The sequence below is a fragment of the Artibeus jamaicensis genome, unplaced genomic scaffold (genome assembly GCF_021234435.1).
Source record: "Artibeus jamaicensis isolate MK-2021 breed Jamaican fruit bat unplaced genomic scaffold, CSHL_Jam_final scaffold_666, whole genome shotgun sequence".
Lineage (NCBI taxonomy): Eukaryota > Metazoa > Chordata > Mammalia > Chiroptera > Phyllostomidae > Artibeus > Artibeus jamaicensis.
Window position 1 is genome coordinate 1,676,742 of NW_026522053.1, and position 72,089 is coordinate 1,748,830.

The window sequence follows — 72,089 nt, forward strand, 5'->3', positions numbered from 1 at the left end:
GATTTTGAATGAGCAGGAATCCTAGACATGTACCAAGCATTGTGCTGAGGTGCCCACTTAAAACCACAATGAGCTAATGAAGAAAACATTAGCATTACTCTCTTTGCACACATGAAACAACACTTGAAAATGTTAAGCAGTTTGGCAAAGGTCATCAAGAGAGGCAAGTGTGGATGCAAGATGTGTGTGATATGTGTATGTGAGTGAATGTGTATATTTAGAAGGAAGGTGAGATCTCACTTTCAGGAGTGTGCTAAATCATGGGCATGTCCTTGTACTGACTCTCTCCTCTCCTCCCGCTCCTCTATACTCTTGATGCCTCCACCCTAATTCCAGCAAATGGCCCAGCCAAGGCATTATCCTCTTCTTTTTATCTTGATGTAATAGAGGTCAAAGCCAGCAGTATTGCCAAAAACTTGCATTTGCACCAAATGGGCTCCTTCCTTCTCTAGATGTCATTAGAGCAGCAAAGATGGCTTGGCAAAGAAAAAAAAATCATCAGCCTTTGTTCTTCTCCTTATTTGTTCTCACCATGCTGAAGGCTCAGACACCCTTTGTACCTGCAGATTTTTCCATTCCATACAAGGCAGATTAGTAGGACTCCAGGGCAAAAGGCTGAGGGAGTACACCACCACCAGGAAACATTTATTGAAGAAGACAATACAAGGAGACTGAAAAGCAAAGAGGTTGAGTAAACAAAACCATATAGGTTCAAACCTTGCCTCTGCCATCATGAGATGGATAACCTTGAGAAAGTTACTTAAATCAACATGGGCCTCAGTTTCCCCATCTGTAAAATGGAGAGAACAATACCACTGGACTCACAAGCTTGCAATAATGTGGAATGCTCTCAGGAATGTGCAGTTCCTGGTCCGCAACAAGCACTTAGTAAACTATGGCTTTTATTCCTGAAGAAGTTTTGTGAGTCATGTTCAGTGCTAAGGATGCAGTACGTAGCCTCTACCCACACAGTCTAGGTAGTTTAGAGGGACAGGGCACATATGTTAAAAACAATAATTAATGATTAAAATAGACAATTGTCACATGAGTAGTATTTATGCAAGTTATGGAAACTCAAAAGAAGAAACTATCTTAAAATTAGAAAAAGAAGTTAGATTACAGTTGACAGTCCTGTCAAGAAAAGTGACTTTGCCAGTGTCACAAAGCTAGTTTTAAATTAGCTGGGAGTAAAGTTCAGGTCTCCAGCTTCATACTATGAGACTATTTCATGAAACTATGCCAAATAATACCAATGAAAACAATCTTAACAACAGAGTTAGTTAACAACTTTTTTAAGTTTATTTATTTATTTATCTTTAGAGGGGAAGGGAAGGAGAGAGGGAGAGAAATATCAATGTGTCCCCTGCTGGGAACCGTCCTGCAACCCAGGCATGTGCTCTGACTGGGAATCGAACCACGATCCTTTGGTTCATAGGCCTGTGCTCAATCCACTGAGCCACACCAGGCAGGGCGCATTAGTTAACACCTTAAAGGCGCTTTTTATACAGTATGCATTTTACATGCATTATCTTAACAAATCCTCATAATAATCCTAAGAGGGAGGTATACTTTCCCCATTTTACAGATGAGAAAATTGAGGTATAGGAGGGATAAATAATTTTTCCAAAGTCTTACAACATGAAAGAAGCTTAGCCAGGACTAAATCAAGGTTTCTAACTAGTTATAATGGAGGCAGGTAGGGTAGCCAAAAGCAAGGAGAATGGCAGACTAAATCTCAGTGGCGGAAATGGACATTTATGAAAGTTGAATGAGCTGCTTTTACTAGAAGAGGAAATTCATGTAGAGGAGTAAGCAAAAACACTTCAAACAGAGTACAAGGCATACAGAAGGGAGCCTTGAATGTTAATCCATGCAGCAAATACTTTGTCTATTGTTTATTTGGACAGAAGGTAGAGTCAGAAGATGGGCTTGACAATTCTATAGTTGTAGAGATTTTTTAACACTAATCTGCTCACAGACAGAATGAAGAGAGAGAGCCCAGAGGCAGGGAGGCTGGTCAGTGGCTAACTGCTGCAGCTTTAAAGAAAGATGGAGTGTTTTTCAGGTGTTCCTTAACTTCTCAGGGGCACACAGCCTCAAGTCCACTTCCCAGTATAACCACAGGCATTGGACGAGACTAACACTCCCCACCTATCTCTCCCCACAGGCTGTGTGGTACTTCCACATCTGTGCCAGACAACAAATCGCTTTGGGAAACATGAAGATGTTTTCTCTCTACCAGGCGTTCAGATTCATCTGGCTCGTCAAGCCAGCTGGACGGTACTTTCACAGATATTACCAGCTTCAGGTGCCGCTGACTCTTGCTGACTTTGAAGCCATCAATCGCTGTGAGAGACCATTGCCTAAGAACTTTAACTTTGCAGGAGATGTGCTGGACCAGTGGTCCCAAAAGGAAAAGGTATAATAAGATGATTGGCTTCCAAGTGCTTGGTGTACGTTCCCTTTCCTTATTCTGGGGTCCACTTGTCATTCTTAATTCAATTCTTGATTTCTTTTCTTTTCCGACTGCCCTATTCTCCCCCAGGGAAGATATATGAGGCTTACCAATGCATGGGTGTCTTTCTCCAAAGCCTCCTCGACCCCCTTCAACTTGGTTACTCAGTCATGCCTCTTTTCCTTCATTTTCCTCCAAGTTCTTTGCTCTCCACTCATTTGTTTGAGCTTGTCACAGGCTTACCCCCCAAAAAATAGTAATCTGAGCTTTGGCTTTATGAATAGTTTTCACTGGAGTAATCAGAAGAGAATTAGAGGTTGAGAAGAACAAAGCAACAATCCTTACAGGGTATCTGCAGTGTAGCCTCAGGTCAAGGTCTGTGCTCCCTGACCCCCACACCATGGAAAACACTTAGCTGAACACTTTACCTAATGGTACCTACCAAATACACTGCAAGAACCTGTGATTCAGAAAATTGTGTTAAGTACTACATATACAAGGCATGAAACAATGCCAAGTCAGTTCTTCCTTTTAGAAGAAAAATTTTTTCTTTCAATCCACTAAATTTTAACAACACTCTAACACTTGCTAAACTCTTTTGAACAAAGAGAATAGGTAAAGTATAATAATCTATAGATAAAATTTAATGGCATACTGTGTTTTCAATATACTTATTTTTCAGTAAACTCTTTTTAGCAAGTGGTACTGATTTCCAATATGGTGGTGATTAAACACATTTTCTTTTTAAGTAAATATACACAAGTAAAAGTGAGTTGATGTAAATAAAAATACAAAGAACAATAGCACAAATGTAAATAGATTTGACAAACATTAGTGATGCTCAAATGACTAAAGATTGAGAAATACTGACCTATATTATTTCATCAAATACCCATCACCACACAGGTGTTGCAGATTGCATGCTGTAAATTAAGCTATTTACAAAGGTACCTGAACCAACCCCTGACCTTATGGAGCTCATGTCTGTAGGGAAAGGATTCACCTGTGATACAGGAAACTAAAGTGGAGTCCCTGAGAATATGAGCACAATGCTGCAGAACACAGAGAAGTCAGTGGGGAAAGAGGAGGCTAAGAAAGGCTTCACAGAGGGTGATGTGGAAGTTGGGCTTTGAAGTCTTTTCCAACCAGGGAAGGTGAAATAAGCATCCCAGATAGGAGAAGGAATGGGGAGTAATTTCTACCCCCCCAGGCAATGTATAGAGTGGGGGCTTTGCACCACAGATCTCTTGCTTTATAAAATCATGGGTGATAAATTTCCTCCAGAAATCAAGCAATCATGCTGATGCCTATTCCCACCCCCATGGCCCTCCATCCTGCTCTCTACTATCTATAAAACTCACACTCTCAGCCCTTTGGGTATAAATACTCAAAAGTTCCTAATCAACCTAATCATGTTCCTAATCAACCTTGGACATCCATTAGGGTTATTTGGATGGTGTAAAATTTAACTTAAACAAGGAAGAATTTTATTGGAAAGATATGGGAGAGCTTAAAAATTGGGCTGGAAGCTGGCACTGTCAGCCCCAGCAAAAACAGAAGCTAGGCCATCTCCCTGAGGATGCATAAGCACCAAGAGCTGATAGGTCCAGGAAATATCTGATTGGCCTGACTTGGATCACATGCCTACCCACTTGTCAGAGAAGGGAGAGCACTCGGGTGTGATGTTTCATCAAGACTGCACTCAGTAGGAGAGGAGTAGTTCCTTTAAAGACAATCTGGGGTGCTGTTACTTGAATCCATAGGCACAGGTACTGAAAGGAAGCAATGGCAGATGTCCCATCTACTGGGTGACCAGTCACATAAGCCTTCTCCTCTCTTTCCATGTGCCTGTGGCCAGACAGGAGAGAGACCAGCCAACCCAGCCCTTTGGTGGGTAAATGACAAAGGGAGCGAGGTGAAATGGACCTTTGGAGAACTGGGCACCTTGTCCCGAAAGGCTGCCAATGTGCTCATTGAGCCCTGTGGCCTAAAGAGAGGAGACAGAGTGGCCATCATTCTGCCCCGAATCCCTGAGTGGTGGCTGGTCAACGTGGCTTGTATGCGAACAGGTCAGTGTCCATATTTAAGTTTTGTAAATCAGGCAGAAACAGAGAGAAGCCAAAAGTTGAGGTTTTCTTAGTTGTTAGTTCTGACTAGAAGCTATGCTTACAAAGGACAGAGAGATCAGAGTTGAAATTAAGAGCAATCATGATGTAATAATAATTTTAAAACTACCTTAAAATGTAGATAGTATTGTGATGCTCATTTTTCAAAAGAGGAAATTGAGATTCAGAGAGGTTAAGAAACTTGCCAAAAGTCATACAGCTCAAAAGCTATGCAACTGGGATTTAAGCACTAAGTTCTGTAAAATCAAGTACGGGTACCAACATCACTTTGCAAAGCTAGATTGCGATGTGTTTATCCAAGTGATACAGCAGTTACTTCTCTGCATGTATTTGGATTCTCCCTTATATGAAAATATAAAAAGAAGAAAAAGCATTTTAGAATGAAAGAACTTATAAAAATATGACTGTGGACCCAGTTGGAAAACTTCCACCTCTTTCTAGACAAAAAGATGAATATACTCACTGACACATTTTTCTCCCAAAGTAGTAATTTATAATGCACCCTCAATTTCCAAAGGATTCTTTTCTTCTCTGGCACAGAGGTCAGCAAAAGCCATGACCTACAGATTGGCCATCTATTTTTGTAAATACAGTTTTAAAGTTTTATTGGAATACAACCATGCTTATGACTCTTTTTGTTCTATAACAGTAGGATTGTTAATCGAGACAAAGATGGTATGACCCACAAAGCCTAAAATATTTACTATCTGGCCCCTTAACAGGAAAAGTTTGCCAAACCCTGCTCTAGAATACAACAAAATGTTCATAAAATAAAAAAATAAGTAAGAATATACTTCTATAGAAAACACAAAGATACCTATTGCAGTAGTATCAAAAATAGGAAAAAATGGAAACTATATAAAGATGATCAAATAAATTACAACTTTCCTAAGAATGAAGTTTAGTGGAGGTGTGTTTATTGCTAATTGAAATTATGATGCTTCAATTTGATAGGTATCATTAAAAGATAATTATAAGAATATTGCAATGGTGTTAAAAATGCTCTTACTGCCCATGTTAAATCAAAACAGCAATACATAAAATTTATTTCACATTCACTATAAAAAGGAATTTGCTAATATAAAACCAATTTGGGGTTGGAAGGAGTTAAAGGTAGTTTATTTGTCATAAAAATGTATTTAATACTACTTAACATGATTTATGCAATTTGTGAAATGTGAAGATTAAAAATAAACACACAAGCTGAATAGTCAAAACCATTCAATTAATTAGATGTTAAGCAAGCAGCTGAGGAATATTTTCTAATTCAAAATTATTAAGGCTTCTGAGTGAATATGGAGATGCTTGTACCATATGGCAAAATATTTTGCTTTTGCTATGAAGTCCATGCAGTCTATAATCCAACAGAAGATATCTCCTCCTTTACCTCCAAGCCAGCTGCCTATCCATTGAACCCATTCATGACACAAATCTACCAACAGTCCTAATAATTTCTGAGCTGATAAGAACAAGTGGTTTGCAAAATAAATAATCTTATATTTTTATATTGCGTGAACAATTTGAGATCCTCTGTGTTTTCTTAGTTAACATCCTCATCATCACATATTTATTTGTTTTCTCAAGAAAGGATAATATCTGAGACCTTTTAAAATATATTTTATAAATAAAGTCTCCTTCCTAGGAATTCAACTCTGCATCTTCCTATTTAGTTGCCTTTAGGGAACATACCAAGAAATAAGGATCTGATATACAGTACAGGCCTTGGGGGTCTCAGATATGTATCTTTGAATACTGGTTCTGCCACTTACTGACTTTGAGAATTGTGGACAAGTTGTTATCTATACACTGGGATTAATTTTAAGTGAGATACCAGGCACATAATATATGCTCAATAAATGGCAGCAGGTCTCTACACACATCCTGCTTTCTTCCCATTGATTTACTTTAGAAAAAACAAGCCATCTTCCATATAACTCTCTCATATCTCTCTTCTCACAAAGAACTGCCACTGTAAAATCAAGCCTGTTTCAGGCCAGTGTTTAGGATGGAGTGAGGAGGTGGGATTAACTCAGAATCACCTAAGTAAGCAGTGTAGGCACACTATGAGGGCACCAGACCACTAGGAAGACCTGGGTTTGAGAGCAGGTTCTGCTACTCACCAGCTGTGAGCTGACCTCATAGTCCATCAAATGGCAGTAACTGCATGGACCAAAAGGACTGCTTAGAACAGTGTTCTTCATGCTTTTTTGGCTTTATGATCCCTCAATAAAAATACCTGGGATACACATCCTCCCATCTAAATAGTTATTTATATTGTTCTGTGCTAATATAACAAGCATATTATAAATTATGTACAAAAATGAAATAAAAAGTGATGCGCACCCTGGCTTGTGGGGTCTGCCACATTGTGGATGGGTTATGAGAAATTCACATGGACTACCGAGTCCTGTGGAGGAAAAGGGTGAGAGCATAGTTTTTTCTCTCAAGGGGAGAAAAAGCTGTGGCCTCCGCCATGACTGGCCTTTATTCCTTTTTCTGGGTGCATTACACAATGGTCCTCATTTACTATGCACAGGTTCACTTTAGGTGGTTACCTTTTACAGAAAACAAACAAGCCAATGCTGCTAATCACATCATAGAAGAAGGATATTTGAAAATGCAAAGGGAAAAGTGGTTGAACTGGTTACACTCATCCTTGGAAGGTTTAGCATGGATTTTAGGAAGTTTCAGTAGGCACTTGTTGCCCCAAGTCAGGGTGAGGGAGTTTTAGCAAAAGCAAGTCTCAAAGTAGCCTAAGTACAATGCAGGCCTGATTTCCTATGGGAGAACCTATCCATGGGCATGGGTCCTGTGCATCTCCAAGTGGGAGCTGGGCCCACGCCACACAGAATGGTCTCCTATAAAAAAGAATATTTAAGCATTTAAAAATTTTTTCTCACCCCCTGTGAATTAATTTGCAAAACTCACTTTGGAGACCACTGGGTCAAAAGTGTTCATAAAAATATGCTATAAGCTATAAAGAGCTATTTAAGTGTTAAATAATGATTAAAATGTTTCACAAACATGTTACATAATAATAGCTCACTATTATAATGCCTCCTATATGATAGACACTATTATTTTCCCCATTGTACAGATAAGGAAAGGAAGACACAGAGAGATCAAGTAACATGCTCAAGGTCAAAAAGCTAGTAAGTTATAAGGACAGCTTTAGGCACAAGGACTGTCAGACTCTGAAGACAGCTCTAAGGATCTCCCAGTGATCAGGGTCCCACGGGCTATCCCTGGGAACCAAGGCAGGGTTGGCAGAAGACTGGACCATACAGCTCTTCCTTGGCCAGGCACAAAGCCTAAGTCATTAGTCTTACCTAGGGAACAACAGTTTTGTTAGCTCAGGGTCCTCTCTTCTCTCTAGGGCTTATCTTCATGCCAGGAACAACACAGCTGACTTCAAAAGATATCCTCTATAGGCTGCAAGCATCCAAGGCCAAGTGTCTCGTGGCCAGTGAGGAGGTGGCCCCAGCAGTAGAGTCCATCATGTCAGAGTGTCCTGATTTGAAGACCAAACTCCTGGTGTCTCCACACAGCCGTAAGGGGTGGCTCAGCTTTCAGGAATTATTTCGGTGAGTATTTCTCCTGCCCCACGTCAGAAGCAGAAATAACACCACAACTACGTCTCAGAGTACTCTTGCCTTCATGGACTCAGCAATACTGGGCTGGTCTGGAATCCTTCCCAGAAAAGTATCACCTAATGAAAGGTTTTAAGAACAGAAGGAAGGACTGCAGCTCTGCTTCCACTGCCCTATGTCCCACCTCGGCCTGTGGTGAGCACCCTGCATGGTAGTTTCTGTCTAACTTGTGAATCACTCTCCTTGTCTTGACTCCCTCTGGTCACCCATTTATTCCTCAAATATGCCCTACTTCAGGGCCTTTGCACCTGCTGTTTCTCTGCCTGGAATGCTCTTCCCTAATCTTTCCCATCAGATTTCAGGTTGAATGTTTTCCCTCAATGAGGCTGTCCATGGCCACCACATCTAGAGCAGAATTCCAGCCACTCTGGACTTTAAGTGCTGTTGTTTTATTCATAGCCCCCAATACTATCTGAACATCATGTCCAATCACTTGTTCCTTACTTATTGGTTTTCTCCTGTACCAGAGGGGCTGGCAAATTAGGGCCCATGGACCAATTCTGGCAAGGCACCTGCTTTATGAGTAAAGTTTTATTGGAACACAGCCACATCCATTTGTTTACATATTGTCTATGGCTGCTTTCATCTTACAAGAGCTGAGTTGAGTGGATGCAACAGAGATCACAAGTCCCACAAAGTCTATGATATTGACTATCTGGTTCATTACAGAAAAAGTTTGCTAGTCCCTGTCCTAGATTGTAAACTCCAAAAAAGCAGAGGCCTTGCTTGTTTAGTGGCTCAATCTCTCCCCAGTCCCTACAATGAAGCTGGTGCTTTAAAAATATTTACCAAAGAATCAACAAAACAGATCACTTGACCTCAGTTTTCTTTGTATGTAAAATGGGGATGATTATTCTGCACATATCAAGGAGTAATGCAATATAAAATCAGCTAATATGTGAGAAAGTGCTTCCTAAATTGTAAAAAAGAAAGTAAAATGTTACTGACTGGTATGACCCTTCAAATAGCTGTTAAGTGGCTTATGTTTTAAAAAAAAATCTCCTGGAGAAGTTTATAGAAAAAAGACATGAAATCCCTGTTGAATAATAGAGCAATTTTCTTTGTGGGAATGAGATTTTATCCTACTAGTTAATATAAACCAAATCCTACTGGCCAATATCAAAATTCTTTCCCAAGGGCCATGCCAGTAAATACTGTTTGTGTCTTTTATAAACTATGTAACTTTGCATAGGTCAAGTAGCATCTCTGAGACTCTGTATCTTCTCCATAAAATGGTGATAAGGACAGCATCTCCCTCATGGGGTAAAGAAGAACCACATGTGATAATGCATGGGAAGGGCTTAGCATGATGCCTGGCACAGAGTGTTAAGAGTAACTATAATTACTATCTTTATTATTTTAAAGTTAATAAAGTCCTTTAGCAGTGCAGTGGTTCCCTAAGGTAGTGATATCCAGATTATTTGAATATGCATCTCGATTAGTAAAATATTTTTAACATGCTCCCCTGACACATGTATATTTACTGATTTATAAATTATATACATGTGCTTTGTACACTGCATTGATGTAAAAAATAAACATTTTAAAGGATTAACAAAAGAATACATATATACCTTGCAGTTCTGTTTTCTTCCCTGTCCCAGTTGTTGTGCATATCCCCCGGGCAGCAAGCATCCCTTGTCAGAGACTGCTCCTCCAGCATTCTGCTGGATACCCAAGAAACCTTAAAGGTTCCACAAAATTGACAAAAGAAAAGGGTCTTTGAATTCATGTGAATTTCAAATTAAAATTTACACATTTGGGGAGAATATTTTCAAGATAAACAGAATCCTCACTTCAAAAGAACTTTGGAGTACCATAACTCCAAAAGTACCATGGATTGTTTCTCTAAAAACTAAGGAAAGGAGAGCTGTCATTTTCAACAGTTGGCCAGTGTTTCAGAAATCCACAAACAGCAAGAATCAAGTCTAATCAGGTTAGAGTTAATCTTCTACTCAAGGAGTTCATTTTAAGACCTCTCACCCTTCTTCTGCTTCTCAAAGATAGAAGTCCATGAACACTTTCCAGAATATTTATAATAGGATGTAGAGAATGACAAAATTATGAGCCAGACTAATGTTTCTCCCTTCCTATCCTAGTAAAAAAAGACCCTTCCCTGTGGATCTAGAACCCTGAATTCTGGTCTTGAGTGGACTGGAACAGCATGAGCAGAGATATGGAAGCAAAAACATCCTAATGTGTGCAGGGAATGGACAGTTATGGAGTCACAGTGGAAGCCAGAGTATAGCCTCTCATATAAAGACCCCACAGGCATGCTAAATCTTTAACTTAAATGACAATAGAAGAAAGCCATGATGAATCTTAAGAAGGGGAGTGTCAAGGTCAGTTCTGAATTTTAAATAGATTTCTCTGATAGCTGTATAGAAAATTAAATTTAGAAAAACCAAATTGGAATAAGGGAGACCATCTTGGAGTCTAATGTATGGCAGAAACAATAAGGGTCTAAATCTGGGCTCTGTTGAATGCGATGGAGGGAAGGAGGCACACTAAAGAAGTGACAAGACTCAGAGATTGATTGGACATTGAGGATAAAGGAAGAAGTTGAGCTGATCTGCTTTTTAACTTGGGTGACTGAGTGAGTGGCTACCATTAGCTGGAGAAAGAGTACAAGTTGGACATATTGAGATTGAGGGGTCTGCGAATACCCAAATATCTAGCAAGTGGTAGATATGAGTCTCAGACTCAAGTAGATAAAGACAATTCTGGAAATCATAAACATTTAATCAGTTCTGAAAAATCCAGAAAGACATAACTCAAATATCACATGAAAAAGAGACAACTCAGATAATAGAGTCACTGCTTGACAATCTCCTTGTCACTCGCAGATTGTAATATCTGTTCTTTTAGTAAAAGAAAAAATGAAAAAGTCTTTCTTATAACTAAAGGTTTCTATACAGGTTTGAGAAGCATTCAAGATAGGAGGAATTTTTTTGTTTTCACAGGTATCAGACACTGTGAAGAAATTCTCTTTTCTACCACCTAACACATACCATCTTCACTCTATTCATATATTCAATCACTGCAATGGAAGAGGCAAATTAGCAAGAAATACTCCATTAATATTTCATAAAACTAATTTTGATAATATAGCATATGATTAATGCTCACTGTTTTACAGTTTCAATGATAATTTTATTTATTTGTCATCAAGATGAACTAAAATGCTGTCCTCTACCCTATTTCCTACAACCCAGAAGTTAAAACTATTATGTAAGAGTCTCAAAAATTTTGGAGCATTTTATCAATTATCCACTGAGTAACAAAACATCCCAAAACTTAGTGGTTTAAAACAACAATCATTTTATTTGCTCATGACTCTGTGGGTTAGAAGTTTGTGCAGGCCTTGGCAGAGGCAACTTGTCTCTGTTCCACATCTGCTTGACTGGGAATGGAGGATCCAAGTGTGTTCACTCACAAGTCTGAGGCTTTGGTGTCAGCTGCAGCACTCACTTCTCCTGCGCATGGCCTCTATCTCTAGCAGAACAGTCTGGACATTTTTATATAACAGCTATGTGTTCCTCCCAGTGAAAGTGGGGAAAAAAGACCTCTCAAAGCCTGGGCTGAAGAGTCACAGAACTTCTGCCACACTCTACTGGTCCAACTAACTCATAATGCCAGCCAAGTTTTAAGGACAGAGGACATGCTTATACAAGGATGGAAGGAATTGTTGGAGGTCTCTATGCAGACAGTGTTACACAGTGATAAGAATTAAAGTGCTCTTGGATTCAGCAATAGGAGACATAAGCAAAAGTGGCTTAAACAATACGAAAATTCTATTATGCCACAAATAAGAAGTACAGAGGTGGAATAAGAGTTGGTTAATTTAGTGAGTTGATGAAGTTAACAAGAATCCAGATTCATTCATCTTTCCATCATGCCACCTTAGGTGTGTCTGCTAATTCCTCTCATGATCCTAGTATGGCTGTATAGTTCCAGACACCATGCTCTTTCATAGCAATATCCAAAAGCCAGAGAACAAAATGGATGGGATAGAGGAAGGCAGCATCCTTTCCTCCTGACTCTCTCTAGAGCAAGGAAACATTTCCCATTCTCACTGACCATAACTGCAGGCATAAACCAGATTGACTTAGATTAATCAAGATTAATTTTTGACCTCCCAATCCCAACCTCCCAGAGCTGTATAGGGAAGTTTCCCCATCTGAAGCACATGGTTACAAGATACCTGAACAAAATCAGAAGTTTAGTGATACAAGGGAGAAGGAAGGGATGCTATTTGGTAAGCAACTAACTGTGTCTGCCAGCAATATTGAAGATATTAAATAAAAAGTATTTAAAAGATTAATTCAAATGCCAAAATGTCTTCCTTTAAATCATAAAAGCTCCTGAAATGTAATAATAATTTACAAAGATTCAAAACTGATTTTTAAAATTCATAGATTAAAAAGTCACTTAGAAAAAAATGTTTAAATAAGTAAAATATATCTCTTTTTTAAATTGAAAGTGATCTTAGCTATCCCTTTGGCCTATGAGGAGATACAGCTTAAAAAGAGAGAGGTTAACCCTGACTAATGTGGCTCTTTTGGTTAGGCACCATCCCACAAGGTGAAAGGTCATCAGTTTGATTCCTGGTCAGGGCATAAGCCTGGGTTGTGGGTGCTGCCTCCAGTCAGGATGTATATGAGAGGCAATGTTGCTTCTCTCTCACATTGATGTTTTTCACCCTCTCTTTCTCCTGCCTTTTCCCTCTCTTTAAAAATAAATAAATAAAAATCTTTTAAGAAAGAGAGAGAGGAGAGGCAAGCTGTCAAAACTTAGCACTAGGCTAAATAAAATGAGCTGTTAAAAGTCGCTCTAGGATTTCATGAGAAAATTCCTATCAGGGAGTCTTTGGATTAGGTTCTGTTCTATTAGCTATCTTTGGTGTCAAAAGAGCATAAGTAGCAGAACAAAAGAAACACCAGTTGAACTGATCTGCCATCTTCAGCCACCATTTGGCGGTCCATATTTTACAGGTCTGCCTCTGCAGAGCACACCTGTGTGGAGACGGAAAGTCAAGAGCCAATGGCTATTTATTTCACCAGTGGGACCACAGGTTCTCCTAAGATGGCCCAGCACTCTCAGAGCAGCCTTGGAATTGGGTATACCCTCTGTGGAAGGTAGGGAACAAAACTCCTGTTTTGGCTAAATTCTTTCCTGAGCTGTTAACATGTGTATCTAGCCACCTAGTTAACACCTCTACTTGCATCACTACCAGACATCTCCCATGCAACATCTAGAAAACAGAACTCTTGACGCCCCCTCCCAGCCTTAGCTCAGCACATGGCACAAGCTCACTACTGATCAAGCAAGAACTTGGGATTCAGCCTTGAATAAATCCCCATGAGAGTGTCTGGCTCCTTCTCTTCACTACCAGGTAGATTCGTATACCCTGAAAGGTCTTCCTGGATATGCCCAAACTATCACATTACCTTGTTTTATTTTCCTCATAGCACTTATCACTATTTAAAATTGCAACATCAATTTATATATTAATTCACTTTATTGTGTGCTTATTCACTATCTAGCACCCTAAAATAAGAGCATGGATCTTCTGGTCTATGTTGCTCACTATCCTAGGTAGAACAGTGCCTAGCATAATATTTGCTCAATAAATATTTGTTGCATCAATGGACAAACTCAGAAAATTATGCTAAACCCAGCTTCCCACTCCATTCTCAGACTACCTAGGATTCTGAAAAAGTTTTCTAACAAAAGTGGGAAGTAGAATCACTCATGTTGCCTTGGGACTTCCTTTGACCCTGTTCTGTCCTTTGAAGTTCCAGCCAATCTTCAAAGGCACCAGTTTGATTGCTTTCCTGGTTGTTTTGTTTTTGTCTATCTGTTGCTTCCTCCATATCGTTTAGGTATTGGCTAGATCTGAAGTCATCAGATATCATATGGAACATGTCGGACACTGGCTGGGTCAAGGCTGCCATTGGCAGTGTGTTTTCTTCCTGGCTTCGGGGAGCCTGTGTCTTTGTGCATCAGATGGCCCAGTTTGACACTAATACCTTCCTAGATGTAAGTCATAACTTCTGGCTACTTCTCTCCCTTGTCTCCCCACAAACCACAGAGAGATGAATCCTTAGAACACAGGACTTCTTGGGCTTATGGAAATCTTTCCTTTTTAAGACCTAGAGTCTTCAGGGCTTTTGAATGCACATGTGCTTCAAATTGTTAAGGATTTGTTAATGTTGCTATATCTGTACCTGCTGAAGAGTCTTGTTCTAAATAACAAATTAGAAGTCTCCAGTCTAAACAAATCTGATTAGTGAAACAAGACAATAACTGATAAATCTGAAACCCTGTGTGGAGGAAACTGAAGGTGGAGTCACCTTTCTGCCAGACCGTCTCATTCTTCCCATGAGAAACTTTGTTAATTCTCAGAACTCAGCATTGTTCTTGAAACCAAGCATGCTCTTCCTTCTCAGCCAAAGATGGCTAGATACCAAGTGGCTCCAATTTAGCCTTTAGAAAAATGGCATTCAGTCCAGTTATTTTCAACCATGCAACATCAATTAAGTTTAACAAAATACATATCATTAAATAAACACTACACTTGTCTGTCCATAAAAGCTATCCTCACCCTATTATTTTGTTAAATTGCCTGACAAGATGGCTTGACATCTTAACAGAAATGTCAGGTAACATAAGAACTGGAATCTCTACATCAGGTTTGCATAGTTCCCTAAAGTAGATGAGTTAACACCGCATTTTCAAAACATACATTTGTAAAACAAATATACTTTTATAAAATGTAATATTTTATACTTAATTTTTTATTTTAAGGTACCTCTTAATATTGCATTTGCTATTACATTAGGTGAGAAATATTAATATATTGTTAATATCAATTAATATATTAATGTAATGATATATTCTTATATTATTAATCTTATTTAATATAACATATAAGATACTAAAATAAGAATACTATTTTACAAAATAATGTGTATTTTAAGTGCTAAAAATGTTTATGGTTTCACACTATTCTTATAGACACTACACTAATTAAGAATAGTTGGGATGTAGGGAGCAAGTACACACAGTAGAAATGCTTGTTTACAGATCAAGAATTACACTTGACCTATGATAATCCAGACAACCTAGACATACAGTTTTAGAATGATCTCTCATATGCTTAAATTTAATACACACTGTTGATTCATTATGTAATACAGTAGAACCTGTCTAGAAAAAAAGAGCTCTAAAACATTATTTCTCCAGATTTAAGATGCCTTTGATTTTAAAGAGTTAAAGGCCAATCTTAATAAAAGGCCCCAAAATGCCTTACTTATGCATTTCATCAATCCACTCAAAAGGACTAAAGTCTTTTATAGAAACAGTGTTTGAAAGGTTTTGGTAGATTAGCTTATAGATCTAGAGTCAGTACTATCCAGTAGTCAGTACTTCAAAATTCCACCATGATAGGTAATTTGCAGCTCCAAAGTAGAATAAATCAGTTGAAACTTAAGGGTGGCTCTCAAATTCAACAATTCACTTTTTGTTAAATTTGACTGTATATGTCTAATACTGTAATATATATACATATTCCTTCTAATATTGAAAATTCCCAATAGACATACAGTCACCAGTGATAACTAATAAGTATCTGCCTTCTTATCCCTATGAGATGGGTACATGTTAAAATGAAAGAGAATCTGGGGTTGTAGACATCAGCTCTAGTCATGGCCTTTAATGAGCCACTTTTGACACCTGTGCCTTTCCATTATACAGACGCTTACCACTTATCCCATCACGATCCTGTGCAGTGCTCCCACTGTGTACCGGATGCTTGTGCAAAAAGACCTAAAGAGGTACATGGGCAGAAATCTTCATTTGAACTATAAACAAAAGCTATACTGGGAGCAAATAATTCTGTGCCCTGGGGGGGCTGTCCTGTGTATTGGATGATGTTGAGCAGCAATATATCTATTAGATGCCAGTAACACCTCCCTCTCCACCAGATGTGATGATCAAAAATGTCTCCAGATATTTCCTAAAGTCTCCAGGGATGGGAAAGGAGGGAAAATTGCCCCCCAGTTTAAGAATAACAGGGATAGACTTCCGCCAAGATGGAGGTATAGGTGGATGTGCCGTGCCTTCTCACACAACCAAGTTTAGGGACAACTAAATATTAGCAACACAAAACACAGCCAGAACACGGAAAATTGAACTTTTCGGAAGTCCGTTAACAACAAATTCTGCAGCCTGACCGGTAAGGGGTGAAACCAGTGGCTGGTGGAGCGGGATTGCACAGGAGGACTCCGTTAGACAGGCTCAGGCGCGAATCCAGACACGGAATCCAGGCGCAGGGTTGGACCTAGTGAGCAACTGAGCGAGTGACCAGGCGAGCGACCGCGGAGGAGACAGCGGGGAAGCGGTGCTGCGTGTTGACTGGGGTCGCCTATTTGTGCGCAAGCGGACAGGCGAGGGAGTGGGCGGTTGGACTGGGGCAGGCGTCCCCACGGCAAGTGGCAGTAGAGGGCGCCACCATTTCCCGCTCTGACCACGCCCCCACATACAGCGTCACAACCCAGCGACCTGGGAGTCCAAGGCAATGCTTCTCACACTTAAAGGGCCAGAACAGACCAAAAATGTCGCAAATTTTCAAAATCCCTGAGCCCATAGACCTAAGCGATGAAGAAATAGCAAAACTCTCAGATGCACAGTTTTAAAACACTGGTCATCAGGATCCTCACAGAACTGGTTGATTATAGCCACAAATTAGAGAAACATATGAAGGCAAAACTAATTGAAATGAACGGAATTGCACAGGAAACCAATAGCGATGAAAAGGAAACTGGGACTCAAATCAATGGAGTGGACCAGAAGAAAGCAAATAATGGCCAAACAGAAAAGAGTCAAGAAGCAAGAATTCAAAGAAATGAGGAGAGTCTTAGGAACCTCCAGGACATCTTTAAATGCTCCAATATCCGAATTATAAGGGTACCAGAAAGGGGAAAGGCACAGCCACCAGTGGAAAACTTATTTGCACAAATAATAAAAGAAAATTTCCCCAATCTGGCAAAGGAAATAGACTTCCAGGTAATCCAGGAAGCTCAGAGAGTACCAAAGAAGTTGGACCCAAGAAGGAACACACCAAGGCACATCATAATTACATTAGCCAAAATTAAAATGAAGGAGAGAATCCTAGAAGCAGCAAGAGCTAAGGGGACAGTCACCTACAAAGGAGTCCCCATCAGACTGTCAGCAGATTTCTCAAAAGAGACCTTACAGGCAAGAAGGGGCTGGAAAGAGGTATTCCAAGTCATGAAATCCAAAGACCTACAACCAAGATTGCTCTATCCAGCAAAACTTTCATTTTGAATGGAAGGACAGATAAGGTGCTTCTCAGATAAGATCAAATTCAAGGAGTTCATCATCACCAAGCCCTTATTATATGAAATGTTAAAGGGACTTATCTAAGAAAAAGAAGTTAAAGAGACATGAACAGTGAAAGGACAACAAACTCCCAGTTATTAACAACCACACCTAAAACGAAAGCAAACTAAAAGGACAGCTAGATCAGGAGTGGAAACATAGAAATGAAGATCTCAAGTGGGGTTAGCAACAGGGGAGTGGGAGGAGGAGATGGGGGAGAAGGTACAGAAAATAAGTAGCATAGACAGTAGAAAGAAAATAGATGGGGGGGCAAGAATAGCATGGGAAATATAGAATCTAAAGGACTGGAGACACATGGTCATAAACTAAAGGGGGGTAATGGTGGGGATGGGGGGGTAGGGTATAGGGGAATGAAGGGGGGAATAGAACAACTGTAACAGCATAATCAATTAAAAAAATACAAAAAAAATAAAAAAATAAAAAGAATAACAGGGATAGCTTCTGAACATTCTCCAGGGAAAACCTAAGTCCTACAGTCCCAGAATTCCCACCACCTCCCGCCCCACAAAAAAACAAGCATAATGCATTTATACTGCATTGAAGAGAAATAATGAAGTCTTATGAGTTGAAGATTCTATTCAATTTGGCCAAGTCACCTGAATATCCAGTGGAGTTGCAATGTATGTTTAAGTAATATATACTGAATACATGAAGAGAGAAAGAAGAAGCAGTTTAAATAGTGAGTGCAGGCTCACCCACCCTCTGTTCCCCCAAAATGTGGACACCCAACAGGGAGAGCACTGTGAGAGACAGAATAAAGCAAATATGAATCTTCTGTCACCCTAGTCAGTGTTAATTCCTTTGTAGCCCTCAAATGTGAGCACCCTGGTCACATTTCAAGAGTAATTCAAGGGCTACTCAAAGGTTATTTTGAATAGGCAGTATTTATGCCCTACCACACCCTTTGATTCAGTTAGGACCTCACTGTACCAGAGTAAGGCTGTTCCAAACTTTCTCACCTGAGGCCTGTGGTTAAAAACTCAAGCTCCAAAGTCAAAAAGGCAAGATTCTGCTACTTACTAACGGTGTGACTTTGGACATTCAAAATGAACTTGATAAACTTCCCTTAACTCTATCCATAAGAGGATTAAGAGCACCTCTTGGGGTTATGGTGAGAATTCAGTGTAAGCAGACTGCTTGGTGAGGCACCTCACAAGTGTTAAATGCAAAGCACAGAGTATCCAGCTCAGCCCTTCACTGTGAGGCCTTGGGAAAGTTCTTTAACTTCTCTCAGTTTCAGTTTCCTCACCTGTAAAGTAGGGTTTATGAGGATTATGAGAATGCTCTTAAAGCCTTTACAACATAGTAAATGTTCAACTAATGTTAGCTATTAATAATATATCACTTATACATGCTTAATATCACTATTAGTATTTTCTCCTACCTTTTCTCCTTTTTAATAACCTGCTAAAATGTAAGGTCTGTCAGGCAACTCTAGTTTAATCACTAGCATGCCTGGAACAACATCTGACAAGATTGGACGTGCTCAACAAATATTTCTTAAGTAACCCTCCTGAGACTTTGCTCTCCTAACTCATTTGCTTGTTGCTACAACATCCCAATTATCTTGTAATGAAAGCCACTCAGATTTCTTCCCTAAAGACCCATGCAACTCTGTCTCTCAAGATATAAATTCAAGAAGCTGCGGCACTGCTTGACAGGAGGAGAGCCACTCAACCCAGAGGTGCGGGAACAGTGGAAGGGGCAGACTGGGCTGGAACTGTACGAGGGCTATGGACAGACGGAAGTGGTATGTTTAATGGACAAAGCCTATTAACCCCAGGACTGTCAACTGATCCCTGCAAGTGTCTCCATCGTGCTCTAAATGTTTAGGGAGCTTCTCAGGATACTTTACCTTGCCAGTAGTTCCAAAACCTCTGAATCACCTAATTAGGTTTTGCTGGAGGGGAACTATGACTATTCCTTACAGTCTCCCCATTTCCTCCCCACGCAGGAGGAGTTTCAAAGAGGTTTGGGATTGAAGAGGTTAAGAATTGTGCAGCTCATCTTTCCATCACACTGGGAAGGACCCCAGAGAGCCCCAGGAAGGAATTTATTCCAAGGTGCACTTAATGGCACCCTTGGCCTACAAGAGTGATCTTCAAAGTGTGGGTCTCAAGCCAGCAGTATTAGCAGCCTGTGGGAATTTGGTAGGGATACAGATTTTCAGAACTTCCCTCCCCAGGCCTACTGAATTAGAAACTCTGGTATAGGGCCCAGCAATCTATTTTAACAATATTCCAGGTTATTCTGATAAACATTCAGATTTGAGAACCACTGGTCTAAAACATTTCAGAATATGAGCATATGAGCTTGCATACCGAGAAAATTGGTCAAAACTGAATCCTAAGTTTCATTGTCATAATATAAATAGCTACTAAATATGAATGTTTATATACTTATGTGAAACATGCCTTCCCAATAGGGAATAATTTGTGCCAATCAGAAAGGACAAGAAATTAAACCAGGCTCGATGGGGAAGGGAGTACTACCCTACGATGTCCAGGTGGGTAACAAATGCCTGGCTCATTAAAGAATGTTTTATATGGTTTTCTGCTATTCATTATATAACTATTCATAACCCATTTTCATTTTGTGAAAAGGAAATTTAAAAAACCTACATTGTTTCTTTCATTTTAGGTTATAGATGAAAATGGCAACATCCTACCACCTGGAAAAGAAGGAGAAATTGCCCTCAGACTACAGTCTACATGGCCCTTCTGCTTCTTCTCAGAATATGTGGTACAAGAATGTAGAATGTGCTATTTATACTTTAATGAAAAAGGTGGTATCGAAGTCACACAGACTTGGGCCCAAATTTCATACCCATCATGTTTTGCTCTATAACCTTGGGCAAGTCACAACATCCAAGTCTATCTCCTCAACTGTAACAAAGGGATACCTTCTATCTCCTGAGAGTTTTATAAAGATTAAATTCTGTTAGAAACCAGTTGCAGTGGTTGTCCTCACACCTGGGCAGGCTCCTGGGGAGAGGGTGTTATATAGAACACTAGAAGTGAAAGATTTACTTTTTATTATACTCTCATGCCTTCTGTTTTCTATACTATGAATTACCTTTTTAAAAAATCAACTTCTTTTAGAAATAGAATGTGCAAAGTACTAGTCACTTCATGGATGCCATACCCCTTTTTCTTTTTTCCCCTTTTTTAAAAAATCCTCACCTGATGATATATTTATTGATTTTTTTAAGAGAGGAAGGGAGAAACATTGATGTGAGAAGCATCAATTGGTTGCCTCCCTCCTGTATGTATGATCAAGGATCAAACTCACCTTGGTATGTGCCCTGACTGGGAATCAAACCCATAAGCTTTTGGTGTATGGATGATACTTCAACCAACTGAGCCACCCAGCAAAGGCTATACCCCTTTTTCTGTTCTGGCCAAATTAATCCCCAATGTCATGTTTTGATTCCTAGGACAACCCAGATAAAACTGCAGCGACAATAAAAGGAAATTTTTATGTGACTGGAGACAGAGGAGTGATGGACAGTGATGGGTATTTCTGGTTTGTTGGCAGAGCTGATGATGTCATCATATCCTCTGGGTTTGTACATGAACCACTGCTGGAAACTAACAACTTGCCCAAAGAGATTTCTGACTTGGTAGTGTAGTGATCTAATACCTCTTTTCTTGTAGCTACCGTATTGGACCATTTGAAGTTGAGAGTGCACTGATTGAGCACCCAGCAGTTGTTGAATCAGCTGTTGTCAGCAGTCCAGACCCAATCAGAGGAGAGGTAGTATGAATGTCACTAATAAAAGTAGCTATTTTATATTTTCAAGTTCTGTCCGTGTGGCCACTCTAAAGAGTAAATCAAGAGTAGTCATATAATTCTCATTATGAGGCATACATGTGGTAAAAATGTACATTGGCAATCAACTTTACACATGAATTGTATCCCAAAGGGGATGTAATAGGATTATTTTGGTGACAAGTGACAAAAATTCAACTTGAACTGACCTAAGTTTACAAAAAAAAGGAATGTATTGTTTCACCCATATGTGAGGTCTACAGATACAGCTACATCCAAGGGTTCACACAAAGTTGGCAAAACTTAGTCTCTCCATTTACTAGCTCTTCTGTTATGTTCCCTCCATTTGGAAGGCTATTCCTACTTCACAGCAACCAACTCCAGATGTGCACAGCTTCACAACGCCAGAGAAGACAACTTTCTTTCCAAGTTTAAAGCAATTCCCAGAATGGGATCACATCTCTAACCAGTGTGGTCTTGGGAACGCTATATGCTGACCAGCCAGAAATGGACCATATGCTGGTCATTGGAAGTAGGAGTCAATGTCAATTCTGCCAGAGAGAAGTTAGGGTTATCCTCCACAGGAAAGTCAGGGTACTCTTACAAAAGGAAAAAAAAAGGCTAACACATACTGCATAAGCAAAAACTGCAGGTATTATTGTATATACTATTATCATGAACTAAGAATGTATTTTCTCACAGAAATAGTACAAATAGGAGACTGTGACCATGTTGCCAAACAAGCTCCACAAGCCTCCTCAGGACTAATGAAATGAAATTTGGGGAATGAGAACAATACCTTAGTTCTAAATATAGCATGGAAGGAAAAGATCCCTTTCCTCATGAAAGTCCCTACAGACCTCAGCAAGTGGCAAAATTACAAAAACAATTTGCCTATCAATTATCTTCCCACATCTCTCTCCCCTCTCCTCTCAGGCACCAGTGACCCTCTGCAGTGACCCCATGGATCCCACACTCAAACATATCGTACCACTTCCCTGCTCAATTGGAGTCCATTCTCCAAAATATTTTTCTCCTGCCACCATCTTCTCATTCTCTCAATATAACTGATTTCAGCTAAACATTAAAAGTAGACACAACTTAGAATCAACATGAATAATTTAAACTATACTCGCTAACCTCAATAATTACTTAACTGATGGGTTTTAAATAGCATGGCAAAGAGAAGCAAAAATATCAGGCAAGATGTTTCTCTTCTCTCTCTCTCTCAAATCAATAAACATATCTTTGAGTAAAAAAGAAAAAGAAAGACCTTTCAAAGGTGGATTGATCCTTCCTGAGATTTCATCTCCCATCATACACAATCCTCCTTTAGGCCTCCTCAAACCCCTTTCAAACCACACATTCCCTAGAACCTCCATTTATCACCCTACTACATGCTCCTAACAGTACAGGTTTGATAGAGTAAGCAGTCATCTGCAAGCCAAGGACAGCCTATGTAATAAAAAGGCTGAGTCAGATTGGAATGTTAAATATATATGCAACATATAAATAAAACAACCCTCAGCTTTATTGATCCACTACACTCCTCACACTCACAAGCCACCATTTGCAATTAGATCTCAAAATCTCAACTTGTACCCACCCACACTTTGTTCACAGATTCAGAGGTGATCACTGGCCATTTGCATTCATCATTTAAGTTATTAACAAATCATGAGTACCTGAGTTCAGCACTGGTTCCCAACTCTTGATGTGTCTGAAAAACAAATGTCTCAAGATAAATTGATACAATTGATACCTCTTCTCCTACAGGTAGTGAAAGCTTTTATTGTCTTATCTGCACCCTTTAAATCATCCAACCCTGAGAAATTAACTCTTGAACTTCAGGATCATGTGAAAAAATCAACTGCACCTTACAAATATCCAAGAAAGGCAAGTATTTTGCCCAAAAATAAGTATATGTGACCAAACCAGGGTCTAAGCTAGTTAAGTACAATATATAGATTTTACTAGCTTTTGAATGTAGGTTGGCTCATTCTGTACAGATTATATATTTCAACTTGTTTAGCCATAAAAATTTTGCTTTAAAATATTTTATATTAGGATATTACAATAAACCAGAAGTTTTTATCAACTCTATAAAACTGAGAAACTATTAAGAGGCCTCACAGGACTAAATCAGACCACCTGAGAAAAACAATGGTGGCAAACTGTTTTTAAAGACAGTAGATGATTTATCTACCATAGTACTCTTAGGCCATAATATGCTTATAACTTCAAAGTGCAGGCCCTTAAGTTTCAAGTGACCAAATTTAAGGCTCAGGATGAAAATATCCAAACTGTGAAATCTTTCCTGAAACATTCTTCAAAGGGGGATTTAAGAATAATTCTATACACAGAGATGGTGCTGCAATGTCCTTGCAGTCCAAGAATCCTACTGGTTGATAATGATGAAAATCCCATGTCAACTGGCATGATTTTGGCAAACAAGTAGTCAATATCAACCTACGAACTAGTTACACTTTCTCCATTAAATTCACTCAGTGAGTGACCAATTGATTTTCAGAGAAGTGTGAGGTTATTTTACAGTATAGTTTAGTCTTATCTTGAGGGAGTGTAAGTCAAAGCATAAGAAAATAGTGTCTACTTAAAATTACCTTTAAATCTCCTGCAGAACCTTCAGAACCCAGTTTTTAAAATAAAGCTCAAAACCCTAGATTAACTATTACTCTGTGCATTTAGATATGGCCTCTATTTGCCTGGAGCAGTAGAGGCCTAGGTCTAGTTTAAACTGGAAGAAAGCAATGGAGTGAAAGATCACATTCTTCTAGCAAAGCTAGAATGTGAATGGGCACTTAAAAAAAACATAATGAAGCACCACTGTCATCTTTACTATATAAACAAAAGTTTCTGGTACCCCCCAAATTCAATGAGCTTAGGCTCAGACAACCCGCATACTCTAAGTAAAATTAATGACAGAACTTCATGAATACTTTCTACTATTGTACTGACTGTAATAAGTCAAAATGGAATCAAGTGTTTCATAATATGTTTTTTTTTAATTAGGTGGAATTTGTTGAAAACCTCCCAAAGACAATCACTGGGAAAATCAAACGCAACATTCTGAGAGACCACGAATGGGGACGAACATAGCCTGATAGGAAACTGAGTCATGAAGAACTTACGGAGTCACTTTCTTTTAGTCTGTTTCCCGATAATTCAGTGACAACTCTTAAAACATTTCAGATTTCTCCTGGTTGAAAATTCAACTGAGTTTGTGTTTCGTACTTAGCCAAAAAATAAATAAAAATAAAAAAATACTTGAGAAGAAAACTGTTATTAAACTGACAAAAGCAATGATTGTCTTGCAGGGTTTAAAACTGCAGGGGTCAAATGACTGATTGTAAAATCACAGTGGACAATTAATTTGTTTTGTGCCTGATTAATTCAAAATAAAGATTAGAAGTATTCTGGAAATGTTCAAGACAGAATTCTGCTTAACATGTTTATATATTACTAATTCATGTTTTAAAACATTTTATTAAATTTTAGACAGGGGGAAGGGAGGGGGAAGGGAGAAAGAGGAGAGAAATATCAATGTATGGTTGCCTCTCATTTACCCACTTATTGGGGACCTGGCCTGCAACCCAGGCATGTACCCTACTGAAAATTGAACTGGCAACTCTTTTGGTTCATAGGCTGGCACTCAATCCACTGAGCCACACCGGTCAGGGCTATTATTACTAATTCTTTAAGATGGATTAAAATATTAATGATAAAATGAGAAGTATATATAATTCAAAAGCCAGTAAGTAAATTTAATTAAGTACAACATTACTATAACTCATTTTGAAGCATATTCACTATAAAATATCTGAAACTTGGATAAATAAATTATTCAAGAGCAATTAATAAATTTTTGTATCTTTACTTTTTAGTACAATATAATTACTTTTATTGATATATAATTAGGCATAGAAACATCTTTTATAATATATCTACTCATTATAATGCAAGAGATTTACTAAAAGAAAGAAAAAGTACAGGACACCAATCTTTACAGAATGTTTTTTATTTTTTCTAAAAATATCAGGAACTATTAAAAATAAGCTCGATATTTTGCCATACCAAAAACAATACAAGTAAAAGTAACATTTAGAAATCATGTTTTACCTTAGAGAAACATGTTTTAAAGTAGCAAGTTTAACACTCTTCCCTCCATAGAGCAAAACAATTAAGTTTACTTAACCAAAACACTGAGGTGGACATTTTAAAACTGACAAGATTTTTTAAAGGAAAAACAAAAGCATTCAATTCTTTTTTTTTTTTTATTTTATTTATTTACCTTTAGAAGGGAAGGAGAGGAGAGAAATATCAATGTATGGTTGCTTCTGGTGCATCCCCTGCTGGGAACTGGCCCCTACTGGGAACTGGCCTACAACCCAGGCATGTGCCCTGCCGGGGAATTGAACCACAATCTTGCGGACTGCAGGCCCGTGCTCAACCCACTGAGCTACACCAGCCAGGGCCAAAAGCATTCAATTCTAACCAGGAAACTCATCATTTATAAAATAACATGCTCAAATGTCAGTGAAAATAAACAGTTGGTAAACTTGAAAACAAATCTTTCACTGAGTAACTTCAGATTCCAACAGAATACAGCACTTGACAGCTGGGGAAGCACAGCTCTTGTCACACTCAGGTTTTATGGAATACAAATGAATGCAAAAAGGGGTTAAAACAAACTACTACACCAAAGTTCGAGCTTTCTTACAGTTAAAGGAACCCAGTTCTGCAGAGCTGTTATGTTCTGTGTGTTAAATCCATTTTACTTCCAGAGACCCAGAGTTTTGTGCTATTGAAATAAAAGTAATCTTTAACTTGGAGCAAGTCTGTAAGGCATCAAAATCCTATTGTGTTCCCCAAAATGATACTTAGAATGCTCTTATCACCCTTTCAAGATGACTTTAACCTATTAAGAGTTAACATTCTAGCCCTGGCTGGTGCAGCTCAGTGGATTGAGTGCGGGCCTGCAAACCACATGATCGAGGTTCGATTCCCAGTCAGGGCACATGCCTGGGTTGCAGGTCAGTTCCCAGCAGGGGACTCATGAGAGGCAACCGTACATTGATATTTCTCTCCTTCTCTCCTTCCCTTCCTCTCTAAATATAAAGAAATAAAATCTTTTTAAAAAAGAGTTAACATTCTAAGTACAATGTACAGAAAAAGTCCAGCCATTATTGTGAGAATGGTTTGCACGACATCACTGTAACCTAACAGCCAAGGACAGTGAAATGGAGTGCACATGCTGAACAATGACTTCACTGTACTAGTCAGGGGGACAGTAGACACCACTGAGTGAGCATATGTTCTATGTGACTATCGCATTCAAAATGACCAAGCAAATAGAGCAACGAATCTGCATCAAATTTTGCATTAAGCTTGAACGTTCCTCTGCACAAACTATTCAGATAAGCTATGGGCAACTGCTGATCGGCAGCTTCATCATGACAATGTGCCCACTCATGCATCAGGCCTCATGTAGCGTATTTTGGCAAAACATCAAATCGCCCAGGTGACTGAGCTCCCCTACAGCCTCACCCAGTCATATACAAGTAGTAAGAAAAGAAGGAAAATGCTATTTAATTTGGTGTTGCAATTACTTCAAAAGTTTTAATGGCTTGAGACTTGTTACTTTCTTGATTCTCAAGCCCAAGTGGCTCTGGAAACATTTCAAGAATTCTTTTGGCAAGGTGATTGTCCCAGACTTCATGTCTTTTTAATCTAAGAATCTTGTCACTTCTAAGAAAAAACATTTTCTCCAGGACCCTGCAGAAACTTGTTCATTTACTCATGTAATGAGAAATGTCTGCCAAATAGACTAGTGTTTATAGCCATTCTTCATCTTCACAGCATTCAGCAAAATCTGGCCCAGTATTTTCTTGTAAGTACTCTGGTAATTCACCTTTCAACTCAAGTATCCCCCTCTAATAAGCCACTGGGGTCTGTATGTAAAAGAGTTATGTGCTGTTTGTTCACGTTTTATTTTTTGGATTAAAAAAAAACTATATTGAATAAATGGGTAACAGAGCTAACCATTTTTGTAGCATTATCCAACACTTTCATTTCATCCAGTTTTTTATATCAGCACCTCTCTGTGAAGAAAGCAGTGTGCTATAACATCAACATTAGGATTATCCTTTAAAATGAGGCGAAAGTTGTCATGAAGCCAACAACTGATGGGCCACTAAGAGTACAGATGACAGACCTTTAGTTTTCAGATATAAAGACCCATTAAATGTATATCAGTCTTTGTTTTAGAAGTTCCTAGTAGCTGAAAAATTTTCTTGAATGTCATCATCATTTATAAATCTTGCAAATACTACACCATTTCAAATATTCATGTTATATAAATGTCTAGCCACTATGCTATATGCCTAAAACTAACATAATATTGAATATCAATTGTAACTGAAATATTAAAAAATAAATAAAACAATAAATATTCATAAAATCTGTTGCTCTCAACCCAGATAGAGAAGCTGCTTCTTTGCAGTTAATGACAAAAAACTTTTTAGCATCATATGACATAAGTCAATTTCTTAGAGTAAAATATTTTCAATTTTTTAACTTCTTGCCCTAGCATTCAATGTTGGAATTGTTAGATTCTTCCCAACTATGAGAAACTTTATTTTGTGGAGTAAGTTCTATTACTAAATATTTTGCTCTCTGAAACTTTTTACTAAATGTAATTTAACAAAAACTTTACTGTTTTGATATTCCAAAAAGCATTTAAAGTAATCAACACCTTTACTTATTAAATGGCTATGAGTTATAGTTACAACTGCTGGACCAAATGCTAGGTTTACAAGTTGCATTCCACAGACAATATACAATGGAATAGGACAGCTTGGATTATAAATCCACATAACCATTGAGAAGTAGCTTTCATTGTAAAGTAAGAATCTCTCTCTGTCCCTTGTTGTAGCAATATCCTACAGTAACTCAGAAATCTGTAATTCTTCATCACTAACCATATCAGAAATGTGTGTATTCTATGCCTAGCATGGTCCTCCTCTATGCCATACCTGCCTTCAAAAACTATAGCACAGGACCATCAGATTTGTTTGCAACTAATGTTAGTAAAATATATCAAAGGGCATAATAGCTAAATAAGAAACCACAAAAAGTATAAAAATGTCACAAAACAATTCACTTCTAGCCTACCTGACCGACCCATGTTTTTACAAACTTTACTACAAAATGGCAGGAGACAACTGAGTTGCGACACACAAAAATTCCTTCATTAGAATGAAAATTTCCTCAAAGTTTGTATTTTACAGAGCTAGTTTACTCCCATCAGTGAGTTGGCAGTGCAGGGGAGGGGAGGGGAGGTAATCATGAGGGAGAGGCCAATGTCATCCTCCTACCACACTCCCCTATGTATAAGAGTGTTCCCCAATTATTCAGCTTCCCGTGACTCACCCAAATGCACATGGGCTAAGTGTACACTGCCAGATAGGGCTGAAACAATCTAAGAAAACTGTCAGTAGGGCTGCTTGGTCACTGTTCAGCACTGTGAGCACAGTGTTATGTAGCACTAGAAGTTCAAAACCAAAATTTTCAGTAACAATTTTATAAGGAACCCCACCAACAGTTCACAGAATCTCAGTTGAAAAACTCATCTTCAACACCACATGATTTTTTTTTCCTATGAGAGGTCATTTTCACTAGACTCAGATGCTTCTGTGACTCGACTTGCAAGTTCAGGTTTAGCTCCTTCCTCATTTGCCATTGATACCTCAGATACTGGCTTTGTCTGCCCCAGTTCCTCACTCTTCAGTACCACCTTCTGGTTATTTTTTTCTTCTGCTGGGTCATTTTGATTTGATCTGCCATCAGCTTCCAATTTAGCTTCTTTTCCATTTCCTGTTTGCACAGTCTGCTTGGAGATAAATTGCGGCTGGTCCTTAGTACTCTTCACCACCTCCTGAAGATTGTACTTTCTAAACAACAGGTAATCTTTCACAACACTCAGGCAACAGACAGCTTTAATGATTTCTACTACCACTGTGTACTGTGGATTGGTAAGATCCACTTTGTTTTCCGAATTGAGACTTCCAACTATTCCTGTAACAAAAAGAACAGGAAAACACCTAGGTTGAGAAGGGTATCTTGAAGCTTGGTGGATACAAAACAATCTTTCATCTCTTTTGGTCTGGGACTTGTTAAACCAAAACAAATACAAGTCTACTCTTCTAAACAGACCTCAGTCAAATACCCTTAACTCTCTCAAAAAATAAATACAAATGAAATCCTATGACATTTAATAGCAGTACTTTCTTTCAAACAAAAATTGAATCTTGATTTGGAAAACAATATCTAACTACCAGAAAACTCTCATATCCAACATACTAAAACCAGTTAGGTTTGATGATATTTTAAAAACTCAAATATATTTGCTCTAACTCAAAAATGTAAGGCTTATACCTTTAAAAAACAATTTTTTTAAAAATTTATTTTAGTACAGTGCAGAGAGAAAGGGGGTGGGTAGAGACAGAAGAAGGTAAAGGGAGGGATAAATGGTAATGGAGGGAGACCTGACTTGGGGTGGTGTACATACAATACAATATTCAGATGATGTATGACAGAATTCTACACCTGCAATCAATATAATTTTATTAACCAATGTCACCCCAATAAATTAAATTTAAAAATAAATCACACTATCTCAGTGAAAAAAAGCACAATTATACTTAAAAATAAAGTAAAAAGAAAAATTCCATTTTATTTTTCAATTACAGTTTACATGCAACATTATTCCATATTAGTTTCAGGTGTACGGCATCATAGTTAGACAATCACTTACTTTACAGAGTGGTCCCCTCCAATATTTCAAGTATTAACCTGATTCCACTCACAGTTATTACAATATTACTGACTACATTCCCTGTGTGGTACTTTATAGTTACCTTTTCACCCAGTTCTCCAAATCCCCTCCCCTCTATCAAAACCATCAATCTGTTCTCTGTACCTATGAGTCTGTTTCGATTTTGTTTTGTTCTTTAGATTCCACATATAAATTAAATTACAAAAAAAAAAAAAATTAAATTGCCTTTCTCTTGTCTGACTTATTTCACCTAGCATAATACACTCTAGGTCCATCCATGCTGTCTGTCACAAAAGAATTTGATGTGGTGTATATATACCACTGGGCCATTTCATTTCTTTTTATGGCCCAGTAGTACTCCACTGGTATATATACACCACAGCTTTTTTATATACTTGTCTACTGATGAGCATTTGGGTTACTTCCATATCTGGGCTACAGTAAAAATGCTACTATGAACATGGTGATACATATATTCTTTTGAATTAATATTTTAGATTTCTCTGGATATATTCCCAGAAGTGGAATTCCTGGGTCATGGGGCAATTCTTTATATCAATAAATGCAGAAAAAGCACATGACAAAATCCAGCACCAATTTATGATAAAAACTCTCAGCAAAGTGGGAATAAAGGGAACATACCACAACATAATAAAGGCCATATATGAAAAACCCACAGCCAACATCATACTCAGTGGAGAAAAACTAAGTGTTTCCCTTAAGACCAGGTACAAGATAGGGATGTTGGCTTTTTCCACTCTTATTCAACATAGTATTAGAAGTCCTAGCTTCAGCAATCAATAAAAGGCATCCAAATTGGGAAGCAAGAAGTAAAACTGTTCTTATATGCAGATACTATATATAGAGAACCTTCAACAGTCCACCAAAAAAGCTATTAGAACTGATAAATAAATTCAGTAAAGTAGCTGGATACTAAACAAACATCCAGAAATCAGCTGCATTTTTACATACCAATAAAGAACTATCCAGAAAAGGACACTAAGAAAACACTACCTTTTACAATTGCATTAAAAACAACACACAGGAATAAATTAAACCAAGGAGGTAAAAGATTTGTACTCAAAAAAATTATAAGAACTGAAGAAGAAATCAAAGAAGAGACTAATAAATGAAGCACACACCATGCTTGTAGATAGGAAGAATTAGTATCATTAAAATGTCCATACTACCCAAAGTAATCTGTAAAGTCAACACAATTCCTATCAAAATACCAATGGCCTATTTCACATAACTAGAAAAAATGATCCAAAAATCTGAATGGAAATACAAAACTCACCAAATAGCAACAGAAATATTGAAAAATAAGGACAAAGTGGGAAGTATCACACTACCTGATATTAGGCTACACTATTAGTACATGGCCACAGTAATCAAAACAGCATGGTGCTAGCATAAAAACAGACATATAGATCAATGGAACCAAACAGTCCACAAATGAACCCACACCTATAGGATCAAATTAGCCTATGATAAAGAAAGCAAGAACATACAATCGAACAAAGACAGTCGATTCAATAGATGGTGCTGCAAAAATTGGACAAGACATATACAAGAAAGTTAAACCAGACCACCTTCTTACACCATATACAAGAATAAAGTCAAAATGGATTAAAGACTTAAATTTAAGACTTGAACCCACAAAACTACTAGAAGGAAACAAAGGCAGTAAAATCTTGGACATTTCTCTTAGCAACATTTTTTCTGGTAAATCTTCTCAGGCAAGGGAAACAAAAGAAAAAATACACAAATAGGATTGCAGTAAACTAAAAAAGCTTTTGTACAGTAAGAAAAGCCATCAACAAAATTAAGAGGCAACCTACTGAATGGGAAAATGTTTGCCAATGACACATCTGATAAGGAGTTAACATCCAAAATTTATGAAGAACTCAAGACAACTCAACACCAAAAAAATGAACAATCCAATTAAAAAGTGAACAGAGGACCTGAATAGACATTTCTTCAAAGAGGACATACAGATGGCCAACAGCCACATGAAAAGTTGCTCAATGTCACTAACCATCAGAGAAATGCAAAGTCACAGTCACAATGAGATGCCTACCAGAATGCCTGTCAGAATGCCTATCATCAATAAATCAACAAACACCTGGCTGGTGTGGCTTAGTGGAACGAGTGGCCAGCCTGTGAACAAAATGGTCACCAGTTCAATTCCCAATCAGAGCACATGCCTGGGTTGTGGGCCATGTCCCCAGTAGGGGGCATGTAAGAGGCAACCATACACTGATGTTTCTCTCTTTTCCCCCCTCCCTCCCCTCTGTCTAAAAATAAATAAAATCTTTAATTAATTAATTAATTAATTAACAAACAACAAGTGCTGGTGAGGACATGGACAAAAGGTAACCCTAGTGCACTCTTGGTGGGAATGCAGACTGGTGTCATCTCTTTGGAACAGTGCAGAAGTTTCTTTAAAAAATTCTTAAAAAGAAGAACAACTATTTATTACTGCTACCAATGCAAAATCACTAAGAGAAACATACCTGCCAATTCTTTGATAACTTCTTCTCTATTCACATGACTGTTATTTCGAGCTTTGTATACAATCTGAAATGTCCCTTTATTTGGAGCTTTAAACCAGGGTTCCAAAAAAGTTTCTGCATATTTTTTCATATCTTCTAAGAAAGCCTTGCATGTGCCTGAGATGGGTAACATTCGCAGAATAGCCCGAGTCTTCTTCTTCTTGGTTGTGTACATATCCTGGAGAATATGATGCACCAATTTCTCAGGTTCTAAAAAAAAAAAAAAAGCGAAACGGGACAAACAAGTTGAGACTACAAATTCTCAGACATTTTAAAGCCTCTCCAAACTCTCTAAAATGAATTTTCATTGGCAGTGACCTAAGTTGATAACAGAGTAGAAGAAATTATCATAATAAATTTTAAATAAGTCTAACCAACCATGTTTTCCAATTAATATTTCTTCAGTGCCTAATATATATTAATACTCTATCTAATATTTTACCTCTCAGCTTATTACTGCTTTCACTAAACAACAACTGTTCATGAAGACTGGAGTTACATTTTTGCAATGTCTGATTTAGCCAATGACAAAACCATACTGCTGTTTTCCTTTAAAAATGGCGACTAACAAAAGTATGTATTTTTTAATAAAAACAAAACAGAATCTGCAAGTTACTTATTTAAGTCTGTACAGAAATCTAGATTTCAGTCTTTGGAGGAGCCGCAAATCATGGAGTGTACAAGGTCATTGTGTAGTCCTTATGCCACGACCTGATAACATGCAAGTCTGTTTGAGGCTGCTCAGTGCTTTCAATACTTTTAAATTATTTAACTGCATTTAAATCTAGAAACTTCTCCAGATTTCCAACTTCTTTTGAAAAATCAGAAGATTCAGCCCTAGCAGGACATTCCCTAAAGTCTGAAGCCATTCCAAATTGACTGGAGCTAACTAGCAGCTTCTCCTTTTAGACAGAAATTGTTTTACCTAAAGTTGCATATAAACAAAGTAGCAAATCCAAGTTTTCACTCATAAATCATTGCTATGTCTACCACCCCATTCTATCTCTCTGTATGCCTACTGACAAGACAGTGTAGAGAGGATGCAATCAAATAATTAACTGAACCACAACCATGAAGCCATTTTGTAGGTAGTGTTCTCTGTGATAGGGAGATGTCCAGATATTACAGTATCAGTAATGTTAAAGTGTATTAGTCAGACACACCTATCCCAAGTGTCCTGATGAAGACTACATTATTGGCTCCACTCTCCACTGACTGGAATCTTCTTAGCCTCATCTCCGTAGATGCCTTAATCTCACCAACTTCTTTCTTCAAGGCAGCCTCCACATCATCATCATCTCCGAGTTCACTTCCACAGGGCTGCTGATCCTTGTCTACAAACTGTTTGCATAAAACTAATGAACAAAAACACCATAACAGCTCATATGAAAAGCTACAATTAACTACTTATGTGAAACCCCCAGTGGAAAATATCTCAATATTGTCAACAAACTTTTTTTTAAGAGACTGAGACTTCACTCCCTCCAAAATGAGGATGAAGGAGGGTGTTCTCTCAGACTGTGGAGTACATAATTTCAAAATGTTTTCAAAGGCACTTTGACAGTCTGGGACAGAGGGAAATGTGTTCACCAGATAAATCATTCCAGAGTGGACCTCAGTCCCATCACTACATACTTTTGTGCTTAATAACATTCCCATTTTGAACAGATTCAACCAATAATTATTGAATTAAAAACCCTTATTCCAGTTCCACTGAGGAACAGGGAACAGAACTAGTTCAAGAACTTCCTCAAAAACACCACTGTAGAAAGGACAAGCACTTGCTGCCCAGTTCTCCACCCCATTTCAATCAAGCACTAGAAACTGTACACATTTTTGGAGGCTTTATTATACATGAGGATGTACTTCATGTATATAAGCAACTTTCTAGTTAACTTTAAAAGGTACTGTCCTACCCTGGCTGATGTAGCTCTGTGGACTGAGGGCTGGCCTGGGAGCCAAGAGTCACCAGTTAGATTCGCAGGCAGGGCACATGCTTGGGTTGTGGGCTAGGCCCCCAGTAGGGGGGACATGACAGGCAACCACACGTTGATGTTTCCATCCCTCTCTTTCTCCCTCCTTAAACTTCTCTATAAAAAATAAAATCTTAAAGAAAAAAGTACTATCATTATTTTCTTTTTTTATCTAGCTTAGCAAAAGCAAATAATGTGCCCGAACCACAGAGCCAGTAAATGATAGTAACTAAATTTCAATCTCTTCTGCACTAACCCTCCTTCTTCGGGTGTCATACACATGCTGGTCCAGATCCCAAACTAAGAACACAAAGATCTGCTGACTGCGATGGAGCCATGTAATTTGACGTGGTACAAAAGTTTTTACTTAAAAAAAAAAAAAAGTTTTTACTTTAAAAATGTATTTTTAGAGACTTCCCCCAAGATGGAGGCGTAGGTGGAAGCACTTCACCTTCTCACACAACCAAGTGTAAAAACAACAAAGTTTTAGCAACAAAAACGCAGCCAAACCACAGAAAATTGAAGTACACGGAAGTCTGACAACAACGAACCCTTCAGCCAAACCAGTAAGAGGGGCAGAGCCAGCAGCAGAGTGGCAGGAAAGATCCTACGGACTGACCCAGCGCACTACCCAGGTGCACCAGCAGCCATGGGTGGATCCCAGGTGCAGAGAAGCAGGCGGACCCACTGAGGGTGCAAGGCATTGGACCCACTGAGGATGCAAGGCAACGGACCCACTGAGGGCGGACCGTAGTCAAACATTTGCACAGGGATAAACTGGTGAAGGAGCTAGCGGCGGTGAGACGGACCGCGCAGGCCCCAGCTGCGGAAAGCGACAGAGAGAACCGCCATTGTCCCTCTCTGGCCCCACCCCCACATCAGCGTCACAAACCAGCGACCTGGGTGGCCCTGCCCTGGTGAACAACTAAGGCTCTGCTCCTCATAATTAACAGGCGCGAACAGACCAAAAATGGCTCAAGAAGATCTCAAAGCCCCAGAGCCCATAACTCTAAGTGATAAAGAAATAGCAAAACTTTCAGATGCACAGTTCAAAACACTGGTGATCAGGATGCTCACAGAACTGGTTGATTTTAGTCACAAATTAGAGGAACATATGGAAGCTAAACTAATTGAAATGAATGGAAATGCACAGGAAACCAACAGTAATGGAAAGGTAACTGGGACTCAAATCAAAGGAGTGGACCAGAAGGAGGAAAAAAAATGACCAAATAGAAAAGGATGAAGAAACAAGAATTCAAAAAAATGAGGAGAGGCTTAGGAACCTTCAGGACATCTTTAAACGTTCCAACATCCGAATTACAGGGGTACCAGAAAGGGATGAGGAACAGCCACAAGTAGAAAACTTACTTGAACAAATAATAAAGGAGAACTTCCCCAATCTGGCAAAGGAAATAGACTTCCAGCAAATCCAGGAAGCTCAGAGAGTACCAAAGAAGTTGGACCCAAGAAGGAACACAACAAGGCACATCATAATTACATTAGCCAAGATTAAAATGAAGGATAGAATCCTAGAAGCAGCAAGAGCTAAGGGGACAGTCCCCTACAAAGGAGTTCCCATCAGACTGTAAGCAGATTTCTCAAAAGAAACCTTACAGGCAAAAAGAGGCTGGAAAGAGGTATTCCAAGTCATGAAATCCGAAGACCTACATCCAAGATTGCTCTATCCAGCAAAGCTTTCATTTAGAATGGAAGGGCAGATAAAGTGCTTCTCAGATAAGATCAAATTCAAGGAGTTCATCATCTCCAAGCCCTTATTATATAAAACATTAAAGGGACTTACCTAAGAAGATTAAAAAAGATGAACAGTGAAAGGACAGCAAACTCACAGTTATTAAGAACCACACCTAAAACAAAAGCAAACTAAGAGGACAGCTAGATCAGGAGCAGAACCATAGAAATGAAGATCACATGGAGGGTTAGCAACAGGGGAGTGGGAGAAGGAGAAGGGGGGAGAAGGTACAGAAAATAAGTAGCATAGATGGTAGGTAGAAAATAGATAGGGGGGAGAGCAAGAATAGTAGGGGAAATATAGAATCTAAAGAACTTGAGACATGTGGTCATAAACTAAAGGGGGAAATGGTGGGGGAGGGGATGTGCAGGGGGGAGGGGAATGAAGGGGGGAAATAGAACTGTAATGGCATAATTAATAAAATATATTAAAAATTTAAAAATAAAAATGTATTTTTACTATTTCAGAAAGATACTTCTTAGGACAAACATTATTACCACCACCGCGTTCAGATACTGGTACAATATGGCAAAAATCCGTGAGGACCAATGATGTTTACTTCTTGTGAAACTAGACCATCTACTTAATCTATTCTACCCTCCTGTCCTCCTGAATGTTACTTCATAAGACTGCCGTAATAAGTAAATGTTTCTGAAAAAGCTTCAGAAACACAATGCCTAGACAGCATGAAGTAACCTATAAATAGAAAACACCAGGATTAACAATGGGGTAAATGAAGTATCCTATAAATAGAAAACACCAGGATCAACAGTTGGGGTAAAAAAGAGTGCATCCTGGCTAGTGTAGCTGGCTGATTGAGCATGGGCCTGTGAAGCAAAGGGTTGCTGGTTCCATTTTCAGTCAAGGTACATTCCTGGATTGTGGGCTACGCCCCCAGTAGGGGGACATGACAGGCAACCACACACTGATGTTTCTCTCCCACTTTTTCCTTCCCTTCCCCTCTCTCTAAAAATGAACAAATAAAGTTTCTTTTTTTAAGCATAAGGTATAAGCATTCTCAGCCCAAGCCTAGGCGTGGGTGTGCCACCAGACAATGGGAGGGCGGGGCCAGGGCGGGGCCTGGAGGGAAGGGGTGGGCAAGTGAGACCACGCCCTCCTCCCCCGCGACTACTGGGCCTGCGCCCAAAGGCCGGACCGTCGCGCCTCACCCCCCCCACACACACACACACAAACACGCACACACACACCCGCCTTCCCTCCTCCCTCAAAAGCTTGCCGGCTGACCTCCCTGCCCCAGGGCCGGTACCTTTTCTGGCCCATACAAATCGTCTCCGTATTCGTTGAGCAGAATGTAGGCCTCCTCTACGCACTTGCGCTCCTTCATGTTGCAGGTGATGAGAATGCCCTTTAGCCCGGGTTCCAACTGCCGGGGCCCGCCGCCCTCGCAGCGACGAAAACGTTTGGCCTCCAAGTACTGAGCCTTGCCCTTGCGCTTCCCGCCGCCAGACTGGGGATGCTGCTGGACGGGGCTCGCCATGGTGCGTGGCAGCGGAGCAGAGAAAGAAACGTGCTCCACGGATCTCGGCGCCCCCACTCCAGCGGTCGCGGGCTAGTAACGTCACGGGTGCGCGAAGGTCTGCCCTAGACCTGTCTCCAAGCTTTATTCCGTGCTTCGCCGGGTCCTAAAGCCCTCTTACTCAATCTTGGCAGTTGGCGCAAGGCCTGCCCCTACCCTGTCCTCGCGCGGATTGACAGACACCTCACCACTGGAAGGAGTGGTTTCCCTGAAGAAGTGGTCTGCGGAAGGAACCAGTCAGTAAACTTAGATGCTGATGGATTTAAACCGGGCTTGCGAAGAACCGTTTCACTTATTCATCATTATTGATTTACTAAATTAATATTAATTTATTAGGCACCTATGTTCTAGTAATTGCCCTGTACTGAGGTTGAGGCTGTTAGCAAAGCAAGACAGGCTTCATATTCCCATACCTCTTAGAACTCAGTTTCCTAGAAGTCAGTGGAGCCTTCCAAACCATCCTACATGTTTTTTTGTTTTTATTGAAATGTGCGTATTCAGTACACTTCCTTCAATACTCCTGTTGCGGGATCCCAGAGGTACAAAGAAAAACAGGACACAAAGTACATGGAACTCTGAGATCAGAAAGCTGATTATTACAATGAGAAAAATACAAGGAAACATAGTCAAACTTCATAACATTACATTGTCTCCAAGGGAACATTTTAACTTGTAAAATGTATTTATATTAATACCAAAAATACCGTATTGAATTCTTCATTCACTTTTGTTTGACACTGATGTTATAACAAGTGATTAACATTTTGGCGAATTATTCCAAGTTCACTTCATTTGGACAGGAAGTCACATTCTTTGGTTTGGATTCCAACCCCAGATCTACCAGTCTTAACAAAAAGTATGTCGGCGCTAATTTCTTCCTTCTACCTGTATATTGAGCACAGCCTTTACTTTTCAGAACATCACTGGAGATGGATAGCACAGAATTCTGGAGGTCCTAGGTGGTGAATAACAGTCTCCTTACGCCAGCATTGCTATGCTGTCAGGAAGCATTGAAAAAGCTAGCTGAAATTCGTTTTACTTTTCCTTTCATCCTGAGTGCCCAGTATAGTGCCTAGTCCACATTGAGTGATTAAAAATGTTTTTGAATTAAACTAACACAAAAAATGATGAAAAAGGGAAAGATTAAGAAGAGTCCTAATCCCACTAAACCACATCATGTAAGCCAGAAAATGGCATTAATCTCTGAAAGAATCTGTCTTCTATTGTTTAAATTTCAGTTGTTCATGCACTGCCCTCTGGAACCAAAATTCTAGAGGTTAGCATACACATAAAAGTAAAAATATATAGTTTGAGCCCCAAGTATAATTTTTTTTTTAATTTTTTAATTTTATTTAGTTATTTTTCAAGTACAGTTTTTTGTCTATTTTTCCCATCCCAGCCTCCCCTGCCCCTTGCTCCCCACCTCCCTCCCATTTCCTCCCTCCCCCTTAGTTCTCGTCCCTGTGTCCTTCCTATTTGTTCCTCCAAATCCCTCCCCCCTTTTTCCCCTTAACTTCCCTTCCTTCTCCCCTCTGGTCACTATCCCCTTGTTCTCTATTTCAGTGTCTTTGTTTTTTGGGTTTTTTTTTTTTCTGCTTACTTGTTTGTTTTGTTGTTTAGCTTCCTGTTAAAGGTGAGATCATATGGTATTTCTCTTTCAGCACCTGGCCTATTTCACTCAGCATAATGCTTTCCAGTTCCATCCATGTTGTTGCAAAGGGTAGTAGCTCCTTCTTTCTCTCTGCAGCATAGAATTCCATTGTGTATATGTACCACAATTTTTGGATCCATTCATTTACTGATGGGCACCTAGGTTGCTTCCAACTCTTGGCTATTGTAAATTGTGCTGCTATGAACATTGTGGTGCATAGGTTCTTTGATATTGATGTTTTAGGATTCTTAGGATATAATCCTAGCAGTGGAATTGCTGGGTCAAAAGGCAGGTTGATTTTTATTTTTCTGAGAAAAATCCATACTGTTTTCCATAATGGTTGTACCAGTCTGCACTCCCACCAACAGTGAACTAAGGACCCCGTTTCCCCACAACCCCTCCAACATTTGTTGTTTGTTGCTTTGTTTATGATAGCCATCCTGACTGGTGTAAAGTAGTATCTCATTGTGGTTTTAATTTGCATCTCTCTGATAGCTAATGATATTGAGCATCTCTTCATGTGTCTCTGAATGTTCTGTATGTCCTCCTTGGAGAAGTGTTTGTTCAAGTCCTTTTCCCACTTTCTAATTGGGTTGGGTGTCTTCTTAGAGTGGAGTCGTGTAAGTTCTTTGTATATTTTAGAGATTAAACCTTTGTCTGAGGTATCATTGGCAAATATGTTTTCCCATACAGTTGGTTGTCTTGCTAATTTAATACTGTTTTCTTTAGCCATGCAGAAGCTTTTTATTTTGATGAGATCCCATTTGTTTATTCTTTCCTTTACATTCCTTGCTCTAGGGGACATATCAGTAGAGAAGTTGCTGCGTGAAATATCTGAGATTTTCTTGCCAATGTTCTCCTCTAGGACTTTAATGGTGTTATGACTTACATTTAAGTCTTTTATCCACCTTGAATTTATTTTGGTGTATGGTGTAAGTCTGTGCTCAAGTTTCATTTTTTTGCATGTAGCTGTCCAGTTCTCCCAACACCATTTGTTGAAGAGGCTATCTTTACTCCATTTTATGTTACTGCCCCCTTTGTCGAATATTAATTGACTGTAGAGAGTTGGGTTGATTTCTGGGCTCTCTGTTCTGTTCCATTGGTCTATGTGCCTGTTTTTATGCCAGTACCAGGCTGTTTTGATTACAGTGGCCTTGTAATACAGTTTGATATCAGGTATTGTGATCCCCCCTACTTTGTTCTTCTTTCTCAAAAGAGCAGCTGCTATTCGAGCTCGTTTATGGTTCCATATAAATTTTCGAAGTGTTTGTTCTATGTCTGTGAAATATGCCATTGGTACTTTAATAGGTATTGCATTGAATCTGTATATTGCTTTGGGTAGTATGGACATTTTGATAATGTTAATTCTTCCAATCCATGAACAAGGTATATGTTTCCATTTGTTTGTGTCTTCCTTGATTTCGTTCTTCAGGGCTGTGTAGTTTTCTGCATACAGGTTTTTTACCTCCTTGGTTAGGTTTATTCCCAGATATTTTATTTTTCTTTTTGCTATATCAAATGGGATTTTTCTCTTTATTTCTGCTTCTGCTGATTCACTGTTGGTATACAAAAATGCCTTTGATTTCTGGATATTGACTTTATAACCAGCTGTTTTGCCAAACTCATCAATTAGTTTGAGGAGTTTTTGGGTAGAGTCTATAGGATTTTCCATGTACACTATCATGTCATCTGCAAACAGTGACAGTTTTGTTTCCTCCTTTCCTATTTGGATGCCTTTTATTTCCTTTTCTTGCCTGATCGCTATGGCTAAAACTTCCAATACTATATTGAATAGAAGTGGTGAAAGTGGACAACCTTGTCTTGTTCCTGATCTTAGTGGAAAAGCTTTTAGTTTTTTCCCGTTGAGTATGATATTGGCTGTAGGTCTCTCATATATGGCCTTTATTATTTTGAGAAATGCTCCTTGTATTCCCACTTTGCTGAGTGTTTTTATCATAAATGGGTGTTGTACCTTATCGAAAGCTTTTTCTGCATCTATTGGTATGATCATGTGATTTTTGTCTTTGCTTTTGTTTATATGATGTATTACATTTACTGATTTGCGAATATTGAACCATCCTTGCATTCCTGGGATGAATCCTACTTGATCATGGTGTATGATCTTTTTGATATATTGTTGGATGCGATTTGCCAATATTTTGTTGAGGATTTTAGTATCTATGTTCATCAGCGATATTGGCCTGAAGTTTTCTTTCTTTGTTGTGTCTCTATCTGGTTTTGGAATTAAGATGATACTGGCTTCATAAAAAGAATTTGGGAGTTTTCCATTCTTCTGAATTTTTTGAAATAGTCTGTGGAGAATAGGGGTTAGCTCTTCCTTAAATGCTTTGTAGAATTCTCCTGTGAAACCATCTGGTCCGGGGCTTTTGTGTGCTGGGAGTTTTTTGATTACTGCTTCAATTTCTTTTGCTGTTATTGGTGAATTTAGATTTTCTGCTTCTTTTTCATTGAGTTTTGGAAGATTGTATTTTTCTAGAAATGTGTCCATTTCCCCTAGGTTTTCAAATTTCTTGGCATACAGTTCTTCATAGTAATTTCTTACAATCTCTTCTATTTCTGTGGTATCAGTTGTAATCTCTCCTTTTTCATTTCTGATTGTGTTTATTTGTGTCCTCTCTCTTCTTTTCTTGATGAGCCTACTTAAAGGCTTGTCTATTTTGTTTATCTTCTCAAAGAACCAACTCCTGGATTCATTGATCCTTAAAATTGTGCTTTTAGTTTCTATGTCATTTAATTCTGCTCTAATCTTGGTTATTTCCTTCCTTCTGCTTGCTCTGGGCTGTCTTTGTTGTTGTTCCTCAAGTTCTTGCAGGCGTAGGGTTAGGTTGTTTGTTTGAAATGTTTCTATATTCTTTAGGTAGGCCTGTATTGCTATAAACTTCCCTCTCAGGACTGCCTTCGCTGTGTCCCATAAGTTTTGGGTTGTTGTGCGATCATTTTCATTTGTTTCCAGAAATGTTTTGATTTCTTCCCCTAATTTCATTCTTGACCCATTCATTGTTTAATAGCATACCATTCAGTCTCCATGTTTTTGGGTGCTTTGGGTTTTTTTCTTTGGGGTTGGTTTCTAATTTCAGTGCCTTGTGGTCAGAGAAGATGCTTGGTATGATTTCAATTTTCTTGAATTTGTTGAGGCTCCTTTTGTGTCCTATCATGTGGTCTATCTTTGAGAATGTTCCATGTACATTTGAAAAGAATGTGTATTTAGCTTCTTTGGGATGAAGGGCTCTATATATATATCAGTTAAGTCCATTTCATCTAGGGTGTTGTTTAATGCCACAATATCTTTTTTGATAATTTGTTTGGAAGATCTGTCCATTTTTGATAGTGGGGTGTTCAAATCCCCTACTATGATTGTGTTGCTGTCAATATCTTTCTTGAAGTCCTCTAAGATTTTCTTGATATATTTGGGTGCCCCTATGTTTGGTGCATATATGTTTACAATGTTAATGTCTTCTTGGTGGATTCTTCCCTTGAGTATAATGAAATGACCTTCTGGGTCTCTCTTTACAGCCTTTTTTTTTTGAAGTCTATTTTGTCTGATATGAGAATTGCTACCCCAGCTTTTTTTCTTGTCCGTTTGCTTGGAAAACTTGTTTCCAGCCTTTCACTTTTAGTCTGTGATGGTCTTTTGTCCTGAGGTGAGTCTCTTGTAGGCAGCATATGTGTGGGTCATGCTTTCTTATCCATTGAGCTATTCTGTGTCTTTTGATTGGAGAATTTAATCCATTTACGTTTAAGGTTATTATTGATAGGTACTTATTCATTGCAATTTTTGTACCTGTGTTCCTCTCTGTCTCCCTCTTACCCTTCCTTCCCTTAAAGCAGTCCTTTTAGTATTTCTTGTAGAGCTGGTTTGGTGGAGGCATATTCTTTTAGACTTCTTTTGTCTTGGAAGCTCTTTATTTGGCCTTCTATCTTGATTGAGAGCCTCGCTGGGTAAAGTAGCCTTGGTTGTAGGCCTCTGGTTCTCATTACTTGAAATATTTCTTGCCATTCTCTTCTTGCTTGAAGTGTTTCCATTGAGAAGTCGGTAGCTAACCTTATTGGGGCTCCCTTGTATGTTATTTCTTTTTTCTCCCTTGCTGCCTTTAAGATTCTCTCTTTGTCTTGGAATTTTGCCATTTTGATGATGATGTGTCTTGAGGTGGGCCTCCTTGGGTTCCTCTTGATTGGGACTCTCTGTGATTCCTGGATTTGTGAGACTTTTTCTCTTATCAAATTAGGAAAATTTTCTCTCATTACTCGTTCAAATACGTTTTCTATCCCTTGTTCTTCTTCTTCTCCTTCTGGCATTCCTATTATTCGTATATTATTACGTTGCATATTGTCTTGCATTTCTCTTAATCCCTCTTCATTCTTTCTTTTCATTTTCTTGCTCTTTCTGTGAGATGCTTTCTACCCTGTCCTCCAACTCACTAATCCTATCCTCCGCTTCATCTATCCTACTTTGGAAACTTTCTACTGTGTACTTCAATTCGGAAATTGTATTCTTCATTTCCTCTTGTCTCTTGCTGATGGTTTCCATTTCCTTTTTGATGTTACTGTAGTTTGCAGAGAGATCATTATAATTTCCCTGTAGTTTCTGGTAGCTCACTGTGAGCTCTTTGAGCTCTTTGAACTTCGTAATAACCAGTGCTTTGAATTCACTGTCTGATAGTTGATCAGCGTCTATTTCATCTAACATTCTTTCTGAAGTTTCTGCTTTTTCTTTCATTTGGGGATTGTTTCTTTGTCTTCCCATTGTTTGAGACTCTTCTTGTTAGTCTCTGCTTCCAAAATTGATCTGTTCTGAAACACTGGTTTTATGGTGTAAACTTCTGTGGTATGTTCCTTGTGAGGTTCAGTGGTACAGACTCCTTGAAGTTTCTTGATGTTCTTCGTCTCCACCTACACTCACGCTGGTCCTCGCACTGGTCTCTGCGTTGGTCGCCTACCACTGCTGAATGTCCCGGCTCTAGTAGCCGCCTCCTCAAGCACCCAGGCCCGTTACTAGGGCAGTGGCACAGAGGCTGGGAATGTCCTGGCTCCCGTATCTGGCTCTCTCTGCCGCCCAGGGCCGTCACAGGGGCTTGGAGTGTCCTGGTTTCCGTACCTGACTCCCCGGCGTCTAGTCCTGTCTCTATGGCAGTGGCACAGAGGCTTAGAAAGTCCCAACTCCCGTACCTGATTCCCCAGTGTCCAATCCCCTTGCTATGGCAGCAGCACAGGGGTTGTGACCCTCCCAGTTCCCGTAGAGGGCTCCTCTGCCACCCAGGGCTGTCTCAGGGGTTTGGAGTGTCCAGGCTTCCGTACCTGACTCCCCAACGTCCAGTCCCGTCGCTATGGCAGCGGCACAGGATTTGAGAGCTTCCCGGCTCCCGTAGCTGGCTCCTCAGCTGCGTCACAGGGGCTTGGAGAGTCCCAGCTTCTGTACCTGACTCCCCGACGTCCAGTCCCGTCGCTACGGCAGCGGCACAGGATTTGAGAGCTTCCCGGCTCCCGTAGCTGGCTCCTCAGCTGCGTCGCAGGGGTTTGGAGTGTCCGGGCTTCCGTACCTGGCTCCCCGGCGTCCAGTCCCGTCGCTATGGCAGCGGCACAGGATTTGAGAGCTTCCCGGCTCCCGTAGCTGGCTCCTCAGCTGCGTCGCAGGGGTTTGGAGTGTCCGGGCTTCCGTACCTGGCTCCCCGGCGTCCAGTCCCGTCGCTATGGCAGCGGCACAGGATTTGAGAGCTTCCCGGCTCCCGTAGCTGGCTCCTCAGCTGCGTCGCAGGGGTTTGGAGTGTCCGGGCTTCCGTACCTGGCTCCCCGGCATCCAGTCTCGTTGCTATGGCAGCGACACAGGATTTGAGAGCTTCCCGGCTCCCGTAGCTGGCTCCTCAGGGTCCAGGCCTGTCTCTATGGCGGCGTGACAGGGGCCTTTGGTGTCCCAGCTCCTGCAACTGACCCTTCCGTTGCCCAGGCTAGTAGCTATGGCATCGGCACAAGGGTGTCCCCGCTCTGGTTCCTGACTCCTCTGTCTCCCAGGACCTTCACAGGGGCTTGGAGTGTCCGGCTTCCGTACCTGAGGCCCCGGCTCCCAGGCCTGTTGCTCTGGCGGCAGTACAGGGGCCGTGTGAGACCCAGCTCCGGTAGCTGACTCTGCCGCCGTCTGGTGTTTCAGCGTCGGTCACAATCTCTGGTCTTTTAATTTCATAAATGCTGGGTAACCGATGGTTTATTGTGCTGTTTCTCCATAGATCTGCCAGAATTTTCACCCATGAGTACAGGAGCTAGTATCCGCTCCATCTTACTCCGTCGCCATCTTCCCAGCATCCGCCCCAAGTATAATTTTTATTTTATTTTACAATTATGATTTACATTCGATATTATTTGGCATTAGTTTCAGGTGTACATTGTAACTGTTAGACAATTATATACTTTAAGAAGTGATCCCCACAATATTTGCAGCACTCACCTGGCACCAAACAGTTATTACATTATTGTAATAACTATACCTTACTTTACATACCTTACATCCCCTATACCTTACTTTACATCCCTGTGACTATTTTGTAACTATCAATTTGTACTCCTTAACCCATCCCTTCAACTTCCCTGCCCTCTGGCAACCATCAGTCTGTTCTCTGTGTGTATGAGTCAGGTGTTTCTGTTTTGTTTGTTTTTTAAAAATATTCTACATATAAGTGAAATAATAAGGTATTTATCTTTCTCTTATTTATTTCACTTAAAATAATACATGCGAGGTCCATCCATGCTGTTGCAAAAAGTAAGATTTCATAATTTTATGGCTGAGTAATATGCCATTATATAAATGTACCACAGCTTTTTTATCACTCATTTACTGATGTGCACTTGGGTTGCTTCCATATTTTGGCTATTGTAAATAACGCTGTAATGAAAATATCTTTTTTGAATTAGTGTTTAGGGATTTTTAGGACATGTTCCCAAAAATGGAATGACTGGGTCAAAGGGAAGTTCCATTTATAATTTTTTGAGGAACCTTCACAGTTTTTCGTAGTATTTGCACCAGTCTACATTCCCACCAACACTGCATGAGGTCGCTTTTCTCCATATCCTTGCCAGCATTTGCTGTTTCTTGATTTATTTACGATAACCATTCTGACAGGTGTGAGGTGATATATTATTGTGGTTTAAATTTGCATCTCTGTGATAATTAGTGGTTTTATGACATCTTTTCATCTATCTATTGGCCATCTGTATGTCCTCTTTGGAAAAGTATATATTCAGGTGCTCTGCCCATTGTTTTTAAATCCTCACCAAGAATATGTTTTTATTGATATTTAGAGAGGGAGGAAGGGAGAGAGAGAATGAAACATTGATCAGTTGCCTTCCGCATGTGCCACAAGAGGGGATCATATCTGCAACATTTTTGATGTATGGATTGAAGCTTCAGACAACTGAGCCTCCTGGCCAGGGCCTCTGCTCATTTCTTTATGGGTTTTTTTTTTCTTTTATTGGGGGGAGGGATGTAGAGTTGTATAAGTTCTTTATAAATTTTGGATATTAACCCCTTATCAAAGGTATCATTAATGAATATGCTGTCCCATTCAGTAGGTTGCCACTTTATTTTGTTGATAGTTTCCTTTGCTGTGCAAAACCTTTTTAGTTTACTGTAGTCTTATTTATCTTTTGTTTCCCTTGCCTGAGAAAATGTCAGAAAAAAACATTGCTGAGAGAAATGTCTGAGATTTACTGCCCATGTTTTCTCCTAGGAGTTTTATGGTTTCAAGTCTTAAATTTGTCTTTTATCCATTTGAGTTTATTCTTTTTTTGAGATGAATTATTTTTGTTTTTTTTCTTTTTTTACTGTTGTTCAAGTACAGTTGTCTCTATTTTCCCTCCACCACTCCCTACCTCTGACCCTTAATCCTACCCTCATTGATTTGTCCATGTGTCTTTTATACATGTCCCTTGACAACCCTTCTCCTATTTCCCCCCATTATCCCTCTCCCCATTCCTCTCTGATTACTGTCAGTTTGTTCTTTATTTCAATGTCTCTGGTTATATTTTGCTTGCTTGTTTGTTTGATTTATTAGGTTCCACTTATAGTTGAGATCATAATGGTATTTATCTTTCACTGAGTGGATTATTTCACCTAGCATAATGCTGTCCAGATCCATCCATGCTGTTGTGAGGGTAGGAACTCCTTTTTTCTTTCTACTGTGTAGTATTTCATTGTGTAAATGTACCATAGTTTTTTTATCCACTTGTTTACTGATGGGCACCTAGGTTGCTTTCAACACCTGGCTATTATAAATTGTGGTGCTATGAACATTGGGGTGCATAGGATCTTTTGAATTGGTTTTTCATGATTATTAGAGTATAATACCAGCAGTGGAATTGCTAGGTCAAAAGCCAGCTCCACTTTTAGTTTTCTGAGGAAATTCCATACTATTTTCCACAGTGGCTACACCAGTCTGCATTTCCACAGACAGTGTAGTAGGGTTCCCTTTTCTCCTCATTCTCTCCAACATTGGTCGTTTGTTGATTTGTATATAATGGCCATTCTGACTGGCGTGAAGTGGTATCTCATTGCAGTTTTAATTTGCATCTCTCTGATAGCTAGTGTTGCTGAGCATTTTTTCATATGTTTCTGGGCCCTCTGTACATCCTCCTTGCAGAAGTGTCTGTTCAGGTACTTTATCCATTTTTTAATGGGATTGTTGTCTTCCTGGAGTGGAGTTGTGTGAGTTCTTTATATATTTCGGGGATCAAAGTCTTTTGTCCAAGGTATCATTTGTAAATATATTTTCCCATATGGTTGGTTTCCTTTTTATTTTGCTGATGCAAATGTAGTTTATTTTTGTATATGGTGTAAGAAGGTGGTCTAGTTCAATTTTTTTTACATGTACCTGTCAAATTTCCCCAATCCCACTTAATGAATACACTGCCTTTTCCCCACTGTATGCTCTTGTCTCTTTTGTCTATGTAGGCATGAGTTTATTTCTATGCTCTCTATTTGGCTCCATCAATCTATATGTCTGTTTTCATGCCAGTACTGTGCTGTTTTGATTACTTGTAGTATAGTTTGATATCAGGTAGCATGATACTTCGGCTTTGTTCTTTTTCCTTAAGATTACTGGGCTATCCATTGTGTGGTTCCATACAAATTTTTGGATTACTTACTGTAGTACTGCAAAAGCACAATTGGTATTTTCTTAGGAATTGCACTTAATCTATAAATTGCTTCGGTAGTATGGACATTTTAATGTGTTAATTCTTCCTGTCCACAAGCATGATTTATGCTTCCATTTATTTCTGGTGTGTCATTTAATGTCACTATATCCTTACTGATTTTTTTGTCTGGACAATCTATCCATTGATGCCAGTGGTGTGTTAAAGTCCCCTATTAAGACAGTATTGTTGTTGATATCTTCCTTTAAGTACACCAAGATTTTAAAAAGATATTTAGGTGCTCCTGTATTGGGTACATATATGTTGACAAGGGTATGTCCTCTTGTCAGATTGATCCCTTTAGTATTATGTTGTGACCTTTGTCTCTTTTACACCTTTTGTTTTGAAGTCTGTTTTGTTCAATATAAGTATTGCTACCCCAGCTTTTTGTTTGTTTTCTTCCACATTCATGGTAGATTTTTCCCCATCCCTTCACTCTCAGCTTATGGAAATATTTTTGTTCTGATGTAGATCTCTTGTAGACAGCATATATACAGGTCATGCTTTCTTAACCATTCAGCTACTCCATGTCTCTTGATGGAGCATTTAATCTATTTACATTTAAGGTTATTAGAGATAGGTATTTATTTATTGTCATTTTTTGTTCTATCTATGTTTTTCTGTTTCTTCTTATTTTTAAAGAAGGTCCTTAAACATTTCTTATGGTTTGGTGGTAATGAAATCCTTTAGCCTTTTGTTGCCTGGGAAGTTCTTTGTCTGGCCTTCAATTTTAAATCATAACCTTGCTACATAGATCAATCTAGCTTACATGATCTCAGCTTTCTTCACTTTGAATACTTTGCACCAGTGCCTTCTGGCCTGCAGGGTTCCTGTTGAGAAATCAGCTGAACTTCTAATGGGAAGTCCCTTGTAAGTAACTATGTCTCTCTTGCTACCTTTAAAATTCTCTGTCTTTAAACTTTGCCATTTTAATTATGATGTGTCTTGGTGTGGGTCTCTTTGGGCTCATCTTGATTGGGGCTCTCTGTGCTCCCTGAACATGGGATGAGCCCAGATCTGTTGAGATAGGGCTAGCAGGTTTCCCACTTTGTTGGTCATACAGTCTATAGGGCACTCAGTGAAGGGAGGGTAGCCCCTGCTCAAAGCCAACCCCTTCAGTCTCTACCAGAAACTCCAGCACTTGCTTTTTCAGGATGGCTTGCTGCTGATTCAGGGTGGGTACATTCAACTTTCCCTTATGTAGAAGTGAACTCATAAGTTCTGGAATTCAGGGAATAAATTAAAAGAGTCTCCCGTTGGGGCTGGAGTTGGACCAGCCCACAGGTGGAGGCTAAGATTTCTGTCTCATTCTAAGATAGCAGGAGTCGTAGCTCTCTGTCTGATTACCAGACAATATTCTCCAAGGATCTCATATTTTGAAAGTCTCTATTATCATCTTCTCTTTTTCCCCCTATGGAAATGCACCCAACTGGGGAATCTGCAGTCTAGCAGGGCTAATCTGCAGTTTCCCACATTAGATGTTATGCCTGCAAACCTGTATAAAAGTGGCAAGCCCTCTTACCCTTCCCAAGATAGTGTGAGCTGAGGCTGGGTTTACCTCCCTGTGAAGTATCAAGGCAACTCAACCCTCACCCACCTAACTCCCTGACAGAAGCCTCCTCAGGAGACACAGTTTGAAACTCTATGCTTGATGCAGCACTCAGTTCTCCTGCAAACTGAGCTGGGTAGGGCCCCAAAACACCTTGTTGTGCAAATTTCTTATCTCTTCACACAGCTGGTTTTAGTAGGAAAGGACCCAAAGACCCAGAATGGCTTGATGTGGCTGCAAAAAGTTCAGAACAGGACAAAAAAATTTTCCAGCTCTGCCCACAATACTCAGGAGTGGCCAACAGTGAGGGTCAAGGCACAGCCCACACACACAAGAAGGAAGAAACCAGTCCTCTTTCCAAACCACTTAGTAAAGTTCTCCATTTGGGTCTCTACCCTGTGCTTCAGAGGCCCTATTGTGGCAGCATGGTTTTTCCCATGGTCTGAGCTCATAGAAGGTCTGTCCTTCTAGTATGCAGGCATGCAATATGAAAAATAATTTAAGAAAATATAAGAAACATTGTACATAGGACAATGACAATTCAAACCCCTTCAAAGTAGGACCTCATACAGTTCTCCCAATCACCATCAGCTGCCATGTCATATTTTCCTGAATCTCATTAACCATCTGAAATCTCTTTTCCTTCAAAAGTCATTTTAGTTTTGGGAAAAGCCAGAAGTCACAGGGTGCCAAATCTGGGCTGTAAGGTGATACGACATTTCACCAAAAAACTTGGAACAAGACATGATGCACAAGTGAGCATGTTGTTGTGATGAAACTGCCAATTACCAGTTGCCCATAGCTATGCTCTTCTAAATCATCTGAATAGTTTCTGTGGAGAAATGTTCAATCTTAACACAAGAAGTGATGCAGATTCATTGCTCTACTCACTCAGTAATTTTGAATGAAATAGCCACATATAACATATGCCCACTCAATGGTATCTATTACCTCCACTGAAAAGTACAGTGAAGTCATCATTGTTCATTCATGCACATTCCAGTCCACTCTCCTTGGCTACCTTGTTACCTCAATGTTGCACAAACTGTTCTCATGATATTATGAATGGCTGAACTTTTTCCAGACAGACCTTATACAATGAATTCTCTGATTATGAAACATCAGAGGAACTTCAGGCTGAATGTTTGCTCTCTGATTCTCACAGATGTGGTGGAACCACAGTGTTTCCCACCACCAGAGACCCCACAGTCTTCTCTTCACATCTTCATTGCTGTGGGTTGGTGACTGCTGGCCTTACAATCTTAAGAGGAGGAAGCTCTGTAGCTGCAATTTCTATCCAGTCTCAGCTGGTACAGTTGTTGTGCACAGGATCCTTCCCCATCCATGTTTCAGTTCCTTTTATCAGCCTCTGTGCAGTACCCACACCACACAACTGAGTCACTGTCTGGGTCTCCACTAATACCTCCTCCCAAAAATAGAATGCCCCTCAAAGTCACTGCTGGCTACAGTTTGTAGGTTTCTCTGCAAAACCCAGGTAGAGACCCAAAAGCCTGGTCTCTTCAGCAGTCTGAGCTCCTATCCTGAGCTCTCCTGGTTGGTACTGCAAAAATGGAAGTGTTGCATGCTGAAAGTGTGCAACCTGAGTCTCACAGGCTCAGTGGATTCCTACAAATTTCCCCCAGACAAAATACAGTCCCCCCTCCCCATCTCTGTTGTGTGTTAGGGACCCTATGTTGATGTGCATGGAATTAAGGTCCCTGGTTCTTGGGGGGAGGAAGCTCCAGAGTTGCAATTTCCATCTAGTCTTTCAGCTGCAACAGCAGCCATGAACAGCGTCTTTCCCCTTCTGCTCATAAACCCCTTTTTACCAGTCTCTACAAAGCATCTTCTGTACTCCTCAGCTTTAAACCTTCATATCAGCTAAGTTTCAGTTGACTGTTCAGGTTGTTTTTTGGAAGTTCAGCTGCAAATCCAGATTGGGGCAGGAGCAAGTAGACTCAGCTTCCACCTATTGCACCACCATCTTTCAGTTTTACAAGATGTATTAATTTTTGAAAGTCAAAATTGATCTATAGGCTGCAGAATTGATATTGTGCTGGCAGGTATGAAAACAATGTTTATCGTATTGTGTGTCTCCTTTGAGCTCTTAGGTAACCAGGTGCCTTGAAGTGTGCAGTAAGTAATATATGAGAAGGATCTTTTTTTTTAAACAGAGTTCTCAGAATTGAGCTTAAAATAATTCAGTAAACCATGTTGTAAACAGATTTGCTTTATTGTTCTATTTATAGAGCACAGGCAGAGTAGATCTATCATAACTCACTTTTTTCATTTTTCTAATTTTATTTGTCAATTAAAATTTACATTCAGAATTATTTTGTATTAGTTTCAGTTGTATAGCATAGTGGTTAGACAAATACTTTACAAGGTGTTTGCTCTGATATTTCAAGTACCTACCTGGCACTAGACATAGTTATTATAATATTTTTGTTATTATTATTTGTATTTTCTTCTTTTCAATTATAGTTTGCTTATAATTTTATATTAGTTTCAAGTGGGTTGAAACCACTATGCTATCCTGTGGTTAGACAATCATATACTTTACAAAGTGTTCCCCTAGATATTTCCACTACCCACTTGGCACTATATACAGCTATCACAATATTATTGACTATGATATTCCCTATGCAGTACTTTACATCTCTGGGACTGTTTTGTAACTGCCAATTTTTGATGTCCTTCACCCATCCCCTAACTCCTTTCCCCTATGGCAACCATCAGTGCACACTCTGTGTCTATGAATCTATTTCGTTTGTTCATATATTTTGATCTTTAGATCCCACATATAAGTGAAATGATATGTTACTTATCATTTTTTGCTTGTTTCACTTTCTGCATGTCCACCCACGCAGTCGCTAATGGTGAGATATCATTCATTTTTATGGCCAAGTAATATTCCATTGTATCCACAACTTTTTCTTTTTTCCATGTATCATATGCTTAATTTTTATTTTTTTCAATTTTTTCTAGAGTTGTTCAACTACAGTTGTTCCCATATTTCTCCCACTACTCTCCCCAGCTACAACCCATCCCCAACTGCCACACTCAATCCTACTGCCCTGTTATCTTTGTCCATGAGTCCTTTATTCATGTAACTTATTGACCTTTCCCCTTCTTTCCCCCTCTGTCATCTCCCCTAGTTACTGTCAGTTTGTACTTTATTTCAATGTCTCTGGTTATATTTTTCTAGCTTGTTTGATGTGTGATTAGGTTCTACTTATGGGAGAGATCATATGGTATTTATCTTTCACCACAGAGCTAATTTCACTTAGAATAATAATCTCCAGTTCCATACATGCTGTTGCAAAGGGTAGTAGGTCCTTCTTTCTATCTTCTGTGTAGAAATCCATCCTGCCAATGTACCACATTTTTTTATTCAATCATTTACCGATGGGCACTTAGGCTGATTCCAACAGTTAGCTATTGTAAATTGTGGTGCCATGAACATTGGAGTGCATAGGATTTTTTGAACTAGTGTTTCAGAATTCCTTGGGTATAATGCCAGCAGTGGTATTGCCAGGCCAAAGGGCAGTTCCATTTTTAGTTTTTTGAAGAAAGTCCATAATGTTTTCCAGAGTGGCTACACTAGTCTGATTCCCACCAGCAGTGTATTAGAGTTCCCTTATCTCCACAACCTTGTTAGCACTTATTGTTTATTGATTTGTTTATGATGGTCATTCTGACTGATGTGAAGTGGTATCTCATTGTAGTTTTAATTTTCATCTCTCTAATGGCTAGTGGCACTAAGCATTCTTTCATATCTCTGGGTCCTCTCTCTATGCTCCTTGCAGAAGTGTCTCCTCAGGTACTTTGACCATTTTTTAATTGGATCATTTGTCTTCCTGGAGTGGAGTCCTGTGTGTTCTTTATACATTCTGGAGATCAAACTCTTGTCTGAGGTATTATTTGCATGTATATTTTCCCATATGGTTGGTTTCCTTTTCATTTTGGTGATGTTTTCTTTTTCCATGCAGAAGCATTTTAATTTGAAGAAATCTCTCTTTTTTTCCTTCATGTCCCATGTTCTAGGAGACATATTGATGAAAATATTGCTGCATGGAATATCTGAAATTTTCCTGCCTATGTTTTACTCTAGGGCTTGTATGGTGTCATAACTTATATTTAATTCTTTTATCCATCTTGAGTTTACTTTTGTGTATGATGTAAGGTGGTGGTCAAGTTTCATTGTTTTGCATGTAACTGTCCAGGTGTCCCAAAACCATTTTTGAAGAGGCTATTGTTACTCCATTTTATGTCTCTGCCCCCTTGTCAAATATTAACTGACCATACAGACATGGATTTATTTCTGAGCTCTCTGTTCTGTTCCATTGATCTATGTCTCTGTTTTACCTATTTTGATTACTGTGGCCTTGTAATGTAGTTGTCAGGTATTGTGAACCCTACTACTTTATTCTTCTTTCTCAAACTTGCTGCTACTATTGGGGTCATTTATGGTTTCACATAAGTTTTTGAAATATTCTGTATCTGAGAAATACATCATTGGTAGTTTAATTGGGATTGCACTGAATCTATCAGTTTTGGGGGGTAGTATGGACATTTTGATGATGCTAATTCTTCCAATCTATGAATACAGTATATGCTTCTATTTATTTGTATCTTTCTTTTTGTTTCTGATATTTCTCTTTCTGATATGTGCTTGTTGGTGTACGAAAATACCTTCAATTTCTGAATATTGACTTTGTATCCTGCTGTTTTGCCAATTTTATGTATTAGAATAGTTTTTTTATGAACTCTATAGGGTTTTCTATGTACACTATCATGTCATTTCAAACAATGACAGCTTTATTTCCTCTTTTTAATTTGGATGCCTTTTATTTCTTTTTCTTGTCTGATTCGTGTGGCTTGCACTTCCAATACTATGTTGAATAGATGTGGTAAAAGTGGACCACCTTGTCTGCCTGATCTTAGTGGGAAAGATTTAGTTTTTGCCCAATGAATATGATGTTGCCTGCAGGCCTCTCATGTATAGCCTTTATTATGTTGAGGTATGCTCCCTGTATTCCAACTTGCTAAGTGTTGTTGTCATAAATGGGTGCTGTACTTTACCAAATGCATTTTCCACATCTGTTGATATAATTCTGTGATTTTTGTCTTTCATTTTGTTTATGTGATGTATTACATATATTGATTTGGATATATTGAGCCATCCTTACACTCCTGGGTTGAATCCCACTTGATCCTTGTTTATGATCTTTTTGATGTATTGCTGGATGTGACTTGCCAATATTTTGTTGAGGATTTTAGCATCTATTTTCATCAGCAGTACTGGACTGTAGTTTTCTTTCTTTGTTTGTCTTTATCTGGTTTTGGGATTAGGATGATGCTGGCTTCATAAAAAGAGATTGGGATTCTTGCCTATTTCTAATTTTTTTGGAAGAATCTGAGAAGGATATGGGTTAGCTCTTCCTCGAATGTTTTGTGAAATTCTCCTGTAAAATCAATTGGTCCAGGGCTGTTGTATGCTGGAGTTTTTTGTTACTGCTTCAAAATCACCAGCTGTTATTGGACTGTTTTCTTTCTTCTTCTTCTTCACTCAGTTTTGGAAGATTATGTTTTTCAAGAATTTTGTCCATTTCACCCTTGTTTTTAAATTTCTCAGCATATAGTTTATAGGAATTTTCTTACAGTCCTTTGTATTTCTATGTTATCAGTTGTAATCTCTTTCATTTCTGATTTTATGTATTTGGGTCCTCTCTCTTTTTTCTTGATGAATCTGGTTATAGGCTTTTTGATTTTGTGTATCTTTTCAAAGAACCAGCTCCTGGATTTATTGATCCTTTGAATTGATTTTTTAGTCTCTAAGTCACTTAATTCTGCTCTGACCTTAGTAATATCCTTCCTTCTACTATCTCTGGACTTTGTTTGTTGTTGTTCCTCCAATTCTTATAGGTGTAGGGTTAGGTTGTTTATTTGAAATATTTCTATTTTTTTAGGTAGGCTTATATTGATATTAACTGCCCTCTCAGGACTGCCTTTGCTGTGCACCATAAGTTTTGGATTGTTGTGTGTTCATTTTAATTTGTTTCCAGGCATTTTTTATTTCTTCCTTATTCTCATTATTAACTCAATCATTTAATAGCTTCCTATTCAATCTCCATGAATCTGAATTTTTTTTACTTTTTTCCTTGAGGCTGGTTTCAAGTTTCAGGCCCTTGTGGTCCAAGAAAGTGCTTGATATATTTTCAGTTTTCTTGAATTTGTTGAGACTTGTTATGCTCCATTGTTGATCTATCTTTGAAAATGTGCCATGTGCATTTGAAAAGAATGTGTATTTTGCTTTTTGGGGATGAAAGGTTTTATATATGTGTGTGTGTGTGTGTGTGTGTGTGTGTGTGTGTGTGTGTGTATAACTTAGTTCCATTTGATCTAGGGTATTGTTCAATGCTGCAATTTTCTTGCTGATAATTTGTTTGGAAGATGTATTCATTGTTGACTATGTGGTGTTTAATTCCACTAGTATAAGAGTGTTGCTGTCTATATCATTCTGAAGCCCTCCAAGATTTTCCTTGTATATTTGGGTGCTCTTCTATTGGGTGCATATATGTTTATAATGTGTATGCCTTCTTGATGGATTCTTCCCTTGAGTATTATGAAGTATCCTGGGTTTCTTCTTATGGCCCTTGTTTTGAAGTCCATTTGGTCTGATATAAGTATTTATACCCTGGTCTTTCCTTTTTTGTCCATTTGCTTGGAATATTATTGTAACCTCTGCTTTCAGTCTATATATGTCTATTTTCTGAGGTGGGTTACTTGTTGGCAGCATTATGTGATGGTCGTACTTTTTTATTCATTAAGCTACCCTATGCCTTTTGATTGGAGCATGTAATCCATTTTTTAAAATATTTTATTTATTTGTTTATCTTTAGAGGAGAAGGAGAGAGGGAGAGAAACATCAATGTATGGTTGCCTTTCCTGCATCCCCTGCTGGGAACTGGCCTGCAGGGAACTTGTCTGCAACCCAGGAATATGCCCTGACTGGGAATCGAACCACGATCCTCTGGTTTGCAGGCCTGTGCTCAATCCACTGAGCTACACCAGTCAGGGAGTAATCCATTTTTATGTAACATTATTATTGCTAGGTACTTATTCACTTTGTACCTTTGTTCTTCTTTCTCTCACTTTTTTTCTTCATCTTCTTAAAGCAGTTCCTTTGAAATCTGTTGCAGTGTTGGTTTGGTGGAGGTGTATTCTTTTGTCTGGGAAACTTCATATTTCATCTTCCATTTTAATTGAGAGCCTTGATGGGTAGAGTGGTCTTGATTGAAGGCTTTTGATTTTCATGACATGGACTATTTCTTGCATTGTCCTCTGTCTTGGAGTGTTTCTATAGAGAAATCAGCTGCTAGTTTTACTGGAACTCCCTTGTATGTTTATTTCTGTCTCTTCATTTCTACCTTTAAAATTCTCTGTTTGTCTTTAAAATTTGTTTTTTTAATTACGATGTGCCTTGGTGTAGGCATCTTTGGGTTCATCTTGATCGGGAGCTTCAGTGCTTCCTGAACTTGCATGGCTTTTTCAATCTCTAGGTTCGAGACATTTTCTGTCATTGTTTTTCCAAACATTTTTTCTTTTCCTTTCTCCTTTTCTTCTCCTTATGGAATCCTTATGATTCAAATGTTATTAGTTTCATGTTGTCCTGCAGTTCTCTTAAGCGATCTTCATATGTTTTTAGTTGTTTTTTACGCAGTTCCTCTACCTGGGTATTTTTCTCTGCCTTGTCTTCCAGCTCACTAATTTAGTTCTCTGCTTCATGCAGCCTGCTTGTAATTCCTTCTAGTATATTTTTATTACAGATATTGTATTCTTAATTTCTTCCTGGTTCTTGTTTATAGTTTCTATTTCTTTTTCATAATGTTGTTGTTCCCACTCAGTTCCTTGTATTTGTCACTGAGTTCCTTGAGCATCCTGTTTTTATTCTTTTGAATTCTTTTTTTGATGGTTTGTTTGCCTCAATTTAATATAGCTCTTTCACTGGAGAATCTTCCATTCCTTTTCATTGCAGGTTTTTTCTTTGTCTCCCCATTTTAGGTGACTATTTTTTTTTTTTGTTTCTGTGATTTCAGATGCTGTGATATGCCATCTGATATAATAAACTTCTGCAATAAGGGTCTGTCAACCCAGTGGTGCAGTCTTTTTTATCTCCTTTTCTGGATGCTCTAGAGTTGCCCTTTCTTCCATTTTTGTGGTCTTTCTTCTTCTATTTGGACTTTACCTGTTGTTGAATACTTTGTTATTGGGTTCTCCCCTCCAGAGTGTTAACTGGCATTCACAACTCCCACCTTGTCTTCTATTTTGTTGTACAGGTGTTGGTTAACAAAGCACTATTACCAAACAACAAAACCTATGCCAGTGAAAAGAACCCCACCAACACCACATCAGCAATTTATTTTTTCTTTAGTTTTTTTATTTGATTGTTGTTCAAGTACAGTTTTCTGTCTTTTACTCCCATCCCAGCCCAACCCCCCAGTGCTCCCCAACTCCCTCCCATTTCCACCCCCCTTAGTTGTTGTGATGTGTCCTTTTTACTAGTTCCTGTAAATCCTTCCCCTTTCCCCCTGAAATTCCCTCCCCTCCCCCCTCTGGTCATTGCCCACCTCTTCTCAATTTCAGTGTCTTTGGTTATATTTTGCTTGCTTGTGTGTTTTGTTGTTTAGGTTCCTGTTAAAGGTGAGATCATATGGTATTTGTCTTTTACCACCTGGCTTATTTCACTCAGCATAATGCTTTCCAGTTCCATCCATGCTATTGCAAAAGGTAGGACCTCCTTCTTTCTTTCTGCTGCATAGAATTCCACTGTGTAAATGTACCATAGTTTTTGAATCCATTCATTGACAGATGGGCACCTAGGTTGCTTCCAACTATTGGCCATTATAAATTGTGCTGCTATGAACATTGGGGTGCGTAGGTTCTTTTGGATTGTTGTTTCAGGGTTCTTAGTATAATCCTAGCACTGGAATTGCTGGGTCAAAAGGCAGGTCCCTTTTTATTTTTCTGAGAAAATTTCATACTGTTTTCTATAATGGTTGTGCCAGTCTGCAATCCCACCAATAATGAATTAGGGTCCCCTTTTCCCCACAACCTCTCTAACAATTGTTCTTTGTTACTTTGTTTATGATGGCAATTCTGACAGGTGTAAAGTGGTATCTCATTGTGGTTTTAATTTGCATCTCTCTGATAGCTAGCAATACTGAGCATCTTTTCATGTGTCTCTGGATCTTCTGTATGTTCTCCTCAGAGAAATGTCTACTCACGTCTATTCCAAAAAATTCAAAATGATGGAAGACTCTCAAACTCTTTTTATGAAGCCAGCATCATCCTAATTCCAAAACCATATAAAGATAAAACAAAGAAAGAAAACTTCAGGCCAATATTGCTGGTGAATATAGACGCTAAAATCCTCAACCAAATATTGGCAAACTGCATCCAACAATACATTAAAAAGATCATACACCATGATCAAGTAAGATTCATCCCAGGGATTCAAGGATGGTTCAATATTCACAAATCAGTAAATGTAATACATCACATAAACAAAAGCAAAGACAAAAATCACATGATCATATCAATAGATGTGGAAAAAGCTTTTGATAAGGTACAACACCCATTCATGATAAAAACACTCAGCAAAGTGGGAATAGAGGGAGCATTCCTCTATAATAAAGGCCATATATGAGAGAGCTACAGCCAACATCATACTCAATGGGCAAAAACTAAAAGCTTTTCCACTAAGATCAGGAACAAGACAAGGATGTCCACTTTCACCCCTTCTATTCAATATAGTATTGGAAGTTTTAGCCACGGTGATCAGAGAAGAAAAGGAAATAAAATGCATTCAAATAGGAAAAGAGGAAGCAAAACTGTCACTGTTTGCAGATGATATGATAGTGTACATGGAAAATTCTATAGACTCTACCCAAAAGCTGCTTGCCCTAATAAATGAATTTGGCAAAACATCAGGATACAAAGTCAATATCCAGAAATCAAAGGCAATTTTGTATACCAACAATGAAACAGCAGAAGCAGAAATCATGAAAAAAATCACATTTGATATAGCAAAAAGAAAAATAAAATATCTGGGAATAAACCTAACGAAGGAGGTAAAAGACCTGTATGCAGAAAACTACACGGCACTGAAAAAAGAAAGCTCCTACCCTTTGCAACAATGTGGATGGAACTGGAAAGCATTATGCTGAGTGAAATAGGCCAGGTGTTGAAAGACAAATACCATATGATCTCACCTTTAACAGGAAGCTAAACAACAAAACAAACAAGCAAGCAGAATAAAAACCAAGACACTGAAATAGAGAACAAGGGGACAGTGACCAGAGGGGAGAGGGAAGGGAATTTAAGGGGGAAAAAGGGGAGGGATTTGGAGGAACAAATATGAAGGACACAGGGATGAGAACTAAGGGGGGGTGGAAATGGGAGGGAGGTGGGGAGCAAGGGGCTGAGGGGGGGCTGGGATGGGAGAAATAGACAAAAACCTGTACTTGAAAAATAACTAAATAAAATTTTTAAAAAAGAAAACTACACAACACTGAAGAAAGATATCAAGGAAGACACAAACAAATGGAAACATACCTTGTTCATGGATTGGAAGAATTAACATCATCAAAATGTCCATACTACCCAAAGCAATATACAGATTCAATGCAATACCTATTAAAGTACCAATGACATACTTCACAGACATAGAACAAACACTTCAAAAATTTATATGGAACCATAAAGGACCCCCAATAGCAGCTTCAATTTTGAGAAAGAAGACCAAAGTAGAAGGGATCACAATACCTGATATCAAACTGTATGACAAGGCCACTGTAATCAAAACAGCCTGGTACTGGCATGAAAACAGGCATATAGACCAATGGAACAGAACAGAGATCCCAGAAATAAACCCAAGTCTCTACAGGCAATTAATATTCCACAAAGGGAGCAGCAACATAAAATGGAGTAAAAATAGCCTCTTCAACAAATGCTGTTGGGAGAAATGGACAGCTATGTGCAAAAAAATGAAACTCGAGCACCAACTTACACCATACACCAAAATAAATTCAAGATGGATAAAAGACTTAAATATAAGCTGTGACACCATTAAAGTCCTAGAGGAGAACATTGGCAGAAAAATCTCAGATATTTCACACAGCAACATTTTTACTGATATGTCCCCTAGAACAAGGGACATAAAGAAAAGAATAAACAAGTGGGATCTCATCAGAATTAAAATCTTTGGCATGGCTAGAGAAAACAGTATTAAAATAAAAAAGAGAACCAACTTTATGGAGAAACATATTTGCCAATGATACCTCAGACAAGGGTTTAATCTCTAAAATATACAAAGAACTTACATGACTCCACTTTAAGAACACATCAGCAATTTCTACTGCAATTGAACTAAGATTAATAAAGATAAAGGGAGATTATTGTTATTAAAAGATATGAGAAAAGGAATAGAAGATGACTAAAAGGGGACAAAGTGTTGTTAAGTAAAAGGAGGGAGGAGAACTGATAAAAGTAGGGATAGTACTGAGGCAAAGAAAGGGAGAGAACAAAATTTACAACATAAGTAAAACAAAAAATGGTGATAGAACAATGGGGTTAGAAGAGGAAAGAGTATACTATGAAGTTTGAAGTGAAATTGAAAAAGTCCTGGACCAATGGGAGCAAAATTGCAGAAAAACCATAGCAGGGTTGATGGCAAGGACAGCTGAATGAAGTTTAATAAAGATGGAATGGGAATAACAATATTGTAGAGAAGCAAAAAGTGAATATGAGATGTCTTATAGTAAAGAAAAATGATTTTGAGAGGAGAGGGAAGCAAACTAATAAGAGTAAAGAGTAAAGCCCAGGTTGAGATGGGGGAAGAAAAAAAGAGAGAGATAACAATTAAATAAAATTACTCAACCAACCAGGGGCAGGGAGGGGAAGGCAAAATAGATTAAGGCATCAGGAGAGTATTCTATGAGAGGAAAAGTAAAAATAAGTAGTGAACAAATACGAGTTCTTTTGTAGATGTACAAGAATAACCTCAGTATTTCACCTAAGTGGCCACTGTGTATATAAAGTAGAAAAGAAATAAGAATCGTCTAAGAGGAGAAAAAAAGAAAGTGAGCTCACTTATAAAAGACGAGTGCTTGTGTGAGATTATATGGAGGAGAAATAATGAGAGTACGGGAAAGAAACTTGTGATAGTATGTGAGAAAGTAAAGTTTACAACAATAGTAATAAAGCTCAGACGATGGGGAAATGCTTTAAGACCAGGGAGGGATGCTGAGTGGGATTTGGAATAACAATACTTGATAAGAAATATATAATCTGGATGAGAAGATGACAGCAAAGTAGGTGAGAGAGGAGCCCAGTTCTCCCTGTGCCCAACTGGGACACCTAGAAGATACTCTGAGGAACAGAGTGAACAGCCAATGGAAGCCCAGCTTATATGAAATTTGGAGGCCAAAAATTGTAGAGAACATTGAAAAACAGACAGTGAGGAGATTGTGCTGGGATGGTAAGGTCCCTAGGATCTGCACAGGGACCTAGGCCACTGTGGCCCCAAGCCCACGTCTGCCATAGGATAAGGGGAGGAGAGTTAGATTACCAGCTCCCTCCCCTACCAGAGTAGGGAGGGCAGCCTGGCACCAGAGTAGGAAGGGACCTGGGTGCTGCCAGTCCTTGGGGCAATAGAGACAGAGTGGGAGACACACAGAGGCAGTATACATCCCCTGGGATGGTGGATGCTGGCAAGGTCATTACCAGAGAAATTGGGGTGCTAGGCAACATCTAGAGAAGGGAGAAGAGTTGGGCCATGTCAGACCCTGACCCGGATATTCTCTAGACTGGTCAGAAAGTTTGGCTGTGTGAAAAGCTTTGTGCTTGTTAAGAACTACAGGCAGCTGCTTTGTAAGGAACTCTAAAGCACTGGTTGGATCATCCCAAGAGTGATTTAGGGGACGGACTCATGTTGCACACCCAGAGACTGAGTGGCTGATGGAGACACACATCCGAACTTTACATGTGCTGTGCGCCCTGAGACAGAGTGGCTGATTTGAGCCTGGCAGCTCACAGAGGACCTTGGATGGAGGCTGGGAAACTATGAATATTATGGCCCAGATCTGGTCCCCATCCTCTCAAGACCATAGGAAGAGAAAAAAGTGAAGCCCAGCCCCACTCTTCCTGTGGCATCCTGGAAGACCAGCAGTACTCAATCAATGGGTTTAAAGTCAGCAGGAATCTTATTTTTTTTTCTTTGCTTTTTATTTTCCTTTTGTATCCCCCCCAAGTGAAACAATAATACATGGAGTTACAAAGGGTTCAGAGACAGATAGAAGGAGGGAGCACAAGGCTAACCTCAAAACTTGAGAAACTGAGACAAATGTCACTTTGCTATCCCATAGAGCTGGCATTTTATTGTTTATGTACATTTTTTCATTATTTCACTACTTTATTAGTATTTTTCTACTTTCTTAGTTTTAGTTTTCTCCATTTTAAATCTCTGTTTAATTGCATTGTTTGACTGGTTTTCCTTATTATCTCTTTATTGTATTTTAATTTCCCTTCTTTCTCTTCACTTATGTTCCAATAACACTACTCTTGACCATATGCTTTCTATTCTGGTTATCCAAATCATATATTTTGTGTCATATTATTGTTTTTCCAATACTATTGTAAATAATTGTTGTTCCATAACGTTATACATACTACACAATAACCCTCCCTGATCTTAGCCCACTTCACTTTATTCTCAAGCCTTTACTCTCAGTATATCTCATCATCTAACCTTGCACAAGCACTGTTTTCTGCATTCAGCTCATAATCCTCCTCCCCTCTAATAAGAGTCCTATCTCTCTTTTACTTTTTATAGAAAGTGACTAGTTGGGTAAAGTATCACAGTTAATGCTATACTTATCCAAGAATCTCCTTTCTCTTCTCTACTTGTTTGTATTTTAAACCCCATTAAATACTCTCCCATTGTCTTAATCCATTTTGCCTAGCCCCTGCCACTGATTGCATACAAGAATAGGTGGGAGCTCTGAACATCAGTATACCTGCTAGACGAGAAAAACCACCAAAAAAGGAACCACTGAAAGGTAAAAACCCAAGGACAACAAGAGAGCCCACACAAACAGAAGAAAGGGCAAACCTAGAGCATCCAGACAAGGATATCAAGAAGACCACACACTGAATCCCATAGAATTCCTACCACAGAAGTTCGCCCTACAAAGACAGCTAGCAAAGCAAAACATTAGGAAGTATAGAAACAAACCAAAAGAGTTACCTACAATGGGTAGACAAAAAAACAACATGCAATCAAAAGACATGGAAGACTCCACACTAAAAAAGCTGAACAAAATGGAGGTAACCAAACTATCAGATACAAAATTCAAAATAATGGTTATAAAGATAGTCAAGGAACTCACAGAAAATTACCAGGAGCTGAGTGAAAACTACAACAGTAAGAAAAGGAAATAGAAACTATAAGCAAACACCAGGAAGAACTAAACAATAAAATCTTGGAAATAAAAAACACACTAGAAGGAATTATAAGCAGGCCACATAAAGCAGATGATCAAATCAGTGAGCTGCAGGACAGTGTAGGAAAAAACACTCAGAAAGAACAAGAAAAAGGAAAGACTTGGAAAGAACAAATAGATAGAGAACTGCAAGATAACATGAAATGTAATAATATCCATATACTAGAAAGAAGAGCAAGGGATAGAAAACCTGTTTGAAAAGTAATGATGAAAAACTTCTCTAATTTAATAAGAGAAAAAGTTACACCAATCCAGGAAACAAAGAGAGTCCCAATCAAGAGGAACCCAAAGAAGCCCACTTCAATACATATCATAATTAAAATGGCAAAATTCCAAGAAAAACAATCTTAAAGGCAGCAAGGGAGAAACAGAAAGTAACATACCCAGAAGTCAGACTAGCAGCTGACTTCTCAATAGAAATTCTCCACGGCAGAAGAGAATGGCAAGAAATATTCCAAGTAATGAAAACCAAAACCCTACAACCAAGACCACTCCATTCAGCAAGGCTGTCAATTAACATGAAAGGCCAAATAAGGAGTTTTTCAGATAAAACAAATCTAAAAGAATACACCTCTTCCAAACCAGGTCTACAAAACAGGCTAAAGGGATTGCTTTAAGAAAAGGAAGAAAAAGAGTGAGAGAGAGAGAGGAGCACAGGTACAAAAAGAGGCAGTGAATAAGTACTTATAAATAATGTTAACCATAAATAGGTTAAATTCTCCAATCAAAGGACATAGAATAGCTTATTGGAAGAGAAATCAGGACCGAACATACGCTGCTTACAGGAGACACACCTCAGAACAAAAGATGTGCACAGACTAAAAGTGAAGGACTGGAAAGAAATTTTACAAGCAAATGGACAGGAAAAAAAAGCCAGGGTAGCAATACTAATATCAGACAAAATAGACTTCAGTACAAGGGTCATGAAAGAGACCCACCTCAGGACAAAAGACCATCACAGACTAAAAGTGAAAGGATGGAAACAAATTTTCCAAGCAAATGGACAAGAAAAAAAAGCTGGGGTAGCAATTCTCAAATCAGACTAAATACACTTCAAAAAAAGAGCCATAAAGAGTGACCCAGAAGGTCACTTCATAATACTCAAGGGAAGAATCCACCAAGAAGACATTAACATCATAAATATATATGCACCCAACAAAGGAGCACCAAAATATATAAGGAAAATCTTAGAGGAATTCAAGAAAGATATAGACAGCAACCCAATTATAGTGGGGGATTTTAACACCCCACTATCAAAAATGGACAGATCTTCCAAACAAAATATCAACAAAGACATTGCGGCATTAAACAACACCCTTGATGAAATGGACCTAACTGATATATACAGAGCTCTTCACCCCAAAGAAGCTAAATACACATTCTTTTCAAATGCACATGGAACATTCTCAAAGATAGACCACATGATAGGACACAAAACAAGCCTCAACAAATTCAAGAATATTGAAATCATACCAAGCATTTTCTCTGACCATAAGGGACTGACTGGAAACCAACCCCAAAGGAAAAAACCCAAAACACCCAAAATCATGGAGACTGAACGGTATGCTATTAAACAATGAATGGGTCAAGAATGAAATTAGGGAAGAAATCAAAAAGTTTCTGGAAACAAATGAAAATGATCTCACAACAACCCAAAACTTATGGGATACAGCCAAGGCAGTCCTGAGAGGGAAGTTTATAGCAATACAGACCTACCTAAAAAAACCAGAAACATTCCAAACAAATGACCTTACTCTACGCCTGCAAGAACTCGGGCAACAACAACAAAAACAGCCCAAAGCAAGTAGAAGGAAGGAAATAACTAAGATCAGAGCAGAACTAAATGACATAGAGACTAAAAGTAGAATTCTAAAGATCAATGAATCCAGGAGTTGGTTCTTTGAAAAAATAAAATAGACAAGCCTTTAAGTAGGCTCATCAAGAAAAGAAGGGAACGGACACAAATAAACACAATCAGAAATGAAAGAGGAGAAATTACAATTGATACCACAGAAATAGAAAGGATTGTAAGAAATTACTATGAAGAACTGTATGCCAAGAAATTTGAGAACCTAGGGGAAATGAACACATTTCTAGAAAAATGTAATCTCCCAAAATTCAATGAAAAAGAAGTAGAACACCTGAATAGACCAATAACAGCAAAAGAAATTGAAGCAGTAATCAAAAAACTCCCACCACACAAAAGCCCCGGACCAGATGGGTTCACAGGAGAATTCTACAAAGCATTTAAGGAAGAGCTAACCCCCATTCTTGACAGACTATTCCAAAAAATCCAAAAGGATGGAAAACTCCCAAACTCCTTTTATGAAGCCAGCATCATCCTAATTCCAATACCAGATAGAGATACAACAAAGAAAGAAAACTTCAGGCCAATATCGCTGATGAACATAGACACTAAAATCCTCAACAAAATATTGGCAAATCGCATCCAACAATATATCCAAAAGATTATACATCATGACCAAGTGGGATTCATCCCAGGGATGCAAGGATGGTTCAACATTCGCAAAACAGTAAATGTAATACATCACATAAGCAAAAGCAAAGACAAAAACCACATGATCATATCAATAGACGCAGAAAAAGCTTTCGATAAGGTACAACACCCATTTATGATAAAAACACTCAGCAAAATGGGAATAGAGGGAACATTCCTCAATATAATAAAGGCCATTTATGAGAGACCTACAGCCAATATCATACTCAATGGGCAAAAACTAAAAGCTTTTCCACTAAGATCAGGAACAAGACAAGGATGTCCACTTTCACCACTTCTATTCAATATAGTATTAGAAGTTTTGGCCACAGCAATCAGGCAGGAAAAGGAAATAAAAGGCATCCAAATAGGAAAGGAGGAAACAAAACTGTCACTGTTTGCAGGCAACATGATAGTGTACATGGAAAATCCTATAGACTCTACCCAAAAACTGCTCAAACTAATTAATGAATTTGGCAAAACAGCAGGATACAAAGTCAATATCCAGAAATCAAAGGCATTTTTGTATACAAACAATGAATCAGCAGAAGCAGAAATCAAGGAAAAAATCCCATTCGATATAGCAAAAAGAAAAATAAAATATCTGGGAATAAACCTAACCAAAGAGGTAAAAGACCTGTATGCAGAAAACTACGCAGCACTGAAGAAAGAAATCAGGGAAGACACAAACAAATGGAAACATATACCTTGTTCATGGATTGGAAGAATTAACATCATCACAATGTCCATACTACCCAAAGCAATATACAGATTCAATGCAATACCTATTAAAGTACCAATGGCATATTTCACAGACATAGAAAAAACACTTTGAAAATTTATATGGAACCATAAAGGACCCCCAATAGCAGCTGCACTTTTGAGAAAGAAGAACAAAGTAGGAGGGATCACAATACCTGATATCAAAGTGTATTACAAAGCCACTATAATCAAAACAGGCTGGTACTGGCATAAAAACAGGCACATAGACCAATGGAACAGAACAGAGAGCCCAGAAATAAACCCAACCCTCTACAGTCAATTAATATTCGACAAAGGGGGCAGTAACATAAAATGGAGTAAATATAGCCTCTTCAGCAAATGGTGTTGGGAGAACTGGACAGCTACGTGCAAAAAAATGAAACTTGAGCACTAACTTACACCATACACCAAAATAAATTCAAGGTGGATAAAAGACTTAAATATAAGCCATGACACCATTAATGTCCTAGAGGAGAACATTGGCAAGAAAATCTCAGATATTCCACGCAGCAACATTTTTACAGATATGTCCCCTAGAGCAAGGAATATAAAGGAAAGAATAAACAAATGGGATCTCATCAAAATATAAAGCTTCTGCATAGCTAAAGAAAACAGTATTAAATTAAAAAGACAACCAACTGTATGGGAAAACATATTTGCCAATGATACCTCAGACAAAGGTTTAATCTCCAAAATATACAAAGAACTTACACGACTCCACTCTAAGAAGACAACCAACCCAATTAAAAAATGGGAAAAGGACTTGAACAGACACTTCTCCAAGGAGGACATACAGAGGATCCAGAGACACATGAAAAGATGCTCAATATCATTAGCTATCAGAGAGATGCAAATTAACACCACAATGAGATACCACTTTACTCGGGGCAGAATGGCGATCATGAACAAAGCAACAAACAACAAATGTTGGAGAGGTTGGGGACCCTGTTCACTGTTGGTGAGATTGCAGACTGGTACAACCATTATGGAAAACAGTATGGAATTTTCTCAGAAAAATAAAAATCGACCTGCCTTTTGATCCAGTATTTCCACTGCTAGGATTATATTCCAGGAATCCTAAGACATCAGTTTCAAAGAACCTATGCACCACAATGTTCATAGCAGCACAATTTACAATAGCCAAGAGCTGGAAGCAACCTAGGTGCCCATCAGTAAATGAATGGATCAAAAAATCATGGTACATATACACAATGGAATTCTATGCAGCAGAGAGAAAGAAGGAGCTACTACCCTTTGCAACAACATGGATGGAACTGGAGGGCATTATGCTGAGTGAAATAGGCCAGGTGTTGAAGGACAAATACCATATGATCTCACCTTTGACAGGAAGCTAAAGAATAAAACAAACAAGCAAACAGAATAAAAACAAAGACACTGAAATAGAGAACAAGTGGGCAGCGACCAGAGGGGAGAGGGAAGGGAACTTAAGGGGAAAAAGGGGGAGGGAGTTTGAGGAACAAGTATGAAAGACACAGAGATGAGGACTGGGGGGGGGGGAATGGGAGGGAGGCGGGAGACCGGGCGGGGGGGGTGGGTGGGATGGGAGAAATAGATAAAAAAAAAATGTACTTGAAAAGTAACTAAATAAAATTTAATATTAATTTTAAAAAAAGAAAAAAAATGTACTTGAAAGTAACTAAATAAAATTTATTATAAAAAAAGAAAAAAAATACAAGGGTCATGAAAAGAGACCAAGAAGGTCACTTCATAATACTCAAGGGAAGAATCCTTCAAGAAGACATAAACATTGTAAATATATAAAAACCCAACATAGGAGCATCCAAATACATAAAGAAAATCTTGGAGGGCTTCAAGAAAGATATTGACAGAAAAACAATTATATTAGGGGATTTCAACACTCCACTCTCAAAAATGGATAGATCTTCCAAACAAAGTATCAACAAAGATATTGTGGCGTTCAACAATGTCCTAGATCAAATGGACATAACTGATATGTATCGAGCCTTTCATCCCCAAAAAGCAAATACACATTCTTGTCAAATATTTTCAGAGATAGACCAGATGATAGAACAAAAAACAACCCTCACAAATTTCAAGAAAACTGAAATCATACCAAGCATTTTCTCTGACCACAAAGGACTGAAATGAGAAACTAACCTCAAGGAAAATAACTCAAAAACACTCAAACTGATGGAGATTGAATAGCATGCTATTAAATAAGAAGTAGGTCAAGAATGAGATCAAGGAAGAAATCAAAATATTTATGGAAACAAATGAAAATGAACTCACAAGAATCCAAAACTTATGGGACCCAGCAAAGGCAGTCCCAAGGGGGAAGTTCATAGTGATATAGGCCTACCTAAAAAAAAAAACAGAAAAACTGCAAGTAAATAACCTAACCGTACAGCTACAACAACTTGAAGAACAAAACAAAGACATCCCAGAGCAAGTAGAAGGAAGGAAATAACCAAAATCAGAGCAGAATTAAATGACATACACACTAAAAACAAACTTCTAGGGATCACTAAATCCAGGATGTGTTTCCTTAAGATAAACAAAATCAACAAGCGTACAAGCAGACTCATCAAGAAAAAAAGAGAAAGGATCCAAATAAACACAATCAGAAACTAAAGAGGAGAGGTTACAACTGATACAACAGAAAAAGGATTGTAAGAAATTACCATGAAGAAGTATTTCACAAAAATTTGAAAACCTAGGAAACATGAAGACATTTTTAGAAAAGTATAATCTTCCAAATCTGAATGAAGAAAAAGCAGAAAGTCTGAAAGACAATTAACAGCTGACAAAATTGAAGCTGTAATCAAAAACTCTCAACATACAAGAAGCCCTGGACCAGACAGTTTCACAGGAGAATTTTACAAAGCACTTAGGGAAGAGCTAACCCCTATGCTTCACATACTATTCCAAAAAATCCAAGAACATGGAAGACTCCCAAACTCTTTTTACGAAGCCAACATCACCCTAATACCAAGATCAGATAAAATCACAACAAAGAAAGAAAACTTTAGGCCAATGTTGCATCTATGTTCATAGATGCTAAAATCCTCAACAAAATATTGTCAAACACCATTCTGGCAATTCATTAAAAAGATCGTATACCATGACCAAGTGGGATACATCCCAGAGACGCGAAGATGGTACAATAATCACAAATCAATATATGTAATACATCACAAACAAACCAAAAGACAAAAATCACATGATCATATCAATAGATGTGGGAAAAGCATTTGATAAGGTACAGCATTTATTTATGTTGAAAACACTCAGTAAACTGGGAATAGAGGGAGCATTCCTCAACCTAATAAAGGTCATATACAAGAGACCTACAGCCAATATCATACTCAATGGGAAAAAACAAAAAACTTTCCCACTAATATCAGGAATTAGACAAGGGTTTTCGCTTTCACTACTTCTACTGAACATAGTGTCATAAGTCCTAGACACAGTAATGAGACAAGAAAAGGAAATAAAGGCATTCAAATTGGGAAAGAGGAAACAAAACTGTCATTTTTTTGCAGGTGACATGATATTGTACATAGAAAATCCTATAGACTCCACCAAAAAGCTGCTCAACCTAATAAATAAATTTGGCCAAAGGTGGGATACAATGTCAATATCTAGAAATCAAAGGCATTTTTGCATACCAACATTGAAATCTCAGAAACAGAAATCAGGAAAAAATTTTCATTTGTTATGGCAACAAGAAAACTAAAATACCTAGGAATAAACCTAACCCAGGAAGTAAAAGACCTGCATGCAGAA

The 72,089-nt window shown here is 38.7% G+C and overlaps 2 protein-coding genes across 2 annotated transcripts; one reads left to right on the top strand and one right to left on the bottom strand.

The window, feature by feature from the left end:
- Positions 1 to 2,203: 2,203 nt before the first annotated feature.
- On the top strand, positions 2,204 to 24,545 carry LOC119053529 (acyl-coenzyme A synthetase ACSM4, mitochondrial). Its single transcript, XM_037151141.2, has 13 exons — positions 2,204 to 2,419; positions 4,314 to 4,524; positions 7,958 to 8,165; positions 13,226 to 13,369; positions 14,117 to 14,273; positions 15,990 to 16,069; positions 19,284 to 19,407; positions 20,083 to 20,163; positions 20,298 to 20,399; positions 21,094 to 21,221; positions 21,314 to 21,413; positions 23,205 to 23,324; positions 24,459 to 24,545. The coding sequence occupies exons 1-13, from the start codon at positions 2,219 to 2,221 to the stop codon at positions 24,543 to 24,545; spliced, it is 1,743 nt and encodes a 580-aa protein (XP_037007036.2). The 5' UTR covers positions 2,204 to 2,218.
- A 962-nt stretch (positions 24,546 to 25,507) lies between these two features.
- THUMPD1 (THUMP domain containing 1) lies at positions 25,508 to 38,129 on the bottom strand. The gene is made up of 4 exons (XM_053659510.1): positions 37,828 to 38,129; positions 34,001 to 34,178; positions 32,799 to 33,047; positions 25,508 to 29,522 (listed from the first exon to the last, which is right to left on the bottom strand). Exons 1-4 carry the CDS (start codon positions 38,056 to 38,058, stop codon positions 29,104 to 29,106), a joined length of 1,077 nt encoding a protein of 358 aa, XP_053515485.1. The 5' UTR covers positions 38,059 to 38,129; the 3' UTR covers positions 25,508 to 29,103.
- Positions 38,130 to 72,089: the final 33,960 nt, after the last annotated feature.

Bases quoted from the DNA above. Each gene is read 5' to 3' on its own strand.
- LOC119053529 (XM_037151141.2), top strand. From the start codon at position 2,219: ATGAAGATGTTTTCTCTCTACCAGGCGTTCAGATTCATCTGGCTCGTC. The intron at 16,070-19,283 runs GTACATGGGCAG...CTGTCTCTCAAG, and splicing joins GTGCAAAAAGACCTAAAGAG to ATATAAATTCAAGAAGCTGC. The intron at 21,222-21,313 runs GTTTGTACATGA...CTTTTCTTGTAG, and splicing joins GATGTCATCATATCCTCTGG to CTACCGTATTGGACCATTTG.
- THUMPD1 (XM_053659510.1), bottom strand. From the start codon at position 38,058: ATGGCGAGCCCCGTCCAGCAGCATCCCCAGTCTGGCGGCGGGAAGCGC. The intron at 34,179-37,827 runs GTACCGGCCCTG...TTATGCAAACAG, and splicing joins ATTTGTATGGGCCAGAAAAG to TTTGTAGACAAGGATCAGCA. The intron at 33,048-34,000 runs GTGTGTCTGACT...TTTTTTTTTTAG, and splicing joins CATCAGGACACTTGGGATAG to AACCTGAGAAATTGGTGCAT.